The 72089-nt window shown below is 37.4% G+C and overlaps 1 protein-coding gene and 1 long non-coding RNA gene across 3 annotated transcripts; one reads left to right on the top strand and one right to left on the bottom strand.

Annotated features, from left to right (window-relative positions):
- Positions 1-19288: 19288 nt before the first annotated feature.
- ZBTB10 (zinc finger and BTB domain containing 10) lies at positions 19289-53653 on the bottom strand. 2 transcript variants are annotated; one of them, XM_004479101.3, is made up of 6 exons: positions 52622-53653; positions 41323-42211; positions 27550-27648; positions 24694-24858; positions 24305-24477; positions 19289-24062 (listed from the first exon to the last, which is right to left on the bottom strand). In XM_004479101.3, the coding sequence occupies exons 1-6, from the start codon at positions 53591-53593 to the stop codon at positions 23757-23759; spliced, it is 2604 nt and encodes an 867-aa protein (XP_004479158.2). In that variant the 5' UTR covers positions 53594-53653; the 3' UTR covers positions 19289-23756. The 2 variants fall into 2 exon arrangements, with proteins under 2 accessions (XP_004479158.2, XP_058131656.1); XM_058275673.2 differs by having other exon boundaries at positions 19289-21077.
- Positions 53654-53681: 28 nt separating this feature from the next.
- On the top strand, positions 53682-60858 carry LOC139436405 (uncharacterized). Its single transcript, XR_011645643.1, has 3 exons — positions 53682-55972; positions 57225-57341; positions 59979-60858. It is a non-coding gene; the product is annotated as an uncharacterized lncRNA (long non-coding RNA).
- Positions 60859-72089: the final 11231 nt, after the last annotated feature.

Raw genomic sequence — 72089 nt, 5'->3', positions numbered from 1 at the left:
ATACTTGCCACTGATATATGTTTGTAAATTTAATATTCAAAAGGACTTTGTATTTCTCTGGAATATTTGTTGTGCAAATAGTAGCATCAGGTGTATGTTTACTTTTTAAAAAGACAAAAATTTGACTTTTAATGTTTAGGGTTAAATGCTTTGATAAATAATGACTTAGAAGTACCAAAGATAAATTTAAAAAGTTTTTAAAGAAACAGACATAACTGAATTTTGCTCATTAAACCTTAGCTGTTATCAATCATGATTTACTATAACCTCGGTATCATCTCAAGTCTTAATTATAGTGTTACTTTCTACATTTCTTGAAATCTTATCTTAGATCTTATCTTAGGTTTTATCTTAGAAAAGACCTTGGTTGGTCTTTTTAGCTCTCCTTCATGTGGGCTACCGGTCCTAATTAAGACTCATGTAATTGAAGCAATGACTTTGTCTTTTTCAGCAAACCCTGATCAGCTACGAAAAGGACAACTTATAGTTGGCTGTTTCCTCACATTTAACACAAGCAAAAACCAGGAGAAGAGAGGCATGTAGAACGAACCTTTACATCGGAACCACAGAACTTTCCAATACCTCAACAGCAGGAGCTGGCTCTTTAAACTCTCTTCAAAGAATTTCCTAGTGTTATTGGATAATCATTATGATTAATTACTAATCACTCTAATTACATACCCCTCAGCACTGCCCAACAATTTCTAACTTTACAAATAATTTGAAAGAGAATACATCAGAAATAGCTTTCAGGAAGGGTCTTTTTATTCATAGAGAACACTTTAAGACATAGTCAAACATTTTTATTAACAAGGATTTAATGGGTTCCACAATAACTGTCATATAAATATAATTCCAATACAGTAATGTGTATGCTGAATGAATGTTAAATCATTTCACAGAAGAAAGGATGTCTAGACTTTCAATACCAGTTTATGACAACAAAATTACTTGATTTTTTCATGTATTTAAATTTTTAAAAAATTACTTGCTACTAAGTCTCCATGTATTGGAACAAATGTTTGGAACTGACATAATTTCATAGCAAGTTCCTAAATATAGCCTTGGGCCTCTTTGATGTGTCTTGAGCAGAAACTATTGTGAGTCATTTAAAAAGTCTTCTACCTAACAGGAAAAACTTTAATTGCACCCAGCTTTCCCTGGTGAGAATGGGCCCAGCACAGGAACTACTGGTTATGTCCTGGCAAGCCAGAGCAATTGAAAAATCAGCTGGGGGTTGGGTGCATGTGTTTCTTTTTTAAATGTTTTGGCATTCACCCAGCCCTGTGGCTATGACATTCCTGGGCTGGGCAGGCTGGTAGTGGAAATAGTGAAGGTTATTCAAGCCACTAAATTCAGAAACTGGCTGACTTATCCCAAGCCTAAGTTCTCCACTCTCTCCCTCACTACCTCCACTCCATCTCTAAAATATCAAGTCTCATATTATAAATTACCTTAGGTCTTTATTCCATTAGGTATCCCCCCCAAAAAGCTTAAAAATCCTAACTATCCTGACTGTGAGGATTGTATAGAGCTTATGGTAATCAATTTATACACGTTACAATCGTATAAATACAGAAAAAACCTCTCCTATTAGAGGTTGGTGGGAATAAGTTTTACACCAGTAGTGATCCAAAATTATTTACAGGAGCAAAGATAATTTGGTGTTTTCTATTACCAATATCAAAAAGCAACACTTTTAGAGTTGGGGATGGTTTCCTAATCAGAGTGCAGTCACAAATATCTTACCTTACAGTAGAGGAAGTTAAATAGGTTTCATCTTGAATGTCAACACCAGTAGAAGTGACTGCCCATAGCATCTTCTAAAGGATTCTAAGGCTGTGTCAGTAATTGGTGAGAAATACTGTTGTCATCAACTAGCTCTATCTGCCTCAGGTATGGAGCACAGGGCAGTGGCACATGTACCTTATATTTGCCATTCCTGGCCTGAACTAGGACCTTAATTGGCAATCAGATTTGAGTACAAAGTCTGTCAGTAGCTGTGACTTCTTGGGCAAATGAATCTCCTTAAGCCTTAGTTACCTTGTAAAATAATGATAAAAAATACCTTACAGGGTTGTATTTAAAAAAAAATTTTTTTATGGATTCATGGATTAATGTGAAAATATTTAAAGCAGGGTCTGGCATATAAGCACTAAATAAAGCTACCATCATTATTATTATCATCTGTGAATGTTTTCTAATAAAGTCAGTGGTTAATTTCTTAAACTTCTTAAAGCACTGGAATCTGGAAGGATAGCAAATAAAAGTGAAGTTGTTGTAATGGGTTTGGGCTGAAGGTCCAGGGACCCAGCTCCTCTGCTCTAGCTCACCCCACTCCCAGATAGCCCAGGAAAGCATCTTCAAAGAACCCCTAGGAGTTCATGTAGCAGTTTGAAAATCCCTGAAGAAGTGAAAACAAAGCTCCTCTTTTGAGGTTTGCTCTGCATTTGTTAGCTAGTTACGCTTTAAATAAGAAAGGTCATAGTCAGGGCAAAATGGCCAAATTTGAGTCGGAGAAAATTATACTATTGAAGAAACTGGTCCTGAAAGGAAGGTATCCAAAACCAGGTGGTACATTTACATGGTTATCATTAGAATAAAAATTTTAAAACCAAAATTACTTCTTAGCAAATGAAATAAGAACTCTCCTTGAGTTAGCCTGAGGATAAACTGGGCCCTTAGATTTGTCTTTATATCTAAAACATGGCTAGATTTAGTTGAAAGAACTTAGCCAAAGAAATTAACTCCCAAGCATTAGCCAATGATTAGAGAAGGGGGAACAAGGGGCTAATGTAGCAATTCCATTAGGTGGTTTTCAGACAGATGAAAATGAAAAATGTGTGGAATACGCCTAAAACACAAATGCAGAAAATGAGAATTAAAATGCCCGAACAGTGCATTTACTCACAATATAAATAATATATTAAAAAAAGGAATATTGTTACTAGTAATTAGCCTCTAAAGTATATTCTTTTTAAGGATGGATTTAAAATAAATATGATAATGAGTAGAATACAAATGCATATACATCAATTTAAGTCACTATTTACTAAAGAAAAAAAAAAGAGCTTCTAACAAAGCCAATACAATATTCATGATCTGAGTGACAGCAACAGTGTCCTAATAAACAAATGGACTGGACACATTTGATGGAAAAAGCTGTCCAAATTTACCTGCTTAAACAAGTAAATCCAGTTCACATGAAACTCTGCAATTTATACTGAAACCTTTCTAAATTACATTTACAAACATGGAAACTTTTGCTTGATGAATCCTCTTTGCAATATATTGTGCCTCATGAGACTTTCAAACTTAACCCTCTGCAATGCTCATGAATGAGAGAGCTACATTATATCAAGCTATAACTGTTAGTTTTCAGACGATTTGGAAAACTTTCAATCCTGAAACTGAAATACAAATGTCTTAAATATATACCATATTCTAACTACTAACCCCACAATGAAAATAATGTAGACATACTTAAATTATGGTGGGGATCAATTAAAGGTGGGGATATAAGAAAAAAACACTGTAAAAAATCAGGACATTAATGACAGTATGAAACAGAATTTGAAAAATTCTCGTTTGATTTTTCAAGTCATTTCTTTCATATATGCAGAAAATGAACTTTTTAGCTGACACACCAGCTAATATATATTTGTTCACTTTCTGCTTGCAAAAAATGTTATTTACATCTTTCGCACCATTTCCAAAATATGACTATTTTGAAGTTTTGATTAGTCATAAAAATAAGAAGCTGCTGGTATTAAACATAAACATTTTAATAAATTGGCATGATGATGGTGAGTGGCAATACTTAGTGCAAAAGACTTTCTTTTCCCTCATATCCATAAATTGCTGAAAATGGCAATGAAATCCATCATCTACAGAGGCAAAATGTCCTAGGACCTGTTTTCTCATATTCTTGGATTTTGTTCTGAGAAAGAGGAAAGTTATGGCAGTAACTTTCAAGCAGCAGCAAAGAATCTTACATAATGTATGTTTGGTGATTAAATTTCCTGATTCATAGTGTTTAACTTCAAACTTAAATTATTGTGGTAACTTTAAAGTTACCACAATAAAAAATTTTTTAAATGGTTAAAATGGGAAATTGTGTTTGTTAACACAATAACATTTTTTAAAAGAAAATTGTTTCTCCAAGATAAGTACTACATAGTGCTAACAAGCTAATATTCTAACTTACAAGAAATGTCTACATACTTTTCTTTAAAAATCTTTTGGGCATCAGTTTTTCATATTAAATATACAATTCTTAGCCTTGAAATGAAGAGTGAAACAAAGTAGAAAAGGATGAATAGCATGAGTTCCTGAAATACTTGGAAGAAGGAAATCCTAGAGTTCTGTTATAATTTGTCGAAAGGTAACTTTGCCATGCATTATCAGCCCATGTGAAACTCCACACAGAGTGCAAATCTAAAGACCCCGGGGGGCTAAAAGAAACTGAAGAATTGTGATCCAAATTAGAATTGTGATCAAAAAGCCTTTTTGCATTAAATTACAAGCATGGTGTCATCCAAACAAATACTTTTAAGCTCTGAAGAAAGACCAGGGCTGAAAGTCACCAGGGTTTAAGCAATTGTGATCATTGGTAATGAATAAGAACACCTAGGGAAAGAACACTAGGAAAGAAGAGTACCCAGCAAAGAACTAAGAGACTATCAATGCTTATGAGGTCAATGAGGAGTTACACAAGAAGCAAATCAGTCATTGACCAAATGCGGCAAAGGGGTGAGGCCCTGGCAGTTGCATTCACTAGTGGCCTTTATGAGGGTGGTTTCATTCAAATATTGGAGTTGGAACCTACATTGCAGTGGGTAGGGCAGTAAATGAAATGTCCACATAGTAACCCTGCTGTATTCTTAAATGACTATACTTTACTCACAGTTCTACCATATGTCCTTTCTGATTATATTTGATCCTTCTGCTGGAACAATATATTTTTTAATGTATTAAGCAGTTTTATTGAGATATATTCACATACCACCAGTCTATCCAAAGTGTATAATCAGTGGCTTTTAGTATAATCACAATGTTGTGCATTCACCACCACAAAAAATGGAACAGTATCTCTTTAGACAGGAAGAGCAACATTTTTTTTAATCCTTTAGTGAAACCACCTGTTCTAATTTTAACCTTGATATTAAGAAAAAGCCTCTTCAAACTATTTTAGATCACAATTGTTTACAAGAATTTTCCTGACTAGACAGAATTGTGTTTAGCATTTGGTTCATTTGATATGTACTTATTGAAAAGCTATTGCAAATGCCAGGACAACACAAAGACCACATGATAGTTTTCAGTGGGGCTTACAATCAGTAAGGGGTTGAAAGCACTGATATCCCAGGTTCAATCCCCAGTACCTCCCAAAGAGAAAAAATGAGAAAGAGCAATAGGGAGAAACCATAGAGCAGAGGCCAGCAAACTGCAGTTCATTACTTTCTGTAAATCATTTTTTATTGGAGCACAATCTTACTCATTCGTTTACATATTGTCTATGGCTTCTTTTGTACCACAATGGCAGAGTTCAGTAGTGTTTTCCGTTTTTGAATTTTTTTTTTATTTAAAAATTTTTTTTAGAGTTGATTAGGTTTTGAGCCAGAAATATTTACTATATGGCCCTTTATAGAAAATGTTTGCTGACCCCTTCAACGGATTATTAGAATCCTGACTAAAAAAGCAAAATGTAAAATACATACATACACACTACATGAATGAGACAATTGGAAACTAGGACACTGACTGGATATTTGATATTAAGAGATTTAAGTTTGCAGGATATAATTATGCTATGTTTTTTGTTTTTTAAAAGAGGCACATTAAAAGTAAGTAAAAATACTTAGGCTATCATTTTCCTTGAGAATAACTTGGGGGGGGGGGACTACAGAAGCTTGATTTCATTCTTTGAGAAAAGATGTTCCTTTCACTACAAAAGAAACACATTGAAAGAACATTAACTCTCAGTACCCGCAATTTTACTGAAGTGCTTTATTGGATACAGAAACTCCTCTAGATCAAAGCCTCTTCATCATCTAGGGCTCCAAAATAGTAGATAGATTCTATTAAAGTGTCAGTTTCCCTGATGCATACTTAAGTCTTCTGAGAAAAGAGTTTTTCTAATAATACATAGTTGTCCAATATAGGTCACAGAGAAATAGAGATACCTAGAAAATAAGTTTCCTATTCCAGAAAAAGATGAAAATGATAAAATCTTTTTTATTAAACAAAAATATTAAGCCCATGCAAAAATTAAGGGACAACACATCTTTTCTCCCAAATTTAAAACTTAATCTGTATTACTTTATAGTTGCAGTTATCCTACTTGACTTCCTTTTTTAAAACAACTGAATGAAAGGACCTTTTTGATACATTCCCTGCTTGCCTAATTTTGCATCTTTCTCCATCTCATTCATCATCCATCATAAGGTTTATCTATTTTTTCACAAATGGACATTCAATGTATAGCTGATGAATGTATGATCGTAGACTGTCCATAGACTGAAATAAGAGCTCACAGTTTGAATGTGGTATGTTACCAGTAATACCAAAGAAAGGCTGGAAAATACAGACTAGGGTACCAAAGAACCAGAGTTACCTTCAGAAGGCAGCAATAGGGCAAAAGTTTAGAATGATTACTGGCTATAGAAAACTGTAGGAATATTAAAATATTAAAATCTAAAAAGGAGGGAAATTTAAGGGTATCAATGAAAGAAAAATCATGGCTACATATTAAACTCTAGTTGTTTACTTAATGTCTTAGAGAAATTTTTTCAAATTTCCTTTGCTATAAATTAGGGTTATGGCTGTAAACCAGTACTACTGGAGGCTGATCGAATCCCTACGACTGCCATTCTTTGGAGTAAGCTAAAAGAATAGTTTTATGTATTTAAGTGGCAACTACTTGGAAAATTAATGTCAAAAACCTGCTTTAGAGAATTACCCACATCTCTATATAAATGCCACCATCCCATTTGAGGTATCAAGCCGCTACCAAAACTCAAGAATAGGGGACAGGAGTGATGTCCTCAGCATGGCAACATAAGACATCCCCTGCAAAAAGTCTCCCCTCAGAAATGACTAATAAAAAGACATATTCTACTTGCTTGGAACTCTGGAGAATGATGAGATAGGAGGACTCTACAAAGGCCGAATCAAAGAAAAAGAAAAATGGTCTGGAAAATCAGGTGGGGGCTTTTCTGCCAGCCAGTCCAGTCCTCTCCCCCTCATTTGGTCCTGCGTAGTGTGGGAGTTACACAGAGGCAGCATAGCCCTTGTCCCTCCTGCTGCGGATGCAGACTATAGAGCCACTCACAGCAGTGAGTTAGAACCCCAGAAACATTCATGCACAGGTACCCAAGTCCCTGGGAGTGCCGCATACAAACGGGCTGCTGGGGGAAAAACAGGCAGACATGTTGGCAAGAGGTGCACACATTCAACCCAGCCTCCATTGGCTGGACCACCTAAACGCAAAATGCACTTTTCTGGATTGACCCATCTTTCTGGTTTGACCTCATCTGGGTCTCTAGTGTGGGATACCATAATGGGAAGAAACTGGAAGTAGAAAAGCCTCATAGGAAAAATAAAAAAGGTGTGTGTGTGGCAGGGGAGGCTGGACTGCTCGAAGACAGAACAGGTCCCAGAACTGAAAGGTGTATAGTAAAGGGGGCATTGAGTGAGCCAGAGAATTTAAACAAATTATAGGAATTGGGGAGAAAATTCTGCACAAAAATAGAACAGATCGTGATTCCCAGAGAAGGAACAGAGGAAAGGAAGCGTTCTCATGGAGGTGAAACAATTGCACAAAAAGCGCACTATTAAAAAGTGTGCTGCATATCTCGGACAAGAATCATATGAAGAGCTGAGAAAATCTGAAGATAAACATGGGCTATTCTAAAGGTCCAGAATAAGTTGGACCAAATGTCAAAAAGACCTAAACACAAAGCCAATCACAATGAAACCCTAGAAAGAGGAAGAAACTGACTTTCAGAGTTTACTCATCAAAATAATCAAGGATTGTGGGAAGATGGCAACAGACTAACAGGCAGATTTGAACACTCTCACAATGGAGAAAGAGCCAAAAGCTGTCTGAGGTATCTGCTTTGGGGGTCAGCAGACCAGGAGAGTGCTACACAACTCCCAGGAGGGTGAAGGACAGAGAAACAAAGAAGCAGAAATGACAAACCTGAGTTACCATGTTCCTGAGGTGCTAGGAAGGGCTCCCTTCCCCTACCCACACCCAAGATATTAAGCTGGGGTAAAACACCTGACTCACTTCAGTCAACTGAGAGAGGAACATTTTCCTCCCTGTCAGCTGTTTCAAGGGAAGAGGGGAGGTTGTGGTGCTTGTCTTCAGCGAATTTTTGGCCAGCATAGATCTCTGTTGATCTTTGATCTAAAGATTCAACAACGGAACACAGGAAAGTCATGACTGCAACATCTCTGTGGAAAGGTGTGCTGGCTAGCACTATCTCCTGGCCAAAAATCTGCACCCCGCTAGTGATTCCCTGGCTCAATTGTGAAAACTTAAGCTGGGCAATTTTAAAGGCTGAGAATAAGTTGAACCAAATATCAAAGAGCTGTGGAAAAAAAATAGGCAAGAGAGAAATTAGCCAGCAAAACAAATTCACCAACATATTCACATGCGTAGACATTGGCGAAAAATTACAAGCCATACTAGGAAACAGGAAGAGATGGCCCAGACAGAACAAACCAAATATCCAGAAGAGATACAGGATTTAAGACAATCAGTGACAGTCACACAACTTTCCTAAATCACTTCAAAGAATTTAAAGAAAATATGACTAAAGAAATAAAGGATATTAAGATGACACTGGGAGAACATAAAGAACAATTTGAAAGACTGCAAAGATAAGTAAGACCTTATGGGAATGAAAGACTCGATGGATGAGACAAAAATGCATTAGAGGCAAGTAAGAGCATATTTGAATTGCTTGAAGACAGAATTAGTGATTTCAAAGACAGAACACCTGAAATGGAAATGACAGTAGAATGGAAGAAATGGAACAAGAGTCTCAGAATTGAATGACAATGTGAAATGTACCAACATTCACATTATTGGTGTCTCAGAAGAAGAGAATGGAAAAGGGGCAGAAAGAATATTTGAGGAATTAATGATCCAAAACTTCCCAACCTGTATGAAGGCCATAAATATCAATATCCAAGGACAATGCACCCCAGAGAGAGTAAATCCAAATAGACCCACCCCTGAGATACCTACTATTCAGAATGACAAAGATCAGAGATAAAGAGAGTATACTGACAGCAGCAAGAGAAAAGCAAAGCATCACATACAAGGGAAACCTGATAAGATTAAGTACTGATCTCTCATCAGATACCATGGAAAACAGAAGAAAATGGTAGGATGTATTTAAGGTACTGAAAGAGAAAAACTACCAAACAAGAATTCTGTATCCAGCAAAGCTGTCCTTCAAAAATGAGGGCAATTTCAAAGTCTTCACAGAGAAACAAAAACTGATAGAATATGTAACTAAGAGACTAGCTTTGCAAGAGATATTAAAGAGGGTGCTGCAGCTTGAAAGAAAAAACAAAGGCAAGAGATTTGGAGAAGAGATTAGAAATAAATTTTACTAGGAATGTAAACTAAAGGATAGGAAGACAGACAATAGAAGGCTATGACAACAGCGGGCTGAAGAACAAAATGGATGAAGTAATGCCTTTACGGTAGTTAACAGTGAATGGTATGAACTCCCCAGTCAAAAGACATACACTGACAGACTGGATAAAAAAATAAATGAGCCATCTATATGTTGCCCACAAAAGACTCACCTCAGACATAAGGACACAACCAGGTTAAAAGTAAAGGTTGAAAAAAAAGTATTCCATACAAATAATGATCAGAGAAAGAGCTGGAGTAGACCAGACAAATTTAAAATAACACTGTAGTATATCAATAATAATTACTCAATGCAACTGGCAAATTGTCCCTGTGATCAGTATTCTGTGACTTTTTTCATACAAAATAAATACTTGCTTTTAGTTGAAGAGGGCTGGAGAAGAGATATTTTTGGATATTTCATTTTTCTTTAACCTTTTCTTAATCATACTCTTTAATTAAAAACAATCTATCGGATCAATAATTTACCAAGACAACAGTTGAACAAGATTTTGAGTTTTCCTGCCTTATAAAATTACGAGTTGACAAATTATCTGCTGTTCTTCATTCCAGTAAGAATGTGAAGAATTCCCAAATAGGAATTTGATTATCTAGAAAGAATTACGACCTAAATGGAAATTAAATAACTAAACCAATAATTTCATTCTTAGAGACTATTATGTCCAATAGAGTTGTAATATAACATTATAATTGTTATAATTTCTATTATATTTGAATTCATTACTTACATTTATAAATGTTTGTTGCTATGCTGGCTTTTATAAATTGATTACATGAAATCTAATCTGGCCTTGTACTCTCTTTTAAAACTTGTAATTTCTTTCAATCTATTTTTCTTTTTTACAATTTTACAATAAAGGACTTTTTAACAGCTAAAAAAAAAGCCATTGATTATACACTGTGGGTAGATCATATGGTATGTGAATCTATCAATAAAACTGCTTAATAAACAAATTGTGCAAGAATAGCCAGTAATAGTAGCTATGTACAGCAGGGGAAATAGAGAGATTGAGATGTGAGGAATTTTCTTGTTTGTCTGTGTTTTGTTTATTATTATTGAAGTAATGAAAATGCCTTACTAATGAAGTGATAAAAGCACCTCTATGTGTTTATATCAAATACCATTGATTGTACACTTTGGATAAATTGTATGCTTTATTAATATGCATCAATAAAATTTATTTGTTAAAAAAAAATTAAAGGCCCAGTCATTAGCAATTACAATTCATACTAAGAATAGGAAGATATGGGTCAGTCAAGGGAACAAATTAAAACTTCAGAGGAATCACAGAATTTGTAGCAACTAATTAAAGTTCAAACAAATCTCCTAAATCAATTCAAGGAGATGAAGAAAAATATGGATATAAAACTAAAGGATACAATGTGTGAGTATAAAGAAAAAACTGAAAATATAAAAAGAAATGAGAAATTATGGGGACCAAAGGCACAATAATCAAGATTAAAAATATATTAGAGCAGGTATTCGTAACTTCTTTTGTTCCACGGACCCTTTTGCCAGTCAGGTGAAAAACCACAGATCCCTTACCAAGTCCACACTATACTGTGTACTATTTAAGAAATATATCACACACGCACCAACACGTCCCCACAAGAATGTTTTTTTTTTAAATTTCAATTCAAGCTCACAGATCCCTTGTTAAGAACCCCTGCATTAGAGGCATACAATAGCAGATTTGAACATGCAGAAGATAGGGAAATTGAAACCATACAGTCAGAAAGCAAGATAAAGAATGAAGTTGAGCAATGTTTCAGTGATCTGAGTGACAGTATGAAGTACGCAAATATACACATCATGGGTAACCCAGAAGGAGAAGAACTGGGAAAAGGGGCAGAAAAAATATTTGAGGAAATAATGGCTGAATATTTCCCAACTCTTATGAAAAAAATGACCAGCCCCAAATTCTCTGTGGCATAACTATCCTTCAAAAAGGAGAATTTAAAATATTCAGATAAACAGAACTGAGTTCATCAACAAAAGACCTGCCCTACAAGAATTACTAACTAAAGGGAGTTTTGAAGGTTGAAAGAAGTAGTGTGAAGAACTGAAGTTAACTAAAAGGGTAAATGCAAAACCCAATAGTACTATACCCTCAATATACAACTCAACTCTTTAATTTCTGAGTCAGAATACAACTGAACAAGAAAAAGTCATTTCCTGATAAGGGACACACAAAATAGGAGGTAAGGTGGGACAAAAACATCATAAAAGAGAGTAAACAGAGGGATATGGGAGCAGAGAATGTCTGTACTATTGAAACTAAATTGGTATCTTTTCAAATTAGGTTATAGATGCAATTTGTTTCATACAAACTGCAGGGTAACCATAAAGAAAGTATTTTAAAAATATACAGAAACAAAAATGAGAAAGGAATCCATCAGATATATCACAAAGATCACATAAAAAGGTTGCAATAAATGAAAAAAGAAAAAAAAAAAAAAAGGATACAGCATGTAAAAACCAAAGGACAAAGTTGCTGAAGTACTGCCTTTAGAGTAAAATATTGAGTGTTAATGAATTAAACTCCCTAATCAAAAGACACAGATTGGCAGAAAGGCTGGAAAAAGATATTCCATGCAAATAGTAACCAAAAAAAGAACTGGGGTTGCTCTACAATATCAAACAAAATTGACTTTAAGTCAAAAGCTGTTCTAAGCTACAAAGACACTATATATTAATAAAAGGGACAATTCACCAAGAAGAAATATTTATGCACCAAACAACAGTGCCCCAAAATATATAAGGCAAACACTGGCACAGCCGAAGGGAGAAATAAAACACCTTACAATAACAGTTGGAGTCTTCAAAAGACCACTCTCATCAATAGATAGAACATCTAGATAGATAAATAAGAAATCAGAGAACTTAAATGTGATAAATGAACTAGACCTAAAACAGACATATAAAAAACATTGCACCCCAAAACAGCAGGCTGTACATTCTTCTCAAGTGCACATGGATCATTCTCCAGGACAGACCACATGATGGGTCACAAAACAAGAAGCTGGAAATCAATAACAGATAACTGGAAAATCCAAATATATGGACGTTAAATAACACATTCTTAAACAATCAGTGGGTCAAAAAAGAAATTACAAGAGAATTCAGTAAATATTTGGAGATAAATGAAAATGAAAACTTAACATATCACAATTTATGGGATGCAGCAAAGGCAGTGCTGAGAGGGAAATTTATAGCCCTAAATGCTTACATTAAAAAGGAAAGAGCTACTGGCCTAACTAAAGCAACAGCAACAAAACTAAGGTCAAAGACCTAAATGCACATCTCAAGGAATTAGAAAAGAACAGCAAACTAAACCTAAAGGAACCAGAAGGAAAGAAATAAGATTAGAGTAGAAATAAGTGAAATAGAGAATTTTTAAACACTGGGGGAAAAAAACAATAGAGAGCATTACCAAAATCAAAATTATTTGAATAGATCAATAAAATGGCCAAACTCTCACCTAGACTAGCAAAGAAAAAAAGAGAGAATATGCAAATACTCAGAAATGTGACAGGGTGCGTTACTACTGACCTCATAGAAATGAAAGGATTATAAGAGAATTTTACTATGAACTGCATGCCAACAAATTAAACAACCTAGATATAAGGGACAAATTCCTAAAAACACACAACATACACTGACTAGAAAAAATAGACCTCGAGACCAATTACAAGTAAAGAGATTGAGTCAGTCATCAAAATCCTCCTAACAAAGAAAAGCCCAGGACCAGGTGACTTCACAGGTGAATTCTACCAAGCATTCCAAGAATACCAATCCTGTTCAAACTCTTCCCCCAAAAACTGAACAGGAGGGAACAATACCTAAATACATTCTATGAGACCAACATCACCATAATACTAAGACCAGATACAGTTACTCCAAGAAAAGAAAGTTACAGACCAATTTCTCCTATGAATATAGATGCAAAAATCCTCAAAATGATACTGGCAAATAGAACCCAAGAGCACATCAAAAGAATTATATGGAGTATTACTCAGCCATAAAAAGGAATGAAGTTATGATACACAGTACAAGTTGGATGAATCTTGAAGACAACATGTTAAGTGAAAAAAGCCAGACACAAAAGGATATTATTGTATGATTCCACTTACATGAAATAACCAGAATATGCAAATTCATAGAGACAGAAAGTGGAGTATAGGTTACCAGGAGTGGTAAGGAGGGGAAATGGATACTTATGCAGAATGGCTGCACAGTCAGTTTGGGGTAAAAGAAAAGTTTCAGTAATGGATGGTGGTGAGGGTAGTACTACATGTAAATGTGATTAATGCCTCTCAACTGTATGCTTGGGAAGTGATTGAGATGGATATTTTATGCTGTAAATATGTAAAGGACCACATATTATATGATTCCATTTATATGAAATGTCCAGAGTAGGCAAAACTATAGAGACAAAAGTAGATGAGTGATTTCCTAGGGCTGAGAGGGATGAAAATTGTGTTTGCCAGGACTGCCAGAACATATACCACAGAAAAAATTGGCTTAAACAACAGGAATTTATTGTTACATGGTTTGGGAGACTAAAAGTCCAAGATCAAAGTGCTGGTAGGAGCGTGCTTTCTCCAAAGTCTGTAGCATTCTAGTGAGGGTTTGCCAGCAACCCATAACTCAATCTCTACCTCCATCACATGGCCATATGTCTCCTGTCTCATACCGTGCCTAAATTTCCTCTGCTTATAAGACTCCAGTTATATCAGATTGCCCACCCTGATTCAGTTTTGCCTCACTGTAACTAATAATATCTTCAAAATTCCTAATTCAGGGTTTACATCTACAAGATGGGGATTAGGACTTGAAATGTCTTTGGAGGGACATGACTCCATTCCTAACATGAGCACTGGGAAGTGATAGCAGTGGAATGCAGGGTTTACTTGGCGAGTAATGGAACTGTAAAATTCATTATGGTGATGGTTGCACATATCTGTAAAAATACAAAAAGTCATTGAGGTATTTTAAATGAGTGAATTGTATGGTTTGTGAATTATCTCAATAAAGCTATTTTAAAATGTAAATTAAAAAATTACACACCATGATCAAATGGGTTTTATCCCAGGTATGCAAGGGTGGTTCAACGTAAGAAAATCAATTAATGTAATACACATTAACAAAACAAAGGGGGGAAACATCACCTCCATTGACACAGAAAGGATATTTGACAAAATCCAGGACACTTTCTTGATAAAAACACTTAGAAAACTAGAAATAGAAGGAAATTTCCACAACATGATAAAGGACATATATATATATATAAAGCCCATGGCTACCATCAGAATCAGTGGTGAATGACTGAAAGCTTTTCCTCAATGATATGGAACAAGACAAGGATGCCCACTGTCAGTTATTCAACTTTGTGCTACAAATTCTAGCTAGAGCAGGTAGGCAAGAAAAAGAATTAAAAGGCAACTAAATTGGAAAAGAAGGAAAACTTTTCACTATTTGCATATGACATAACCCTATATATAGAAAGTCTCACAACATTTACAGCAAAGCTACAGAGATAAATGAGTTCAGCAAAGTGGCAGTATACAAGATCAGCATGCAAATACTGGCAGTGTTTCTAAACACTAGTAATGAGCAATCTGAGGATATCAAGAAACAAATTCAGGTGGCGGACTTGGCCCAGTGGTTAGGGCATCCGTCTACCACATGGGAGGTCCACGGTTCAAACCCCGGGCCTCCTTGACCCGTGTGGAGCTGGCCCATGCACAGTGCTGATGCGTGCAAGGGGTGCCCTGCCATGCAGGGGTGTCCCCCGTGTAGGGGAGCCCCACGCGCAAGGAGTATGCCCCGTAAGGAGAGCTGCCCAGCACGAAAGAAAGTGCAGCCTGCCCAGGAATGGTGCCGCACACATGGAGAGCTGACACAACAAGATGACGCAACAAAAAGAAACACAGATTCCCATGCCGCTGACAACAAACAGAAGCAAACAAAGAAGACCACGCAGCAAATAGACACAGAGAACAGACAACCCGGGGGGGGGGGGGGGGGATAAATAAATAAATCTTAAAAAAAAAAAAAAGGAAACAAATTCCATTTACAACAGCAATTAAAAACAATCAAATATTGAAGAAGAAATTTAACCAAGGATGTAAAGGACTTATATACAGAAAACTACAAAACGTTGCTAAAAGAAATCAAAGACCCAAATAAATGGAAGGGCATTCCAAGCTCAATGATTGGAAGACTAAATATTGTTGTCAATTCTACCCAAAAGGATTTACAGATCCAAAGAAATCCCAATCAAAATTTTGCAGAAGTGGAAAAGCCAATTATTAAATTTATTTGAAAGGGTAAGGGGCCCCAAGGAGCCAAAATCATCTTGAAACAGAAGAATAAAACTAAAGTCAAACTTCTTGACTTTAAAGTTTATTACAAAGCTACAGTGGTCAAAACAGCATGATATTGGCACAAGGACAGACATATAGACCAACAGACTCAAGTTGAGAGTTCAGAAATAGACCCAGAAAACATACGAATTGATGCTAAACATCATTAGTCATCAGTGAAATGCAAATCTACAATGAGATACCATTTCACAGCCATTAGAATGGCTACTATTAAAAATGAAAATAACTAGTGCTAGAGAGAATACAGAGAAACAGGAACACTCATTCATTGTTGGTAGAAAGCAAAATGGTGCAGCCTCTGTTGAAAACAGATGGTTCCTCAAAAAGCTAAGTATAGAACTACCATATGACCTGGCAAGCCTACTACTAGGTATAGACCCGAAATAATTTAAAAGTAGGGACTCAAACAGATATTTGCATACTGAAGTTCAATGTGGCATTAGTCACAATTGCCAAAAGATGGAACCAATGAATGGTAACAAAATGTGGTATACCCAGACAATGGCATATTGTTTAGCATTAAAAGGGAAGGTTCTGGTTCACAAAACAACATGGATGAACCTTGGAGACATTATGTTGAATGAAATAAACCAGTCACAAGGGGGCAGATATTGTATGATGACTGAAATAACTAGAATAAGCAAACTGATAGTTAGAATCTAGAATCTAGACCATAGGTTGGGTTGGTAATAGGGAATGGGTAGTTAATGCTTAATTTCTTTTGAGGTTGACTAAAAAGTTTTGGAAATGGAAAGTGGTGATAACACAACATTGTGAGTGTAATTAACAGCACTGAATTATACATGTGCATGTAGTTAAAACAGGAAATTTTAGGTTGTATGTTACTAGAAAATTGAAAGATAGAACAGAACTGTACAACGGGGTGAACTCTACCGTAAATGATGGACTATAGCTAACAGTACAATTATTAAAATGTTCTTTCATGCATTGTAACAAATGTACTGCATTAATGGAAGGTGTTAATAATAGGGTGGTATATGAGGAAAAAACAAACAAACACACTAATGTAAACTATGGAGTTATAGTTAATAGTACAAATAATATTCTTTCATCATTTCTAACAAAGGTACCACACTAGAGCAAAGTGTTAATAGGGGTTTAAATGTTAGTGGTGGCTACAGCAGCCCATCATTTGTAAACAAATATTTTGCAGCAAATGGCTAACACTAACAATTTGGGGTCATGGAAATTGGTCATTACACCTTAAAATATGGTCACCTAAGAGTGTGTGTCCTGGGGCAAAGAAAGCCAATGGCTCAGTGTGCTTATGCTTGGCAACATAAAACTACTCTCTCAACAAAATTAGCTTGATACATGCTTGAGATCCTAGAACACAAAATCCTTTCAAGAGAAATGCTAACGTCTTTAGTTACTCATTAAGTAGTTTTTGAACATTGACTTTGTATAGCTAGGCACTGTCTGCATATACTACAGAGTCTCTAATTTCAAAGTTTTCCCACAGCTTAAGCAATTTAAGAGTCTGCTAGAAAAAAATAACGAATGACAGTTTGATACAGGGAAAATAATAATGAAGTAGAAGGAACCCTGGTCCTAAAATTCACTGCCAAAGTTACTGGCGTTAACTTCTCTGGGTCTCACTCCTCATTCAGATAACACTCTACCAACCTAAAAATTTGATTATGTTGAAATCGTTTTATGTATCCTTTTCTGACCAACTGTTGGAACATGTGCCAAGAAGCTAGAACATCTTATGAGTATCTTTCACTAAGAGTCTAAAACATACCTTTCCAATTATGCTTGGAAGATAATCATTATCTTATTGCCTAACGTAGATTGGATGTCTTGGAAAAACGATAAATAAATCTGCCTGACACTGAGGTAGTAATAAAAGCAGTTAAGGCACAGTGCAGCTATGGAACTTATTTTTCCTTCACATTAATTAACTGCATAGATTTCCTGTAGTTCATTTTTTCTTCATTTCTTTAGTTGAAACTTCAGAAAGATAGCCTGTAAACCAAGATCTGAAAGACCTTTAATTTTCTTAGTTTAATCAAAGAACCAATAATTCTATTTCCTATGCCAGATCCCAAATGCTGGTCTGTGGTAACGATTTGCAGTGAAAAAGAAGCAAGTTCTAAGTTTTCCCTTAAAACTAAACCCGACTTGTAGCTTTCAATTATGTCCTTTTTGGTGTTAAAATATCTTTCATGAACTATGACTACATACAACATTTTATTAAAATACTTAGTAAGCAAAATACAAAGTTTGTAATGATGATAGTCTTAAAATATTTTTTAAACAAACAACACTATGAAATAGAAGTTTGGTCAGTACTCTCTTAGCCAAAATTGTTGTAAGGTAATCTTTCACTTTATGTTGAACTTCTCCAGTGGTAAGATATTCCAGTCTTTTCTGAAGGAACTCCAATTAATCTTTGGATAGTCATTAAAAACTGCTTTTTAATCTTGAGCAAACTGGTCCTAATTCTATCGTCTTGGACCTATATGAGATATAAAAATCTTCTGCCATGACAGTATTTTTTACCTATTTAAAGATACTAGGCATTATATCCTATGCAGGCCCTATCTCCTACCTTTGCCCTTCTCCATACTAATTCAAACCTCTTCTATAGTCAAGCCTGAATCTTCATTTTCTGATTTCCTGTGTTCATTACTATTACTAATTTAAAACAACAAAAACCCTAAAAACCATCTAGATATGTTCTTTCTTTATTGTTAAATATAAAGTTCAAAGACTAGAAATTGACAATACTAAATATTTACTTAAAATCCATCAATTCACTAATATACAGAAATTCCAGGAGAAAACATCTTACCTTTACTTTTGACCCATTTCCCCAAGGTTATGCACAAGTATAAATTATGGGGGAATTACTTAATGTTTTCCAAAGCCTGTAAAAATCTTAAAATTAAAGATGCAAGATAAAGGATGTACTGATTACAAATCATTACTATTAATTAAAGCAGCTCGAAGGATTACTAGGAGGTAGTCACTTATGCACTTTCATATACAAATACATAAACAAATTAAAAAACCCTTATAATACTGTATACTTCAAACTTGTAAATCTTATATACAAAGATATATGAATTACACATAAGTCAAAATTTACAAAAGTATTCCCCCTACCCAAATAGTATAAATTAGTACACTTACTTGAAATGCAAAGAATTTGAATTAAATGTCAAGAGTCAATAAAATTCACAAAGCCAGAAACAGTTTAGTGCTCACAAGTTTATATTTTTAGGTTTGATAAAGATACTTGTGTATTTTCTAAATACACAGACAAAACAGTTTTGGAAGTTTACATACATGTCTTAGGACACTTACACTAGGTAGGTAAAGTACATTTTTAAAAAATTGGTCTTTGTAAAAGATCTTCCCCAAAGAGCTTTTACAAACAGCAGGCAGAAGAAAGTGTTCGTTTATGTTTACAGTGTTTAAAAATGCTGATTCTCCCATTTCATAATGGCCTCAACCATCCCTCTCCTCAACCCAAAATTTTGTTCCTCAACAGCCAGTGTACTCCAAATTTAAGTACCCAATATCATAAAATTCAGGGCTAGAAACCATCCTTTAAAGTGTGCTTGTCCCTAACACATTTCAAATTACCTAGAATTGTTCAACTTCACTTAAAGTCAGGATGCAGCAGGAAAAAAACTTTCCATTTTAAATCCTAAAAATGACTAATAAAAACACCTGCTAGTTCTAAGCACATATATTTATGTACCATAGTTAAGTTTAAGGATCTGGGTGACTGAACGGCACAGACAAAAATTGGGGTCCATATCTTGTTCTTCAGTTAAGTCATCCTTTAAGCAAAGAAAATGCCACAGCTGATTAATAGTGTGTGCTACACTGAGTCTGGGTACCTTGTTATAGTCAAGTGACAAAACAACTGCTTTACTAGGAGGAAAGACTAGTAAGGATACTTATTTGGAGGTGGATTAAGCACCGAAATTCCTAACATAGTTTCATAGGGAAAACATGTTTCTGTAGATGCCTTTAAAGAGCTGAAATTCTACGAAAGAGTAAAATGAGGCAGCAATAGACCCCCATGGAAAGAGCACAGGCTTCAGAAGACCTAAAAAATCCCAGCTCTACCACTTAGTGGCTTAAATCAGTCAAGTTTCTGAATTTCTCTGAGTCTTTCCTCATCTATAAAATGAGACAATAGCACCTACAAAATAGGGGATAACATAACATCACATAAAGCGCAATGGTGTGTGTAGGCACTCAAAAACACAGTATCGTTTAGAATCATTATTTTAAAATTTAAGATTTTTAAAAAGTTCATTTTCCATCACACTTTACCCCATACTCCAGTCATCTTTACCTTTTAAACAGTATCAATTAATTCTAAGTTTCCAAGGTCTAATTCTTTTTTATCCTGTTTTCTCCCTCCTTTTACCTTTTATCATCTTTTTTCCCCCTCTTGGTTCATATCACCTTATTTAGCATCTAAGAAGTATTGTGCACTCACTTGTACCAGACAGTGTTCTAAGCACTTTGTGTTAAACTTCATCAGGATGGTTCCACCTAATCAGCTAGTGCTTTTCCCCAAAGTTTCAAAGCTACTAATTACTGTTCAGTTTCCCCTTTCTACAATGTTTTTTGTTTTTTTTACTTTTTAGCTTTAAATTGCTATGGTGCTAAAAATTTAGCAAAACACCTAGTGAATACGAAAATGAGGGCCAATAACTGTGACAAAGAGCGGACCATAAGGAAGTAACTCTCTCTGAGAATCTTAATACATGATCTTGATTTATATGAGAGGGTCTGTTACTGCAGTGTGAATATGAAAAACAGTTTACACTCTTTTTTAAAATTAAAAGCTCTAAAATATTTTTCACTTAACAAAACATGTAAGTTAAAGGAGGAAAATCCAGCACATGTGTAGCACATAATTCTTCCAGGACTCCACGGACAAAATTATGAGTATTCCATTGGTACCTCTCTGAGGCCAATCAAAAGTTCTCAGTTTATTTGTCAACTTCCTGAAATTGTACTGTAAGTCAGAAAAAGAATATACTTAAAAATTAGAAATGTCCAGTAGTATACCTTTATGCTAAAACTATTTTTTAAAAAAGATCCAAAAGGGAAAAGGTAGTCCCCTCAAGATCATGCAACAAAATAAGTTAGACAGTCAAGTAGAAAAATCTGTCAATTCTGTTTCTGGTAAAATGTTTACTTTAAAGAAGAAATTTTTATATAGGCTGAGGCTAATATATTTAAGAGTATAAACATTTTTCCTTTGGATTACCTTCTAAAAACAAACTTTTAAAGTATATTTCAGTTGACTAAAAATATAGCCAAATCTGTCACAACACAACATAAAAGGTAAAAGACAATTATAGAATATTTTAAATTAACAGTAACAAGCCATCTATATCAAACCTTATTTCCAACTAAAACCAAAACAAAAGCACAACAATCCTGTAGTGTACCAAGTGTATATTTCAATTTACTGTATGCAACCTAACAAAAATTTGGTCATAATTTACCAGATATACATAAATGATTTAAGTAGTAAAAGAAAAATCAGTTCTTATCTTGATGGAAAGTAACATTAAGAATGTAAAGCCAAGTCCAGTTTCTATGCAGTAAGTGAACTGTAGTCTAATAAAGCAGATTTAAGTGATTTTTCAGATATATATCTTTCTCTTTAATATATATTTATATATAGACAGATCTACCAATTGTAAACTATGGTTTATTTTAAAGGAGGGGGATAAATGGGATGAAAGAAATCTTTTTACTATACTTACATATTCACATAGCAGAACAATTTACGTTTAAAATACTTTTTCATAGCATCTCTGCCCAACTAATTTCTACCTTGGACCCCACCAGAATTACATTTTATTCATTTCTCTAGAACACTGAAAATAAGATGTGTTCTTCAGTTTTAAACAGAAATCAAACCAAAACTGTCATCTGTCAGGTTTATAGTTATGTAGAAACTACAATAAAGTTTAGAAGACAAAAGATGGATCTATTAACCATATAACTGTAATTTATCTTTGATTTATCCAAGCAGAAAATCAATGTTTAACATCAAACATTTATTCTATTAAAATAAGAGACAATGATAAAGGTTGTCAACTTCGATCAGGTAAGCACCAAAAGGATGTCTGTCAAAGCATATTTTGCAATTTTTCCACACTACTAGTATAATTTAGCTACCTGATATAAAATAGGAAAATATACTCAATTCTTATTTAAAAGAAAATTGAAAATGTGACATCCTTCAGTCTTATATAATATACAATATGCTCCTGATAAATGCTGTGCACGTTAATATTACGTGAAATGTTGCTGTGAGTTCAATGATCACCAGCAGCTAATTCATTTGCCACCGGGCTGGATAAATCTGACAATTTCATTCTTTGTTCCCTGAAGAAATTAGTTAACAGAACAATAAGTTATAAAGCCTCTCAATATTTTATTTGTAAGATTTTTGCAGACTGTTGAATCCTAGTTACTACTAGATAGACTGTATATCAAAGTGTGGTAACTTAAAGAAATTTAAAATTAAATTATCATAATTTCAAAACACTCAATATCCCGGTAAGTATGAAACAAAAGAGAATGCAATTTTTGTGTTAATTTTAATGATAATAAGGGCACAGGAGTAAAAACCTGATATTTCACTTATATTGCATAACAAGCTAACCAAACTGGACATGGAGGATAAATTATAAAACAAATCATTTTACTTATTGTTTCTGTATTTTTTCTTTCAATTAGATTCCTGTCTTTCAAATAGGACCGAGGTATAGTACACTGGCAAAATTAAGAAGAGGCTAACAAGAATAGTGCCAAAGTAACAGATACCCAAACCCAAATGCCATGTCAGAAAACGTCATATAGTAACCATTTATCAGATTAAAGCAGCAGGAAAAAGTTACGTCTAAATCATAATCATTTTAGTGGTATTTGTCAACTTCACCACGGTAACTTTGCAACATCATTCTACAATTGTGAAGTAGTAAAATTCATGTCAAAAAGGAAAGGGGAATGGAGGAAGTCAGTTAGTTCATTCCAATAAATTACCTCTCCAGTTCTTATAAACATGCCCATTAGCACAAAATTGAGAAATAATACCTAAGACTAGAAAAGAGACTTGGTTTAAGTTATGGAGCAAATTAAAATGGAAATACAAGAAAGTAGAACCAATGGGGTTGAAAAAGCCCCTCACTGAAAATCTGTATTAAAAAATAATAATAATAAAAATAAAAATAGAAACAAAACTCTACTAGTACAAACTAGCCTGAGTGGTTTGATGGACAGAGTGACTGGGTCAGCTGTCACTGTATTCCCATAAATGGATTTTCTTCATTCATGTTTAAGTGACACATGAAGATAAGTTCTACAAGGATAAGTTCTATATTTTCATAAGACCCAAATAGTTACTGTATATCCTATAAATAAAAAATATTTTTACTTTGATAACTGACTGAAGGTGTGGGGACTTCATGTAATCCAACCACAAGGTTGTTTGCTGTACAGTCCTGTGCAAATATAAAAAAATTTTTTTTTGCTATAAGGCTTTGACCCTACAGTTTTCACAGCAACATAACTACCATCCAGCATGTACCATATTTTGCAAGCCTTCAAGTTCAACAATTCAAATTGTCCATTCATATGTCCAAATGCAGCATCCTTGAGGAGTAGAGTAGGTCAGTTAATCATCTACAGACATACAAACTTCTCCTGATTCATCCCATCGAGATGGATCATTCTGATCTTCTCCATCATCACCCAGCTCTTCATCAGCTTCACCCACTTCATTCTCCTCATATTCTTCTTCCCGAGGGAAATCTGTATCCTGTCCCTGATCTACACCTTCTTTCCCTCCTGGCTGTGATTTATCTGCACATTCTACACAAACACCATAGCGCCGAGATCCATGTCTTATTCCAACACTGGCTGCTAACATGAAGATCTTCTTACACACCATACATTTGTATTTTTTATCCTTTTTATGCACCTAATTGAAGGAGGGAAAAATCCAATGTAAGGAGAGTATAGACATATAATGCATGTGAACCACCCATTTAACAATGAATGAATATACCATTATTTTCTTCATAAGTCACATTCTTTGTTTCAAGCAATTTCTTTAATAGTCAACCTTTAAATTGGCAAGAAACAGAGTTTGCCTTAAACTTTTTGAACTTATAAACTTCATGGACTTTATATATGGAATCAGTTATATTTAAAGTTACTTACCAGGGAATGTCTCTTAACATGTTCTCTTCGAGTAAACAGCTTTCCACAAATATCACAGCTAAATGATCTCACTCCCGAATGAATGAGCATATGCCTTTTTAGTGTTCGTCTGTATTTGGCTACATAGCTACAGTGAGGACATTTTAACTTGTTCATGATTAGTGATGATTCCCCTTTGAGAATTAAAAAAACAAAAACAAAACCCTTATTACTTACTATATTAAACACAAAACCTATCAAACTTATCTTTAGCTTCTATTTCTAACCCTGTGAACAACAATTGATATAGGGCTATTACTATCTGATTATTTTAAGCCAAAATAGGAAAGCTTTTTCATCTTCAAAAATAATTTAAGAATTCTATAAATGATTAGTTGATTAATACTTACCATTTTCCCAAGTTTCTTGTTTTGGCAATATTCCATATTTGAAATCATTTGAAGCACCTGGTATCAATCCATACTTGAAATCATTTGAAGTACCTGGTATTAATCCATACTTGAAATCACTTGAAGGGCCAGGCATCAAACCATACCTGAAATCATGTGAAGTACCTAAGAAAATTGAAAAGTCATTTTGAAAAAGTGATGGTAATAAAGACCTGTCTCTTAGTACCAATAAACAAAAGTTTAAATATTTATATCCTGTGAGCATTATGATAGAACAGCTTAATATAAAAATATATATACACATATTTTTCAGGAGGTACTGGGAATTGAACCCAAGACCTCACACATGGGAAGCAGGCACTCAACCAATGAGCTACATCTGCTCCCCAACAGAGCTGTTTTTGTTTTTAGGAGGTACCAGAGATTGAACCTAGGACCTCATATATAGGAAGTGGGTACTTAACCACTTGCGCTACATCTGTTCCCTTTAATATGAGATAGTTAAATAAAAAATCTACAGTTTTAGTCAAACTGAGGCATCTCCATACTTTATCACGATAATATTCTGATTAGCAAGCATCTTAAATAGAAAACGACTATTTAAAGTTTCAAATATTCAGCAATAGGAAAAATTTCAGTAAAAAAACCCAAAGTAATGCTACTTAGTTGTGGGTAGAGGCCATATAAAACTTCCTACCCCTCTTAAATACTGGGTTTCAAACATATTAAAAACTGACCTCTTCCCAAATTGCTGCTATTCAACTACTGTTACACTTGAGGTTTTTATCACCACGAAGCCCAGCTGTAGAATGAGATAGTCTTCTTGTACCCAAGACAATCATGTAAACTTAAAACTTATTTGTTTATGAAAACAGATTAAGGAAAAAGAATAGAAATGCAGAGAAATCATTAATGTAAAGTTCTTTTATTTATTTGTTGTTGCAGACACACTGGGGCAAGGTAACTGAATCCCCTTTTGGGTTTCATCAAAACTTCTTTCTTGTTTCTAACTTCATCCTTAAATAAAACGCCACAAATCAAAATAGAATAGTGGATGTCCCTTAGGGAATTTGTACCTGAGGGTCTTCAGCCTAGCTAGGTTAGGCATTACCATCTCTGGATTTAATTCCATCTTGAATTTGTATGTAATTCCTTGGATCCAGAAATCCTTTGGCAATACAAATTAAACCAGAATACTCCAGTTATTACCACCCAATGGACCATCAACTTTTGCCTCTGGATTATTTTCAATAGCAACTTTTTCCCTTGCTACCATTATTGCCTTCTTAAAGACTATTCTCAATATAGACAGACAGTGTCTGTCATTCACTACTTTGAATGAAATGCAGAGTTTCTGCAGGTTGTGGAACAGAATAAATTTATGAACTGATGATCCAAATTTAGAATTAAGAGATTTTATTTCCACGAGAATTCCACATTTCTCTAGATAAACTATAGTAAAGGTGTGTGTGTATAAAATCATCCTTGAGAACAGCCAACAACAGACATTTACTAAAATATATTAATGAAAATTCAAATTAAGAAAGTCTGGCCCCAAATTTCTTTCATGTCTCCAATTCTTAAAACTAGTACAGATTACTTACAGGAATTATAAAAATAGCTAGAATGCAGATTATTTATTGCCTTGGTAATTTAATAAACTTTGGGTTATTGATCTACTTCAAAATTTGTGCTTTATCATCCAACCCTTTTGGGAACATTACTCTATAACGGCAAACTAAGGAAGAATGCAATGATTTTCTAGTCAAAGTAATAATAAAAGACTGATCTCAGTTGCAAAGGTTCATAGTGGAGGGAAGCGGATGTGGCTCAAGCAGTTGGGCGCCCAACTACCACCACATGGGAGGTCCCAGGTTCGATTCCCAGCGCCTCCTAAAGAAGATGAGCAAGACAGTGAGCTGACATGACAGGCTGGTGCAGCAAGCTCATTCAACAAGATGGCACAACGAAATGATGTAACGAAGAGACACAAAGAGGAAACACAATGAGAGAGATAACAAGTGGGAAGAGAGGTGACTCAAGCCACTGGGTGCCTCCCTCCCACATGGGAGGTCCTGGGTTTGGTTCCCAGCACCTCCTAAAAAGGGGATGAACACATGACAGACAGACACAGAGAGCACACAGTGAGTGCTAACAATGACGGCGGAAGGGAGAAATAAAAAATAAGTCTTTAAAAAATATTCCATAAGGTCATGAATTCTTTGTCTTTATGCACAGCAAGCTTCTTCCAAAGTACAGCTGATATAAATATTTAGAACAAATTAATATTTTCTAATATTGCCGTAAACGGTATGTTTTCAGAAATAGGGTTTTGAAAATGTTATGTACATAAATTCCTTTTTCTACGCAGATTCTTAATAGGGTATTGAGGGATTCTGTCCCTCAAGTGATTGTCTGCATGCTTCACATGTATAATGAAGTCCTGGGTTCAATCCTCAGTACCTCCGTTAAAAAACAACAACAACAACAACAAAGAAACCCACAATCATACAGTTCTTTTCTATCAAGCTAATTAAATACATTAACCAACCAATTCCCATTCCATCAATATACTGGCAGAAATCCATGTTCTAGTTACTTAATTTGATAATTAAAGAGATTTTTAAAAATCTAAATAAATGACCCGACCAAACAAACAAAACCAGAAAACCAGAAAAATCTATCCATTTGTATTTACCAAGCTTCAAAGTCTCTCATAAACACAGCTACCATAGTCTGAAAGTACTTACATATAATACTTTCTCTAGGGCCAAGAAACTGAAGCTTGTACACATAAATTTTCCAATCTTCAAATTCTCTTAAATATACTCTTGCTAAAAATCCTACTATACATACCAGCGTCACCTCCATCTTGACCGGAGCCAGCTTCAGCCAATAAATTTGCATTCACATTCCTATCACAATCTGGCCCTGAGAGTAGAGCGCCATCCAAATCTGAAAAGGAAATATACAATAATCTATTATTTACAAACCATCATCCCAAACACCTCTTCCTTCTTGGAATTAACTAACTAGAAAGGTTATCTTTAAGTATTGGATATCTACTGTGTGCTCAACATCACAAGGCCCAGAAGCCTAAGATCTGGTTCTCAACCACCAGAACAATACACAAAACAGTATCAGTATTAGTGGGGTTAGGGTCACCTGTATTAGGATCTGATATAGGCATTTAATTAGATAATATAAGCCAAGTGCTACAGTATGCTGTCTAGCACCTGTACTACTTGCTACTGCTAGCACTAACTGTTAAGTGCTAGCGGTGTAAAACAGATTACCATTTCTGTATTGGTTCAGAAGTGGAAAAGATCAATTAAAACTAGAACAGTACTTCAGAAGTAGTTCCTGAGAGCAGATCTTGATATGGAAATGATGTGGACAGGCAGCATAAAAGAGGCATACTAATAAGATAAATACTTTTGGTTCCAATACGTAAATTTCCTTTGAAATTGTTCCACTCTTTCCATTTCACCACTGCCTTAATTCGGGCATTAGTCCAAATTAGTTGGACATTAATTCATTAGTCTCCCCCGATTAGTGGATTGCTTAAACAGCTTCCTTGTTCTCCCTGTCTCCAAAATACAATGCTCCCACCTCTTCATTTTCTACAATTTTGCTAGAAAGATATTTCTAAAGCATAATCTTATGTATAATCTCCCACTCAATAAAAGCATCAACTTGTATTTCTGCTTGAATATTCTGCCCCTTTGCAATCTGCATTACTGAGCAAAGTGTAGTTTTTAATAAACTGTATCTGAAGAATAATTTCTTAATTTGTTGGTCTAAAGCCTGTCCATAAATTAACTGAAATTTACTTGCTTGTTTTCCCAGCAAGTAAACAGTTAAATAAATTAAAAGTTAAATGTGTCTCAATAATCAAAAAATAAAATTTAAAGCAGTATCCAGACAACTTTACTGGGCTTCCAATCTTTTTCTTTTAAAAAATCATTATTCTAAAGTATAAGGTTCATACATTAACATCCATAAACAAACAAAACAAAACAAAGTATACAGGATGTTCAGAGGGTACATCTTTCAATAATTTCTTCCAGCTGACTTTGAAAATAAAGGGTATTTCTATTTACGTAACAATCTATAGTGATTTGAATGCCTTCTCAGCTAGTCATTTCCTGTCTCCTACGACACCCATAAAGTATTAGAATTTATGATTTTGTGATCTTTAGTCCTATGTGGACACTAAGTACGGAAAACCACAGCTAAAAACATAGATGGTAAACATTTTCTTCCTGTCTACAATAGTTCCTCACAGAAACAAAATCATACCCATGCTGCAGATTTTAAATTATTTCTCTTTTGAAAGGGATTACTTGGTTTTTGATAGTAAAACAAATCTCAAAAAGGACAGTTATTCCAGGTTGACAATAAACTTACATGAGTATGCTCACCATATGAATCCATATTATATCACTGCTGTACATTATTAGAAACCAGCCACAACACTTAATTCATTTTTTATCAATTACATTGGTGTGAATGGGATAGAAATCAACCAACCAACCAACCAACCAACCATTCATCTGACACAAAAATGTTTCTTTAGGAAACATGACCAGTAACACTTGGTCATCATTTTTTTCTCTAAAATTACAGGATTAAAAAATAAACTCTATTATATTTCTCTGTGGCATTCATGACCTTTCTATGAAAATCTTCCATTTCACTTAAATTTAGCAAAAAGGACTAGCATCTCTTTGCAAACACAGGATCTTTTTGAAGAGCTATTAAAGTGTTAGTTTCACAAAACAGCTGTTTTTCTGAATGACAATAAGTATATGTATATGTAATATCATTCAACTGATCAAAGTTTAAAGTACAATTTCTATTTTTATGAATATATTTCTCCAGTAGACAGTCAAAAAGATTTTATAATTTCAGCATTAAGTAAAATTCTTTAGTACATAGTATCTTAATTTTTGCAACATATTTATTAATAAACCTTAACTATATTCTGTGCTAAACCAGTCTTCACTTTATCACCCTTTTATTTATTAATAAAACCATCTCTAAACTCTAAGGGTACACCAAGGCATCAGCTATCATTGTTCTCCACAGTAATACATTTTTTCTATGTTTAAAGCAACCTCTTCCTTAGAAGTCATTTTTTCTATTTGTGAGTAACCACACAAAGCATTTTTAAAAAAAGAATTATTCATCATGGGTTAAGAAAAATGTGATTTAACAAGCAATGGAAAGAAAATGAAATGGTTTTAAAAAGACTGATAAACACCTCACTCTCTACCAAAAATCATCTATAAAAATTGTAACTTTATTGTCTTCACATGGAAGATAGTAACATTATTTACCTACTTCAAAGTTACTATGAGAAATAGTAATGTTAGTAAATAAACACTATGTTATCAAATATGACATAAAAACAAGGTAGTACATTAGGTGGGGTTTTATCTTGGTGCTTGCGGTCATAACATGCTTACCTTTGGGCCATAGTAGGCTAGCAAACCTTTCTGGGAAGTGAGTAGTATAGAACCTGCCAATGGGTGCTAAATGAAGACCAGGTTGGGAAGAAGGTCTCTTAGACTATTTGCTTCTGGTTCTCAAAATTCCAACCATGAAGCAGAGACTAATTCAGATTTCATTAAAACACAAATATCCTTGAAAAGATATGAGATATTATTTTATTTATTCTCATCTTCTCTTTTTTTCCCTTCAGTCTAACAAAGGCTTTGTTGATTTTGTTGATCTTCTCAAAGAAAAACCTACAGCCAACACATACTCAATGGTGAAAGGTTGAAAGCATTCCAAGTTCAGGAAGAAGACAAGGATGCCCACTGTCACCACTATTATTCAACATTGTGCCTAGAAGTTCTAGCTAGAGCAATTAGGCAAGAAAAAGAAATAAAAGGCATCCAAATTAGAAAAGAAGAAAACTTTCACTATTTGAAGATGACATGATCCTATATTTATAACACACAAAAATCAGTAGTGGGGAAAAAAAATCAGTAGTGTTTTACACAAGAGTAATAGGCAATTTGAGGAAGAAATAAAAAAATTCCATTTACAATAGCAACTAAAAAAATCTAATGTCTAGAAATAGACTAACCAAGGAAGTAAAAGATCTGTACTCATGAAATTACAAAGCATTGCTAAAAGAAATCAAAGATGACCTAAACAAATGGAAGGACATTCTGCATTCATGGATTGGACGACTAAATATTAAGATGTCAACTCTACCCAAATTAATGAACATTTCAACACAATCCCAATCAAAATTCCAACAGCCTACTTTGCAGAAAAGGAAAAGCCAATTATCAAACTTATTTGGAAGGAAAAGAGTCCCTGAATAGCCAAAAACATCTTCAAGAAGAAGAATGAAGTTGGAGGACTCACACTTCCAACTTTAAAGCATAATAAAAAGCTACAGTGGTCAAAACAGCACAGTACTGGTGAAGACATATTCAACAATGTAATCAAATTTAGAGTTCAGAAATAGGCCTGCATGTTTATGGGCAACAGATTTTTTTTTTTTTTTTTTTTTTAAGTATTAGGGCCGGGAATTGAACCTGGGGCCTCATATGTGGGAAAGACAGTGCTCAACCACTGAGCCACGCTGGCTCTTGAGTTGTTTTTTTCCTGTTTGCTTGTTGTTTTTTGTTTTCAGGAGGTACCAAGGACCAAACTGGGGACCTCCCATGTGGGAAGCAGGCGCTCAACTGCTTGAGCCACATCCAATTCCTCAATTGGTTTTTGACAAGGCCGCCAAGTCCACTCAATTGGGACAGAACAGTCTCTTTAACAAATGGTGCTGGGAGAAATGAACTTCCAAAGAAAGAAAAACCTTATCTCATACCTTATATAAAAACTAACTCAAAATGGACCAGAGACCTAAATGTATGCACTAGGGACTATAAAACTCTTAGAAGAAAATGTAGGGAAGTACTTTCAAAGACCTTGTGGTAGGCTAAGGATTCTCAGGCCTTAGACCCAAAGCACAAGCAATAGAAAGAAAAAAAAAAAAAGGTAATAAGAGCTCCTTAAAAATAAATACTTTGGGGCTCCAAAAGACTTTGTCAAGAAGGTGAAAAGACAGTCTACTCAATGGGAGAAGATTTGAAAACCACATATCTGATAAGAAACAATAAAACAATAAAAGACAAGCACACAAGCAAACCAATTTAAAAATAGGCAAAAGACATGAAGATTTTTCCAAAGAAGATAAATAGTTAAAAAGCACATGAAAAGATGCTCAACGTCACTAGCTATTAGAGAAATGCAAATAAAACCACAATGAGATATCCTTTATAATACCTACTATACTGGCCACTATTTAAAAAAAAGAAAAAAAAAAACTCACAAAACTACAGGTGCTGGAAAGGTTGTAGAGAAAGAAGAACACTTGTTCACTGCTAGCGGGAATATAAAATGGTCCAACCATTGTGGAAGGAAGTTTGGCAGTTCCTCAGGAAACTAAGTATAGATTTCCTCTATAATCCAGCAATTCCACTTTTAGTTATATACTTCAAAGAAACGAAAGCAGGGATGCAAACAGACATATGCATACCAATGTTCTTAAAAGCAATATTCACAATTGCCAACAGACGGAAAAAAAAACATGTGTCCATCAAGTGATAAACGGATAAACAAAATGTGGTATATACATACAAGAGAGTATTATTCAGCTGTAAGAAAACTCAAGTCCTGAATACATGTTACAACATGGATGAACCTGGAAGACATTATATTCAGTGAAATAAGCCAAGCACAAAAGGACAAGTATTGTATGATCTCACTATTGTGAACTAATTATATGAGCAAACATATGGACTTAATATCTAGAATTCAGGTTAGTAGGAAATAGAACAAAAGTAGAGAATGCGAAGCTGATGCTTAATTTGTGTAGGTTAATAGTGAATGAAAATGGATAGAGGTGACTGGAACACATTACTGTGAATGTAATTAACAGCACTGAATTGTGTGTGTGGTTGTATAGTTGAAAAGGCAAGTTTAAGGTCGTGTATATCACTAGAAGGAAAGCTAAAGGATGAAACACTACTGCATAACAATGAACCCTGTTGTGGATAATGACTGTGATTGATACTACAAATGTAAGAATGTTCTTTTAAGAACTGTAACAGGGAAGCGGACTTGGCCCAGCCTACTACATGGGAGGTCCGTGGTTCAAACCCCGGGCCTCCTTGACCCGTGTGGAGCTGGCCCATGTGCAGTGCTGATGCGCGCAAGGAGTGCCCTGCCATGCAGGGGTGTCCCCATGTAGGGGAACCCCACGCGCAAGGACCGTGCCCTGTAAGGAGAGCCGCCCAGCATGAAAGAAAGTGCAGCCTGCCTAGGAATGGCACAGCCCACACGGAGAGCTGACACAGCAAGATGATGCAACAAAAAGAAACACAGATTCCCATGCCGCTGACAATAGAAGCGGACGAATAAGTTGCAGCAAATAGACACAGAGAACAGACAACCGGGGTGGGTGGGGGGAAGGGGAGAGAAAATAAATAAGTAAAATAAATCTTTAAAAAAAAAAAAAGAACTATAACAAATATTGTCCTATTACAAGATGTTAATAGGGTGGACTATTGAAAAAAATATATAACTAATGCAAAACTGACTATAGTTAACAGTAATACTGTAATTTTTTTTCATCAATTTTAACAATTTTTTGTTTTTTGTTTGGAGCAATGAAAATATTCTAAAATTGACTGTGGTGTTGAATATACAACTCTGATTATACCAAGAGCCACTGACCATACACTTTGGAAGAACTGTACGCTATGTAAAAAAAACTACTTTCATAAATGAAATAAAGTAAAATAAAAATAAGATGAGACTAACAGTTTGAGAACATCAAGTCTTACTTTTCCCAAAAAAGGCAGATTTCTCTTCCTTCACTGTAATGGATTTTTCTCCTCTCAATCAAGAGTAAATTCAGCAGCAAATGTATTAAAGCACTTGGACAATTCCCGTAGCAGACTAGAGACTCCACAAATAGTGGTTGTCCCTGCAACCCCAAACTCAGTGTTCTAAGTAACTGCTCTGTCTTAGGCTCCACCCTTAGACTAGGTTTCTTTCTTCTTTGCACTATTCCAGCTGGACTGTTATCTCTGTCATGAATAGTCAAGCCCATAACAGAATGAATGTCCCAGAGCATCCTCTCACTCCAATGCATGAACAATGCCTCCAATTTTTTTGCTTACACGCAAATATAAAGAGATCAAATCTCCACTTTAAAACCTCTCGCTGCCTCAGTCTGTAAAATAAAATTCACAATTTATCACCATGGTAAACAAAACTATTCACAATCTGACCCTAACCTCTAACCTATCATCCCAATCTCACCCTCAACTCTGCATACACTCCTATTTCTGTTCTTTCACCTCCTTATCCCAATTTCTTGCCACCGTGCAGAAAGTGCCCTTCTTTCTCTTGGCAAACTCAATACAAAATCCAGCTGATATTACCTTCTCTATGAAGCTTTCATCAACTCTTCTGAGCATTTAGGAACCTCCCACTCCACCTTCTGACAGACTAATAATTCTATTTTTAAAATTTCTTATATTATACTACATAAGTTTATACCCCACTGCTGCCGTATTAAGAACAAGGTCTAGGTAAGGGACTAAAAAAATTCTGATACCAACACTATCTGGCTTGTTGCTTAGTTTCTTGGAGATTTAAATAATTTCATTACCAAATTACCTCGTATATTATAATGTAGAAAGCGATCTTGAAGTCCCCAAAAAAGTAATCTCTGGTTATAACACAACTCTATGAAATAAAGCATTGTTTATTGTTGTAGTGATTTTCTTATGTTAACTGAGTAACCTGTTAACATTGATATATAATTTTTTTAAAATAAAAGGGAATATTAAATAAGTTTTTATAGCTAAGAGATTTCAGAGAGTCTCAAAGTCATACTTGAGGTTATACTTATGCAGTTCTCAGCCATATTTCACGAACTACCATAGTAAACAAAGCCTCAAACAAAAGTGTTCCCCAAAGCTGTAGGATGTCCAGACACCAATGACAAGCCACAAGGCCACATAAACTCAAGATCCTCATCAGCAGGCTTTATCTGGGAATATAGGAAAAAAGTGGATTTCTTCTTATTGTAGCGTCTTGTAACACTGATATTAAAAATAATTAAAAGCGTCAATACTGGTTCATCAACTGTAAAATATATACTACAGTAATTCAAGATGTTAATAAAAAGAGAAGTGCGTGCAGAGGTTGTGAGTGGGAATACTGGAACTAACTATACATTCTAACAACTTTTCTGTAACCAAAAGGTCTCTGTAAAATAAAAGTCTATTGTAAGCAACCAGAGTATGAATTACCAGGAGTTAGGGTAGGTGTAGGGAATGGGGAGTTAATGGTTAATTGGTACAGAGTTTCTGTTGGGGTGATGGAAAAATTTTTAGTGGATGGTAGTAACAACATTGCGAATATAATTAAGACCACTGAATGGTATTTTGAAAGTAGTTAGAAAGGAAAATTTTAGGTTGTACATTTTCTTAGAATAAAAATTTAAAAAATCATAGAATTGTACAAAAGAGTGAACCCTAATGTATACTATGGAATACAGTTAATAATATAGGAGGTGGCTCAAAAATTAGGTGCCACCTCCTCACGAGAGGTCCCAGGTTCAGTTCCCCGTGCTTCCTAAAAAGACCAGCACACAACAAACAGATGCAGCAAATGCAATCAAGGAAGCAGTGCAGAGAAATATATAAACAAAATAAATCTTTAAAAAAGGGGGGAGGGGAGGAAGCAGATGTGGCTCAGGCTGTTTAGCATTTGCCCCCCATGTGGGAGGTCCCAGGTTTGGTTTCTGGTGCCTCCTGGAGAAAGGCAAGCAAACAATGAGCAGATAGACAAGAGAACCATCTGGGGGAGGGGTAGGAGATTAATTAAAATAAATAATTAAAATAAAGTAAAAACAAATCTTTAAAAAAAGAATCCTCAGGGATTGACACTTTAGGGCTTGGACAACTTAATATACTAAGGAGGCAAAATTCACAAAAAATGCTCTTATAAATGACCCACATATCGCTTCACTTCCTCAGTTCCTAACTTTAGTCTGGCCACAGAGCTTCTAATTCTAACCCCTTAGGGTTCTAATTTGTAAGCAATAATCACCACTACAGCCATCTCTTGGATCAAATATGGCAGACAGGAAAACTAAGCAGAGTTTTATCTATAAATATACTTTATAGACTATTATCTATTAGTGAACACTTCTTTTAAAAAAAAATGAGTATCAGGTCTTCGAACTACCACTTATTACCTAATTACAATAGTTTCTAACAAAAAATGATTTCACATTTTCACTTGTACCGTCTTTCATCACATACTCACTAAGAGGATGCCTCAAAGGTATAGAACATGTGGAATCTTCTAGGGGGAAGGGAGAATTAATCCAGGTCTATAAATCTGTTGCCTGCTATCTGACACCCTCGGAGTTAAATGTTGTAGAATGCAAACTTTTTCACTTTTTAGAAAAATGAAACTATATATTGCAACAATCCCAAACCCTGGTTAGCACAATGTAACCAAAACAATATTTTTGCAGCAAAATATATGACTATTCACCCTTTTATTTGAGGTACCAGGGGCTGGGTACTGAACCTGGGACTTTGTATGTGGGAAGCCAGTGTTCAACCACTGAGCCACATCGGCTTCCCTGTGTTGGTTTTTCGTTTGTTTTGCTTGTTTTTTCTTTCAGGAGGTGCCAGGAACCAAACCCAGGACATTCCATGTCAGAAGTGTTGCGGCAAGCGTCTGCTTGAGCCACATCCACTCCCCTGAATATTCACATTTAAGGAAATTATAAAAAATATAAATATATAGCTGGTTTTGTTGCCAAATAAGTTCAGGTCAGTTTATCAGGTTTTGTTGCTAAAATGAAGAAAAAGCTTCTGGTTTTTAGAACTTTTTGGATTTCAGAGTTATGAGGTAGAAGTTTTACTTCCTTCCTGTGAGAAATGTTATTTAGGATGGACTCAAAACTAAGTTAAGGTATAGAACTGAGTCCAAAGCCCAAGTTCCATGGTTTTTGTTTGTTTGATTTTTTAAACTTATCTTAAAGTTTCTAAAGTAAAATTTTTGGCATGATGAAAATAGTAGGAGGTCTCAAGTCAGACGGCCAATTTTCAAAACTGTAGAAGTGTATAATAATTTTAAAAATTTGAACATTTAGAACACACTTCTAAAACCAAATATTAATTATCACCCAAAACAGAGAAGGGCCAAGTACTGGTTCATAGCCAACTCTGTAAGAGTTTACTTTAATAATAGTGATTCATTTAAGAAAAAAAAAAAAATATATATATATATATATATATAAAATACACATTGAGTGGGTGTAGCTAAGTGGTTGAGTACCTGCTTCCCATGTACAAGGATTCAATCCTCAGTACCTCCTAAATAAATATGCATATGCCTAATTAGGATATACCTGATTGAACTGTCTTCTCAAAATTGTTTCCTAAATCCCCAAAGGCAACATAGGATAATTGAAAATGTAAAGATTAAACCTGATGTGAACTCTATTTGTAAGGATTTTTAAAAATTTACGAATGCTATAAAGATTAAAATTATGACCTTCGGTAAGTAAAAACCACTTTAGGTCTGAATACTTTTATGGCCTTAAGTATAGTCCCTCAAAGAAACATAATCATCTACAATGAGTTACATTATCTTTTATCAAAGATAAAGATAAAAAAATAATTTACTGCTGCATTTACTAGAAAATGGTTTTGAGGAAAAACCCCTCTGGATTCCTTTCATAAATCAGTACCAGGAAAAGTTTTATCAATCTGCAGAATTGGTATGTTTCTTTTCCTTTTGAGAAAGGCTGCTTAGTAGTTCAGAGCCATCTAGGAGCTTAATGAGAGCAACCGTATTATTCATGGCCGGCACACTTACTTGCTAATTTCTTTGCATTTTGCTAATTTATTTTCTTAACAGTCATTTCAAATTCTTTGTTCAAGAAGAGATACGTATGCATGAATAAAATGTACACATACATACAGAGCATGGCTATTTACAATGGAGGTGGGGGGGAACTTGATAGAAAAACTGGTATAAATAATATAAAAATCTAGACCTGAAAGATTTATTTCCATCTCAACCCTGCTCATCAAGAAAACAAAAATGGGATTAACTCAATTGTTCTGATTAAATGAGACAACATATGTGAATATGCTTTGTAGAAGAATTAGGCTTTAGTTATTTGTCTCCTATAATTTAATTTTTATCTACCCAATGACGTGGGGTTCCTAAAAATGTTTTGAAGAGGGACTCATTTTTTAAAATGTTGGGAACTACTAGTTAAGTCATTATTTTTAAGGCTTTCATTTGAGACAATCCTCTCTTTACTAGATGAATGAACTAGTACAAGACCTTAAAGACCTTATTCCTTAGTAAATGCAGGTCCAGTATGTTCTATATTGGTCAGAACTTGCCTGGAGAGTTGTTCTCTGTACCAAAATTTCAGGGTGAAACAACTACACTATGTCTATGACTGTGGGGGAAAAAAAGGTGGTAAAAGGGTTTGGAATTCACAAGGTTGAAGAAATGGTACTTGGGAAGCAGACTTGGCCCAGTGGTTAGTGGAGCTGATCATGCCCAGTGCTGATGCGCGCAAGGAGTGCCCTGCCACGCAGGGGTGTCCCTGTGTAAGGGAGTCCCACGCGCAAAGAGTGCGCCCCGTAAGGAGAGGTGCCCAGCGTGAAAGAAAGTGCAGCCTGCCCAGGAATGGAGCCGCACACAAGGAGAGCTGACACAAGATGATGCAACAAGAAAGAAACACAGATTCCCGTGCTGCTGACAACAACAGAAGCAGACAAAGAAAAACACACAGCAAATAGATGGCAGAGAACAGATAATTGGGGCAGGGTGTGGGAAGGGGAAATAAATATAATAAATAAATCTTAAAAAAAAAGAGAAACAGTACTTGGACTAGAAGAAGGGATTTTTAAGTGTCTAATATTTGAAGAATACTGGGTAAATTAGGAATTAGAGGTTAGGCTCATATTGTACAACTCAAGACAGAATTAGTTAGTTACAGAGAAGCAAATTCTGGATCAATGTAAACTGACTTCTTAGTTATCATAATCATCCTACACTGGAATATGCTACTTTAGAAAATAGTCTCCACAAGTATTCAAACAAAAAGTCAAGGTGAGATTAAGACACAATACAATTTGGTAGAAAGTACACTGCTTTGGAAAACTGACTTAAATAGACTCAATAGTCTTTAAGGGGTAGTGAGACAATCATGATAGTTCTTGTGTTTATATATCATTTGATTCAAAATAACCCTATAAAACAAGCACCATATTTTAAAGATGAGGAAACTAAGAGCAAGAGTTTAGCTTAAACTGATCACGGTTGGATTATAAATGGCAGAACTGGTTTTCAAATTCATATGTGATTCAATTTGGGTTCTTTCCTCTCTATCAGTGGATCTCAACCTTAGCTCACAGTAGAATCACCTGTGGAGTGATTTTTTTTATTTTTTTAAATATCCAGGCCACACCTCAGATCAATTAAATCTAAATCCTTGGTGGAGAGGCCAAACCACCATATTTTTTTAAAGTTTCCAAGTGATTCTAATGTGCAGCCATGGTAAGACCCATTGCTCTATACCAAGTATTGGCACTAAAGGTTTACTGGAACACACCCATGTTCCTCTGTTTACATATTGTCGATGGCTGTTTTTACACAATGATGGCAGAGTTGAGTAGGTGAACTTATGGTTTTACTATTTGGCCCATTACGGTAAACATTTGCCACCCCTTATTCTGTATCAATCTACAAATCATAACGCTTTCCCCTAAGATCATTTTCTGCCACAGAATGAAGCTGGTTTTAGAGGTAATGAAAAGTTGCCAAAATTAACAGTGGGAATATTGCACATCACTGGTACATTCGATCTTGTGGTTTAAGCAAAGATTATCAGATACCAAGACAATACCACACCCTTATAAAAGGGAATTCTATTCTTATAAGATGTAAAAGAAAAACTGAAATTATACTGGACAACCACACAACAGACTTATTTCATTGATACACCAAAGACAGGTGCGCTAAGATAATCACTAGAAATGTTATTTTTGAAAGTATGCACTGCAGTACAATGTTAAGTATTTTTCTTTGAATCACTCAAATTACCTGTGGCATAGATTTTAAGAACGGGGTTGCCCTTGATTAGTTTTGCCATAAATCAAGTACTACCTAAGAGATCTGCTTATTCTTTAAAGGAAAACTGCGTATTTAAAAAAAAACAAAAACAAGACACTATGATTCCCATGACACCACTAAGCAGGACTGATTCAAACAGCAGAAAGTCAATGTAGCTATTTTTCAAAACTCCTTCAAGATCCTCAATACATATTAATAATAATTAAGCCAAAATAAAGCACTAGCATTTTAATACTTAAAAAAAAAAAACTACTCAAGAGTATTATTACTAAAAACTTGGTAAGAAAGAAGGAATGGAAAAGATTAGCAACTAGTTTTTATTATACATACATGTTGATTTCTACCAATGAAAACTAAACTCAAACCTAAAAAGTCAGTGAAACCATTTCACAGGATGACTATGATGGCACTCTACCCTCAGGGAACTAAAAACAATGTTATAATAGAAAGTACTCTATCAGAGATCATCACCATCATGTAAATCAGATACTGAATTAGTTACAGTCCTCTGAAGCAAAATCAAGCAATAGATATTACAGGATAGCGGTGAAGGGCAACTCTGGGGCATGCATAGGAAACTTTAATCCCACTAGGCTGATTAAACTAAGGTAAACCAAACACAAAACTCAAATATAGTTACACTCAATGGTCCTCCCCACAACTAAAAAAAAAAAAAATCCACACACCACAAATGTATATGCTAATATTCTTGTATATATTCCTTTGGCTATACATTGAAGTTCTCAGAGGCCCCTCTCTTAGCTAATGCAAACAAGAATGAAAATGAGGGTGACAGTGAGTCAGACTTAAAATACTCCGGCTTTTGCAAGATTTGTGGTGCGAACAAAACAGGAGCTGTACATCAATTAGAATAATCCCATTGTAATTTGTAAAATCCTGTAACACTTGAAAATATTCAAATACAAAAAAATTGAGAAGAACGTCAGCTAGGGGTCAAAAATGTTCCAAAATGACATGAACTGATTATGTAATATATTACAACTAAAGACTTCATATTTTCCTGCACTGTGTGTAAAATAAGTGAGTACAGAGCTAAAGGTCAGAAAAGTCAAAGACTTATACATGCAGTATAGTCCACTTTCTACACAGCAAAATATGGTAGGCATTATATAAACACAACATTTAGAAACTCACTTACACAGGCCAAGAAAAAAGACAAAGAAATACCAAAAACAGTGTGTGCCTGTTTGAGTGATTTTCCCCCCTTTCTTCTAAATATCCAAACTTAGTACTACTTGTGTATTACTTTCATAATTATGTACTTTATAATTAAAATTTCAATTAAAAATATACTTAAAATATACGAAGGTATATAAGATAGATAAGCTCATATCTAACTGGAATTAGAATGAAGTAGCTTCAAAAGTGAGATACCCTTTGTAAATGTAATATTACCTGGTTCTTCCTTAATAAATGGCAAATCTTCTTCTGGATAGGCAACAGATGGCTGCATCATTGAGCAATCTTCTAAATTTGGTTCATTATTAGGTGGTATATTATATATAAATCTCTTTGTAGTTTGGTTTTTCCTTCTTGTTTTGCCAGTCTCTTGAATTCCCTGGGAGCCTATATCATTCCAAATAAACACCTTTGTTTGACCTTGAGATTCATTTTCATTTGGTTCAGGAGAACCATCCTGGACCCAACTACTATCATTCATTTGGCAGTTTTCTTCTATTTGGCCCTCGTCGACACTGCAACCATCATTATCAATTCTGACGTTACTTGCCAAATTAGTAAGATTCCGTGTTGCCCAAAAACTGGCAATTTTTTGATCCCGTGATGAAGACAGACCATCTCTATTAACTGGTTTTCTATTATTATAGTCCACGACTACAGACTCTGGAGCTTCTGATTTAATGCTTATATTTAAGGCATCTTTAATGAAATGTCGGCAAGTTTGAACAACTTCACTCATTTGAAGGTAGCTGGCCACTGACATCACTTCAATGGCATTTTGGCTTGTGAGCACCAGGTTACCAGAATACAAGAAGTCCAAGATGACTGAAAAACCTTGAACTGCAGCAATATCTAAATGTGTAGTATTTTGGTTAGGGCTTTCTTTGTTTGAAAAGCAATATAAAGTCTTAAAGAAACGGCTGCCTGCAACCAGGATGTTCTTATGAGCTTTAAATGTTTTTCCGCTTACCACGAGGCTGACATCACAAAGAATGCCTTTCTTTCTCTGTTCATTAAGTTGTCGAAGAAGTTGATAGCAATAAGAGTTCTCATTTGGCCTACTATTAAAGTCACAGTATTCCTCCTCTGACGGTATTTCTGACTCCTGTAATTGGATGGAAAACAATATTAAACTTTATTTACTTTTTAAAGCCCCCAAACCAAGGAAAACAAATATCGTAACTTTTGAAAAGACCTAATCAATATATACTAATTTGTTGTAAACATTACATATTTTGAGACTGAGAGGAAAGGTGTGAACAGCTCAGTGCAATACAATGCTATTTTAAGAATAATCAAACAGATCTGATTAAAGATCAGCAGGACGTCATTTAAAGATCAGTATCATGTTATTCTTTTCAAATATAAGTACAAGGATTAAGAATTACTTAAAATTAAAAAGAGCAATTATATTAAGAAAAGAAACTTATCTGTAGGAATCAAATTAGTTTGCCTTATCTCCTTAACTGATAGGAATACAGCAGTTCTCTAATTCAGGGGTTCTTAATCAGGGGTCCATGGATCCCCAAGGGTCCGTGGAAAGATTTTAGAGGGTCTGTCAGCTTGAATTGAAAAAAAAAAGAAATCAACTTATTATCTTTATTTTCTCTAACCTCTAACTGAAATCAAGCATTTCCTTTGCTTATGAATGTATGCCATAAATAAATTTCAGTGGTATTCCTTTCACCTGACTGGCAAAGGGGTCTGTGAACAAAAAAGGTTAAGAGCCCCTGTTCCAACTGACTTATGACATTCAATTTACAATATACTGGGTACATATCAGCCAATCTAACAGTACTATGAAAGTAATTTTAATGTCTTGGTAAACATTCACAGTTTAATTCAATGGAGTTATTTAAATCTATCTAGAACTTAAATCCAACACCCTAGGTCATAAATATCATGTACTGTAAATTAAAATTCCCGAGTTAAAAATTCTTATTGTTTACAAACGTTTCCTATTATCAACCTTAGAAGCATTCATTACAGTTCTGTTTAGTATCACTGAGGTTAAGGAACTTTCCTATAAAACAATTACGGTTGTATGGTATAACACAAGAATTAAGTATGATCTAGATTTCAGAATGCTTCTGGTACCAGTTATTAACTGTGTGTCCTTGAAAAGTAACCATCTCTGAGCTTTTTCCTTAAACTATAAAGCAGTATTACAAGTATTATAATTAAGATTATGACTTTCCACAAGTAGTGACTAGGTGGGTAAGTACCCTAAACACAGACAGATAGATAAATGATCAATTGATTGACTGATATCCCCAAGCACTTTGAAGTACCCGGCAAAGTGTTGACTAGCTCTGTTAAATAACTAAAGAAATCCTTTTTTTCCCAAGAAAAAAAAAACTGCTTGAATATTTCCAGTAGAAAAGATGACTGAAAATGCTGACCTTATCTAAGTATTAATTGAAATGGTTGGTTTTACAGACCATTTCTGTAAAATAATGGAATACATACCCACAAATTCTATGGATCTATAAGCATGGAGAAAAACCTGGAAAGATACATATGATTTTAACACGCTAGAAGGACTAATGCACTTGGAGAGAAAGAAGTTGAGGAAAAACAAAAAACAGTAGATGGGAGAAGACACTACTGTAAAAGAATTATCACAGAAACAATATTCTAAACAGTGAAATTTTTTAAAAACCTCAAAACAATTTACTCCAATCATGACTAAACTATAAAAATGAGATATAGTTCTGAGTCCCGTCCATACACACAATATCTTGCCTCCAAATAAGAGAAGTCAATTGAAAGAATCAAAATTTTGCAATTCGTGGACCCTTCCATGTTTTACATGGATAAATGGAACAGTACCCCAAAACAGGATAACCCTGAAAATCTGGTATATATGATCACTATAGAATGAAGCAGAGGAAGTAGAAAATTTTCTTTTCATTTCCAAAGACCCTGGGCACACTCCCCATTACCTACTACCTCAAACACATTAAGCCACCATAGCACTCCCCACTCCACCAGATCTTATCAAAATGTTCCTTGCTCTAATTTAGCTACTTTGTCTTCCTACCAACAAACCCAGTCCTCAGTGAAAACTGATCATGATCAAAATTGGAGTACGGAAATAAAAACATATCCATTCGTGAATAACTTCTAAATTCTTGCTTTTTTTGAGCAAAACAATGTGAGGGAGGGAAAAAAAGGTAGTTTTACTTAACCTAAGACCTTGAATATATACCAGTATATCATGAAATTTCAAACCACTTCGCGGAAATGGAAACATTTAGGACCTGTGTGAATACATAAAGAACTAAATCAATACTAACTAAGCCTATAATAATACTGCTACAGTTTTAACTTTCCATGAAAGCATCATACTATACTGCATTCCTGATTATCTCCTTCTCCCAAGACTATCTGAATACAACTTTTTACTAATTTACCTACGCTTTCTATGTACTCACTATAGAAATGTTCAACATGAACAAGAAATCTTTCTTTGGTACAGGCCTGACTAAATTTTGCTATGCATGCTGTACCTGCACAGCAAGTTCATTTAGTTCGAAGTTCTAGCTAATCGTTATTTTAGTAACAGTGTTAATACTCAGATGAAGCAAAAATTTTAAGAACTGATAAAAATTTGGCAGCACATACATGAAAGTGTTTGTGGAACCACTGGATTAGCTAATTACAAAATCAAGAAATGCCTAAAGCTTATATAACAAGAAGTTGAAAACATTTCAAGGGGAAGATGGCTATAATTTTACCAATCATTCTAGGCTATATGGCAGTGACCTGCAGTTTTTGGACCAGTCTCAATATCCAAAATTCTCTGCCATTATCAGACCAAATGTCCTAATTTTTGATTGCTTGAAAGAGAAGTCTAGCCACCAAAATATTTGCCTATTCTTATTTTGATACAAGCTTGACTACTCAACCACTATTTTTCTCATCACGACTATACTAGAAGAGCAATGTCCCCTTGCTTTTGCAAGGGAAATGAAAAATTTATTTTTCACAGCTACTTAAAGAGCACTATGCAGTATTTGTAGCAGTTATTAAATATGTCCTTCAAAATAAAGCATTTCCAAGTCAAGTATGTTTGTACTCTCCAAGAAGAGTAGTATTTGAGGATATGGGTAAGAAAAAGCTAAGTAAGCACATAGGCCTAAAATAAATTGCCAATGTTATTTGCTCAACCAATAAAATCCTTATATAAAGATTCAAGTGATCTTGTCTCTGGTTCCTTCTCTATATGTCTACTCTTAGTTTATGGATAACACAGATAGATAAAAATATACTGGCGAAGGCACTTAATTTCCACAATGATCCTTTCAGATGTAGGGAAAGTTTTTTAACTCCCTTCCCAAAAAGGAAGTCGAAAGTGGCTAAACAAGGAGATTTTTATGGAAATGGACATTCAGACTTGAAAATTAGACAATTTGAGAGTCTATAAATATGAAATCTTAAATTTTTTATTTGTGAAGATGCCCATAAGGAAAACTAGAATTTTAGATCTGAAAGGAACCTGAGAATCGAGTTCAATTTTTAAGAGAAAATTTAAGTATCCATTTAGTTAAAATTCTCATAACCTATTACCTTCATATTTATTTCCAGACATAGACTAGGCAACAGTAAATATTTTACTCAAAGAGGAAAAGGATCCTAAAAAGCTTGAAAAACCCAGACTTCACTCACTAGTATGCATTCAATGAATGCCTACTTTGGCCAGGGTCTGTGCTGGGAACCAAAATTAATTAAGTATAATCCCAAACTCAAAGTTACGACTATAGGGGAAGACTCTTAAGGTATACTTAAGAGCATAAGCAAGGTTGTTAGATTGTTTTGAAAGCAAAAAGGAGGTGTATATAATCCAGTTTTTCTGGAGGTGGGATGGTTTTTGAAAGAAAGTCTGAGCAGAGCCTTAATGGATACAAGATTGAGATGGAAGGATAAGCACTTTATGCAAATGAGCCATCATAAGAAAAAGAACCAAGATGGTCTACAGCATCTCCAGAGTTCCAGATTTAGGAATGAGCATTAAGGTGACTGAAAAAACCAATGATAGGAAGCAGATCTGGCTAAATGGACAGAGCATCCACCTACCACATGGGAGGTCCAAGGTTCAAACCCAGGGCCTCCTTGACCCCTGTGGTGAAGCTGGCCCATGCACAGTGCTGATGAGCGCAAGGAGTGCCCTGCCACACAGGGGTGTTCCCCCCACAGGGGAGCCCCAAACGCAAGGAGTGCGCCCTGTAAGGAGAGCTGCCCCGCGCAAAAAAAGTGCTGCCTGCCCAGGAGTGGCACAGCACACACAGAGAGCTGACGCGGCAAGATGATGTAACAAAAAGAGACACAGATTCCCGGTGCCGCTGACAAGAATACAAGTGTACACAGAACACACAGTGAATGGACACAGAAAGCAGACAACTGGGGGGGGGGGAGGGGAGAGGAGAGAAATAAACAAAAAATAAATCTTAAAAAAAACAAAACAACAAACCAATGACATGTAAAAAGGCACTTAATACACATTTTTCTGCAGTATACATCCAATACTTTCCAATTATCGAGATGTGAATAAATCCTTCAAAAGACTAAGAACCACAGTTACAGGTGCCTTATACCTTTCAGAAGCAAAGGGTTATCTGACTGGATTAGTAGACAAAGGAGATGACTGTGGAATCTAAGACTGAAGGGACTGCAACCATCCGGGACACTACTGTAATAGTGCAACATACTTGCTAGGCACAAGGGCCTTAACTAGGAAGAGATAACGGTGGAATGGCAGGGGAAGAGACAGAATCTAGAAAAATATTTGGAAGGTAAAATCAGCAGAACTTGGGTGATTAACTAGATGGGGGTGGGGGGAGGTATTGAATTATGGAAGTTTTCAACAGTCTAACTTGGGAAACTAGGTAATGCCACCATCTTGTAGAGAATACAAGACCACCTAGTCTCCCCAACCTTCTGAAGCCGAAACAGTGGGAGCAAGGATAACTTCAGTTGCAAAGTGACATAAACCTCAAACAGATCACCTGTTGGCAATCCATAAATGATAGGAAAATGCAATATAGCTAAAGTCAACAAGTACTTAATATTTATTTTCCTACTCAGAAATGGTTTAGCAGAAAGACATTTCCAACACAAACATCAAAGGGTAAACTTCTAAGAAAGCACTAAAAACATCAAAATCTTTACTACTTTCGCAGCTGCAACCCACTGTAACTGTATACTGAAATAAAAATTCATTTTCACTTACAAATTCAAAATTGTCAATTTGAAAAAATCAAATTTGCTATAACAAATGATGCCAAATATACCTGCTAGTGTTTCTGAAGAATTATCCAAACAGTAGAGAAAGCCAGAACGTTCTTCTTTGCTGTCTTTTCTTCTCTATGATCCCTGAGACGGCATCCTCTCTTGTGGCTTAACCACTATCCCCAGAAATTCTAATTCTATAGGTCTGGGTTAGAAGCGTTTGATTATAAACATGTAGTCAACTTTGGATATCAAAGATAAATTGCCAGCTCTGTCCTCAAATTCTAAACCCACATACACACTACACAGGTGTCTCTTTAAAGCAATACATCTTACATCTTATCATGATTCTCTGCTGCTTTTAAAACTACCAAAGAGTTACCCAACTGTTAACAGAATAAAATATAATCTGTTTAGCATAACCCAAGGTCCTCCATAACCTGGAGTCTATCTATTCAGACTTTATCCTCCTCAGCAACCAAATTATCCATTTTTCTTAGACACATTGACACCATTTTTCATTTTGCTCATGAGATTCCAACTCAATTGCCTGGAATGCTCTCCCTTCCATATAAGCTGCTCCCAACTTCTCAGGTAGAATTGATTATTCTTCTAGTTTCTTTGCTGTACCCTCAACACACTTCTAACATGAGTAATTCCTGCATCATTTTATTGTCATGTTTGTCTTTCCCTGCTAGCCTACAAGTGCTCTGACGACAGAGAAAATGTCATATAGGTCTTTATCTCCAGTGCCCACACATCAATCTAATATAGGTAAATTTAAGAAATTGAAAGAGGGAAGCGGATTAGGCTCAACGGATAGAGCGTCTGCCTACCACATGGGAGGTCCAGGGTTCAAACCCAGGGCCTCCTGACCCATGTGGTAAGCTGGCCCACGGACAGTGCTGATGTAAGCAAGGAGTGCCGTGCCATGCAGGGGTGTCCCCCATGTAGGAGAGCCCCATGTGCAAGGAAGTGCGCCCCGTTAAGGAGAGCCGCCCAGCGTGAAAAAAGTGCAGCCTGCCCAGGAATGTCGCCGCACACACGGAGAGCTGATGCAGCAAGATGATGCAACAAAAATGAGACACAGATTCCCGGTGCCGTTGGCAAGAATACAAGCAGACACAGAAGAACACACAGCGAATGGGCACAGAAAGCAGACAACCGGGGGTGGGGGGGGAGAAGGTGGGGAAGGAGAGAAAAATTAAAAATAAATAAATCTTAAAAAAAAAAAAGAAAATGAAAGAAGCCAATCATATATACACTATAAGGTCTAGTCAAACATATTTTTCTACAATTTGAAAAATGCAAGGGAAATGAACTAGCTCTTACTGAATCAAATATAATGAATGACTGTTACCGCCTATCTAAACAATAATAATTATTACACAACGTTAACTTAATGGGCCATTGACTCCTCTTTGCTTAATATTAACTTCTGCTTCTTGGTAAAAGGTCTTTACGAATTTCCTCCTAAACTGTTAAAAACAAACAAATTTGTTGGGCCTTATTTTTGCAAAATGCAAAGAAGGCTGGTATCTCTACCTCACATTCTTTGCTCCGACATCAATATGTATTTCAACCAGCTCACCAGTCTGAATTCTGTACTTTCTGGAAATGTTAACTAAATTTACATAATAAGACAGCTGAGTGTGTGTTTTAAGCTTAGAAAACTGGAATTGATACAATTGGGTAGAAGGTGGCATGAAAGAGATATAGTGATAATCACTATTCCTAAAAGCAATTTTAAACTACTAAGCCAAATGGTTAAACCCTGCATTGAACTTGACTTTAAGATATAGTCGATTATGACACAAAATAAAAACAATAAATTGTTACTCCCATCCTTATTAAAAAAATATAAGGATATCTAGGAAGTAGAAAGCTCAGGATGCAAATTCAGATAGCATATTTTAAAAGACTTTTCCCATGAGTGAAGTCCTTAGCATCCGATATCCAATTGCCATAATAAGCAAATTTTTTAAGAGCACGCTACTTTTTTTTTAGTCATCACCTCGAAAATAATGAAAATGGATTTTTTTTTCTTACAGAAAGTATAAGGGAAAGCAACTTTTAACAACACACTAAGATCTGACCTAATGCTTCTCAGGAACACATCTCTTTTGCATTAAAGGGAAAAAAAATAAAGGGAGTGAATCCCTACCTAACCTCAAACTAAATGTTTGAGAATTCTAGAACTCTCATTTCAATATTAAAGACAGAAGAAAATCTAATGCAAGATATATTCTTTATGAAACTGATAAACACTGCATGAGAAAGACTCGATGTTCAAAGAATCTGATGGTAAAAGTTTCTGAAGGTATAGAAAGAATAAGGGAAACGGACTTTGGCCCAGTGGTTAGGGCGTCCGTCTACCATATGGGAGGTCCGCGGTTCAAACCCCGGGCCTCCTTGACCCGTGTGGAGCTGGCCCATGCGCAGTGCTGATGCGCGCAAGGAGTGCCGTGCCGTGCCACGCAAGGGTGTCCCCCGCGTGGGGGAGCCCCACGCGCAAGGAGTGTGCCCGTGAGGAAAGCCGCCCAGCGTGAAAAGAAAGAGCAGCCTGCCCAGGAATGGCGCCGCTGACGACAACAGAAGCGGACAAAGAAACAAGACGCAGCGAATAGACACCAAGAACAGACAACCAGGGGAGGGGGGGAAATTAAATAAATAAATAAATCTTTAAAAAAAAAAAAAAAAAGAATAAGTGTGCTCTCTAGAATCAAGAATGATTCCATGAGAGAAAGTGACTTCCAAATTGACAAAATTGGTGACATCGAGCCATGAAGTAACAGGCCACAAAAACACCTGCCAAAAAAAATAGGTAATGTTAATTTAAAATAGCTATCATTTACTAAGGGATTATGTGCGGGCATATATACTTAGCTTACGAAAATCCTTACAGAAATCCTAGGCCTACGGAAAGCAGAGGATTAGGACCCAGATCCACCAGATCTTAAACCCAAGAATGCACTTACAGACTGTGTTATACTGCCTCCTACAGGTTATCAAAGTCAGCTGGGCAACAACACCTGACCATAGGAAGAAATGAGCAACATTTCATCCTTCAATCTATCAATGATATTAAAACAAAAAGATATGTAGGTTGTACCTGGGGTCAATGGCAAGATATTCCTCAAACCAAGTTTTGTTAAGACTGAAATCAGAAAGACGATTATATAAATGAATAAGATAAATTCAGAGTTCAAACACCCAAAATCTCATCAGGGAACCAACACACAGCCTTAGACAAACACGAGGAAATTGTATTGTCCCCAATCTAATGCAAGAATGCCTTAAGAGAAAGGAGATGGACTACCTATTTATCTATAAAAGGGGAGTTCAAAGGATAAAGGGGTAAGGGAGGGACAGTTCAGAGCTTTTACCTAGGAATGAATGCCCTGACCACAGTAAATGCCAGAATGTTACACCACGGCAAGTTTACCTATAATAAGGTTATCCAACTAATCCCCCTTTCCTTTGATTTCAGGTCTCTAAACAGCTATCTAATTATAATTTGCATTCCCCTTCAGATTTACCTACAGGGAGACACTATGCTAATAAGGAGTAATTGGGTCCACTATAGATTAAGAAAACTCATTCTAATTACCTTTTTAAATTTGCAAATAAATAATCTACCATTATTGGCAAAGTAAACTTTCATTTCACAATTCACCATCTTACTAAATAACTTCAGGAATAAGTTAAACTTTTAGTAACTCAGATTCCACTTCTGTAAAATGGGAACAAAAATACTTTGCAAAGTAAGATAAAGGCATATCTGGCACACGGAAGACAAGGAAATACTAGGTCTATTTCACTCCACTGCCCAAGTTTACAAAGCTGGTAATTGCAGAAAGCTAAGGTTGAACCCAGATTTACTCTACAACTCATTTTTCCCCCCATTACAGCACTCCTTGTAGGCTCTGGTCTCAGTTGTCCTCAAGAATAAGACTTAGGACAATTTACTTAACCTTTCTGGGCACTGCATCTTTAGGTGACCTTCCTTCTCGGGCTTATGTAACTAAAATTTGTGCAAAAACGACTGAAATGTCCTCTGGGAAAAGCATAACTCTATGCTTTAAAGTTCAAGCCTTCACTTTTGAAAAACTGTGCTATGGGACTACTGGGTGGTGCCTAATTAACTCCAGTATAACTGTGCTGAATGGCCAGATCACTCCAATAAACAGAACTCACAGGAGAACTAATCCTTTTAGAAGGAATTTTCTAAAACCAATGACTAACTACCAATACATTTAAAAGAATGAATTCCACTCACCACTACTGGTTGTCTAAAAACTGAGGACTGGTCAAGAACTGGCTTGCTTGAAAGGGAATATCAAAATAGTAAGGTTACTATCTTTAGACTGGAAATGTTAAAACACTGACTAAGAACTAAAGCACAGTGTATACTTCACTCTTATTACTAAGGATTTATGATTTCAAGCAGTTTGGGTAAATTCTTTATCACTCCAAAGCAAATACGTGATAAATTATCTTCACATTAAACCTTCCTAATGTTATGTTTAAAGTACTCAATATAAAGTGCATTAATAAGTAACTTTTTGGAAAAGGGAGACAGAAAACCTCACAGCACAAAAATCGAGGTGGATGCAGACAAGTAAGTAAACAAACTGTGTTTACGAAAAGCAAGGCTTTTTCCCTCAGAAGTTCAAAAGAGACGAATTTAATAAAACTATTCAAGAGAAAGGAGTGTTTTCCAAAATAGCTTCCTCTACACCTAAATACTGCTCTCACCTATCACGTTTTCCTGACCTGATATAATTTTTTCGGGTGGATGTTTTCCTGAGAGGGTTAAAGTCAAAGGTTCAGGAGAGTGTTTAATTCATTCTTCAAAGAGTTGCCAGATTTTACTTGCACCAACACACAATCTTAAGACTGTGAACATAAGGCAGCTTCTTTTAAATCACAGCTAATACATTTTTGACCACAAAGACAATCGTTTAGGTAAAACACTTCAACCTCACTTTCTTAAACTTTCTTTCCATTCAATCTGAACAGACGGCAAAGAAATCGAAGTTAACAAAAAATAACACAGGCGAAACAAACCGTGCGTTACGACTAGAAAATTGTCAGCCACCACCCGCCGGCTTCCCCTCCACATATAACTTTTGAAAACTTGTTCCCAGGCTTCCAACCCCCATGCCTAGGCTCCCTGCGCCTCTCTCAACTGGAACGATGCCTTCAACCAGAATAATGGGGTTTTTAGTTGATGAGCCCATCCCTAAAAGATCTGAAAAAGCAGGAGGAGGATATACTGTACCTGGGCGTTGGCTTCGTTGAATTTGTGCTCGATAGAAACGTGGTGCCTCAGAAGAAGGGTTTTCTTGTAGTTACGGGTTCCTCGGGAAAGCTCATCATGCCCCACTTGGGGAAGGTCCCCGCTTCCCCCGTCCTCAGGGGTCTTTTGGCACAAGCCGCAAGACATAAGGCCAGTATCCTTGGAATACCGCAGCCAAGGAAAGTCTTTGAGCCAGGAGTTCTGGAAGGAGCAATGCAGCTTCTGCATTAGGGACTTGGGCCGCGCGAGCGGTAAGTGCTGGACAGTCTCCCCTTCGCCAGCTCCCACACCGCTGCCCTCCGCTTCGTCCCCGCCATCGCCGCCCGACCGCCTGCTGCTGCTGCAGCTGCCGCCTTCCGCCCCGCTGCCGTCGCCCAGGCTCGCCCCCTCCTCCTCGTCCTCGGTGCTGTCGCTCAGGGACGCGCCGTCCTGCATCAACTCCTTCCCCTCGGGCGCGTCCAGCTCCGTATCCACAACCGCCGGCCCTCGCCCATTGAAATGCCTCAGGGGCCAAGCCGAGGTCTCGGGGCGGCCGCGGCTGCTGCCATTGTTGCCGAGACCCCCGCCGCCGCCGCCTCCTCGGAAGGCCAGAGTCCGACGGTTCCTTTCCGCTAGCAGGGGGCCCCCCACGCCACCGCCGCCCAGCGTGGTGGGGCCGCCCGCGTCTTGGGGAAGCAGCAACTCCTTGGTTTCCTCGGTGGCGGCAGCCGCCCCAGCGGAGGCCTCCAGGTCTTGGGGCTCCAGGCCCTCCAATTCCACTTCCTCGTCGGCCCCCCGCCCATTGAACTGGGGAGGCGCTGGTGGCTGCGGCTGTCGCGGCTGGGGCTGGGGAGGCCAAGCCGAGGCCTCCCCGCCAGCGTTATTGTTCGTGGAGCCGCCGCTGCCGCCGCTGGCGGTGACCAACCCGCCTCCTCGGAACGCCAGCGTCCTGCGGTTCATTTCACTGAACGACATGGCGCGCGCCGCCGCCGCCGCCGCCCGGTGTCCCGGCTCGCGCCCGGCCTCGGGCCGCGTCCCGCGCGCTCCCCGCCGCTCCCCCTCCGCTTCGCCCCCGCCCCGCCCCCGGCGTTCCGGTCTCGCGGGGCTGGGGCTCGGCCTCGCCCTCCCGCCCGGCTGGCTCGCGCTCGCTCCCGGGGTTGCCTCACGCGTCCGCCGCCGCCGCCGCCCGCCGGGCCGCTGCCTCCGGCCGCGCTCCTTGTCCTCCACCTTCGCCTTGCTGCGCTCGGGGCAGCGTCCCGCGCGGAGAAGGGGGCGGGCGGCAGAAAGGTGAGGAGCTAGCCCGAGGCGCGTGGGCCCTTCGAAGTTGAGAAGCAGAGTGAGGGGGGGTCCCTCCGCTGTCCCCGCTTTAAAGCGCACGTACACACAGCCCCTCCGAAAGATATCCTTCCTCCCGCGCGCCGAGGGGTCCCAGCGCCGCCGCAGGCTTCCGAGGCGCTGAGGCCGAGAGGCGCGTTAAACTGCTGGGCTCCGCCACATAACGAACCGACAATAAAGCCGGCGGAGCGTTTCCGTCCGACCAGGCCCCAGCGGAGGTCGAATGGCAAATGAACAACGGACCGTGAGCCCACAATGCACCGGGGTAGCAGTAACCGCTGGAGGGGGAAAGGGTGGGGGCCGGGCTGGGGGAGGGGGCTGGGCTTGGGGCTGGGCCGGGGTGGGGTGGGGGCGCCAGGGGACCGGGAAAGGGGCTGGGCCGCGCCTCCGGCCTAGGGGCGGGGGTGCGGCCGCAGGGAAGGAAGTCGACGGACGAGCGGGGGACAAAAGGCCGGGTGGCACGCTGGGGGTCTCGGGGAGGGGGCGGGCAGTGCGGCCGGGGCCGGGCTACGCGGAGGACAAACAGCTGGCGGGTGTCAGGGTCTGGCCGCCTCCCCGCTGCCCACACGCACCTACCCGCGCCCGGGACGCACATTTTCCTTCTCTCGCCACGAGTTCACCTGGGACTTTGGAAATTATTATGCCGTGGGAGCTGCGATCCAGCCTTGTCATTTGCTCGGGGGTGGGTGGCGGTGCCCAAGCAAGTGAACTTATTTTGTTCCTTCACAAAGACTGGACCAGGCAGTGCCTTTCACGCGAGGAGGCTGCAACCATGGACACCTCCTCCTCTGATGCCTTGTGTGTGTCAGGCGGCACCCCGGGCCCAAGGCAGTAATCATTTCACAGAAAATGCACCGCCCCGAGTGTCTTATTGCTGTGATGAAATGGAAATTTAAATACAAGGTCGAACACGTGCGTTCACTGGGAAGTATTGACATGGGTGTTACATCACCAGCAGCCAATCAGATAACTCCAGTCGTGTTTATACTTCTACAACCACCTTGTGAGTATTACAGTATGTCATAACGTTATAAATATTAGGCAGGGTTTTCCCCAGGAGCGGGGAGGAGTCTGCTTATACGGACGTTGTGTGCGGCTCTGAAGATTGTGTTTCAAGACAAGAATGAACTTTTAAGATTTTCTTTTTTAACTATTTATATTGCATGTGGAATTTAAATAACTTAGAAAAACCGATTGAACTGGAAAATTTAAAATTCCTTAATATGCTAAATTTAGTAAATGCCCACGTATTTCGAACGAATAGGCTTTTTACTCTTTTAAGAAAGGTATTTCTTAGAAGTTGAGTAAAATAATATAAAATAAAACCAAGATACACTAAGTGCGGGGAAAAAAGCATATTTACCTGGTAGGGTACATTTTAAAAATTAATGATAGTTATATATTTGGGAGTGCATATAAAAACTGAGGAATATATATGAACTCTACAATTATATCTAGTTGTATGTTATGTATTCATTAAAGTTATGTATTTTATAAAGAGTATATGTTAGTGTTTCTAGGGCTTCTAGTTTTATGTTTCTTGTTCTTTTAAGAACAAAAGCATATATTTATAATTGCTTTCTATTTTAAAAATACAAACTATTGTATATTATCATTTAAAGGCTTTGACCATGTACTGTGGAATATGTTTTTTCAAGATTAATTTTTAAAAATATGAAATACCATTTGTTTTAAAATGAACCAAATGCCAAAATAAATACATAAATAAATAAAAGAATTGGACCAAACACCTACTTTTACATTCTAACTCATATATGCTAGCAAGCGTATAGATTTATTCAAAGCAATTCTCACCTAATTCACTGTAATTTTAGCATCTGTATAAATGAGCAGCGTTGTACATCAAACCCAAAACATTTGTTCTATCTTAGAGGTTAAATGTAAAGACTGACACTACTAACAGTTTTTCCAGAATAATCATGTAGCACTCAACCTGAGCCATCCATACTGTCATGTGGCCACCAGTAATCAAGAGCTTGAAATTCTAACAGCTCTCAGGTTGGTACATTTTGTGGTTGGTTGTTTTGTCTTGCTTTGTTTCATATGTATAAAAGTTTAGGGCAGTATAGTCTGTGACCTTAAACCAGTTTGTAACTTATAGAAATGAGAGGGTTGCGTCTGCTTGACTATATAAATGTACTTCCATGGAATATATGGAATAATATCATGCTTTGTTTTCAGCTGTTGTTTTTTGTTTTTTTTTAATCTAGGCAGTTTCTAAGGAAATGCATTATCATATTTTAACCATCAGGACCCTCTCCCCTGTTTAAAAAAATGGGGGAGGGGGGAGTTACTGAAGTTAATTACATATATAGGATTAAGGAGGTGTTAGGAAGTGAGAGTGGATTTAAGAATTTTTATTTCAACATTAAAGTTTATATTCTCTCTAAAACTGTTAAGTTTAAATCTTCTATTCATCTTTTATATCTAATACATAATAAGCATTTCGTAAATTTATGCTAGTATTAGTAGTAGTTTTGCTTTCTGTTAGTGCCAGAATCACCAAAAAATGTTTGAATCCATAATGATAATTATATCAGGAGTGAATTAATTTTTCTCAGACATTTATCTTGCCTTCTATTTTATAAGATCCCCATTGTCTTCCATCTGGAATTCTGTTAAAACTCGAATTAGGAAAGAGTAACACTAGATTTAACAAATGGCCTAACATGGTAGAATTCTGGGACCACTGAACTTTTAATGGCTAAACAGTGTTGTGTGTGTATGTATATATATCTGTGTGTATTTATAAATGTTTGTATGTGTATAGGAATATCAGTTGTCTTCTCTAAACCTTGAAGGAAGATCGAATCAGAAACAGAAGATCACAGGGATAGTAATCATAGGCTCACAGAATACCCTGTATCAAGGGAACTTTGAGTAGCAGAAGGGGATCTCCTACTCTGTAAATGGAGTTTTACAAAATTCCCCCACCCCTTCTACTCTCCTGCTAGCAAGCAGGAATGTGTTCTGTCCTCTGGCCTCTATATTTACTGTTGGGGTTCTACCATATTTAAGGGAATTCCCCCTTATTCTTACCAGGGGAACCCCTCAAGATTGGGGCATCCCCAACCAGTTTGCCCCCTAATTTCACTGTATGATATGTAAAACTGCTGTCACCTTGATACTGTCCACCTTAACTGTGTGCTGGGACCAAACTCCTATATCTGAATCATCTTTGACAGTTGAACTTGATTGTCCTTAACTGCTCCAGGAGAGAAAGCCTGCTGTAAACACTTGGTTTCTTTAGGTGTCTGTGGGATTAACATGGGTCATCCACCAAAATGAAGTACCTTGAGGATTGGAACCATGTATTATTCACTCTTATACTTGCCCTACCTACCTCCACCCCTTGCAATTTATTTTGGTAAGCAACATTTTCTTCTGTTAATTTTTTTCTTAGGTAAAAAAAATTATCTCGGGTGTCTAACGTTTCCATTACATTTACATAAAAAGCAATGGTTATCATCTAGTTGAATATAAATAGTATCTTACTGTATTATTAGTGCTGTTTTCTATGTAGCTTACAGTGAATTACATTTAGTTTACACAACCTTGTTTTTTTTTTTTTAAGATTTTTATTTTTATTTATTTCTCTCCCCTTTCCCCCCTCCACCCCCAGTTGTCTGCTCTCTGTGTCCATTTGCTGTGTGTTCTGTGTCTGCTTGTATTTTTGTCAGTGGCACTGGGAATCTGTGTCTCTTTCTTTTTGTTGCGTCATCTTGCTGTGTCAGCTCTCCGTGTGTGTGGCACCTGGACAGGCTGCACTTTTTTTTTTTTCATGCTGAGCGGCTCTCCTTGAGGGGCACATGCCTTGCGTGTGGGGCTCCCCTACTCAGGGGACACCCCTGTGTGGCATGGCACTCCTTGCGTGCATCAGCACTATGCGTGAGCCAGCTCATTACATGGGTCAGGAGGCCCTGGGTTTGAACCCTGGACCTCCCATGTGGAAGGCAGATGCTCTATCTCTATCCATTGAGCCAAATCCTCTTCCCAACACAGCCTCCTTGTGATTTAAATCAGGGTAGTTTTTAAAAATTTTTAATAGATTTTCATTTTTAAAGCAGAAAAGTTACACAAAGTACAGAGTTTCCATTTACGCTCCCCCCAGTTTTCCCTATTATTAACCTTTCATATTAGTGTAGTCCATTTGTTATAAATGGTGAAACAATATTATTATATTATTAACTAAAGGCTATAGTTTACATTAGAGTTCATTCTTTGTGTTGTACAGTTCTGTGTTGTTTATTTACATTTTAAGTTTACATGGGTATTTTCAGAGAAACATCTATCACAATAAGCCAAACATTCTGGCCCTATCCTCCAATCAATTTTTACAGGACAGCCCATAATCTTTTCAAAATGCAAATGATCCTGTCACCCCACTCATGAATCCTGATCCCCTCTCTCATGCTTAAAACCCTATCAAGGTTTGAGTTGTTTTTGGTAGGTCTACCTATTTAAACAAAACAAACAAAACAACACTTAAAACCCTATAGAGCCCAGCAAAGTCTGGCTTCCACCTATGCCTCCAACCTCACCTCCTTTCCAGTCCCTCCCCTCCCCCAAAACCCTGCCCTCCAGCCAGTGGCATCCTTCTCTCCTTCACTTTTGCTTTCATTTCTTTCTGGCCCCTGCATAAGCAGCATCTCCATCTCTACCTCACCCATCCCACCCCAGTCCATAATGCTCTTCCCTCCTAATAAACCTACATACCTCCTTAAATCACTTCCTTAGGGAAGCTTTCCCTTACCACCCACCATTCACATACCATATAGATTCTTAGAGCATTAACTCTCCTTCACAGCACTTGTCACAAATGCAGTTGTGGAAATTTGTGTCGTTATTTTATTATTGCATACTCCCTCATTAAACCAAAAATTCCATGAGAGCACAGACCATTTCTGGTTTTGCTAAATATTTTATTTCTAGCATCTAGAAACAGTGACTGAGACATGGTCAACCATCAATCAGTAAGGTTTCATGGTTGAATGAATGGAAGAATATATGAATACACAAACATGTTATAGCTAGGTACACAGAATCTTGAACTTTCTGTAAAACTAATACATCAGAATTTTATCAGATAAGCTGGTATAAAAGAAATATGCTTTGGTAGATTTTAAATGTTAATAATATTTGCTTGTTTTTTATGTGAAGCGTTTCCATAAATATACAGTACTAAAGAGGTTGTTTTGAAAAACTTTAAGTTACTGAATAATACAAGTTACAATTTACTAGATCATTAAAAATATACATAAAACATTTATCTTTTAACTCATGTTTTTAATTTTAAAAATTAAAAAATCAAAATTTAATATTAGTCAACCATTTTGTGATTTGTTTCTTTGTATTCTAAATATTCACAAATAAGAGTTGACTCATTCTCATGAAGTAGAAGGTAAAATGCCTTCTTTGTATATATGAGTTGTTAAAAAATCATTTCTTTCTGCAATATCAATTTTGAAATAGTCTACAGAGAATGAGAACAATGGAGTAAGAGTTTGATATTTATTTCCATTGAAAACTGAATTGTTATTACAGTTGCATATATATTACTGATTTCTGTTGATTAGGAGATCCACCCCCAATACTTAATTTACAGATATTGTTTAGTTCACAGATTCATACCCCAGGTAGGTCTATTTATTTATCACTGATTTCACACTAATCCACTTCTGATGAATTCATAAATGCAACCCAATTACTACCTTCATAAGGTGCAGGTAAAAAAAAATGTGGAAATGAGAGAAATACCGAGATTATAAAGATACAATGCAATGAAAAAATACCATAAACCAAGGCTTTCTGTTTTTTTGTGTGATTTTTTTTTTTTTTGGTTTTGTTTTGTTTTTTATGTTACTGGGGCCAGGTATTGAACCTGGGGCCTTGTATGTGAGAAACAGTGCTCAACTGCTAAATTGCTAAACCACATTGGCTCCATCGGGGCTCTCCTGAGTTGGTTTTTGTGTTTGTTGTTTGTTTGTTTTTGTTTTCCTTTTAGAAGGCATCAGGGACCGAACCCAGGACCTCCCATGTGGGAAGCTGGCACTCAACCACTGAGCCACATTGACTTCCCAAACCAAGGCTTTTTGTACTGCTTATACAATAACTTCACAGGGGGTTTTAGGTTCAAAATTGGGCCACTCTCTTCCCCCAGAATTTAGAGAAACTGTCAAGGTCAGAAAATACCATACTTTGAAGCTAAGGCTGATAGAATTAGCATAAATCATGAGATCAGTCTTTACAAAAGAAACCCACCCATCCCAAAGATGCCATTAGGACACCTCTTCCATTACAAGATTGAGGATGTATGTGGGAATTGGAATGCAACAGCTTTAAAGAAAAGTCTAATACTTTCAGGTCTAGTTCAGTGTTCTCCAAAACTGGGGTATGCTTAGTACTAGGGTTATACAGAGAATTTCCAAAAGTATGTGAGCACATGGATTGCTGTTAAGAAAATAGTTTCTGGGAAGTGGACTTGGCCCAGCAGTTAGGGCGTCCGTCTACCACATGGGAGGTCTGCAGTTCAAACCCTGGGCCTCCTTCACCCATGTGGAGCTGGCCCATGTGCAGTGCTGATGCGCACAAGGAGTGCCATGCCACGCAGGGGTATCCCCGTGTAGAAGAGCCCCACGCACAAAGAGTGTGCCCCGTAAGGAGAGCCGCCCAGCGCCAAAGAAAGTGCAGCCTGCCTAAGAATGGCGCCACCCACACGGAGAGATGACACAACAAGATGACACAGCAAAAAGAAACACAGATTCCTGTGCCGCTGACAACAACAGAAGCGGACAAAGAAGACACAGCAAATAGACACAGAGAACAGACAACCGGGGTGGGAGCGAAAGGGGAGAGAAATAAATAAATCTTTAAAAAAAAAAGAAGTGAGATATACCATTGTGAATGCTTACCAGAGTTCAGTAGGTAGTAAAATTCATTAAGCCTTTAAAAAAAAAAAGTTTCTCAGGCTTTAAACTTCCTGCTATACCCTCCTAAAAATGAACTGCTGAAGAATGCTCTTCCTAAGCTAGTTTTCCTTTCCCACCTCTCCCTTTTCGCAATCACCCTTCTCCCACTTCACCAAAAAAATGGCCTGTCCTTCACCTACCCTAATCTTATTGTGGTACAGTGCCCCAAGATGAAAAAACCTGAGGGGCAGTAGAGACAAATATAGAAAGTAAAATGCTCCTAGTAGTCACTTAGTAGCAAACACTGTTGCAACTCTGATGGTTTCCAGCTTTTGATTTTAAACTAAAAGCAAAATTAAAAAGGACCTAATTGAGGTGTCAGTTGAAAATAATTTTTGATGATCTTTAAAAATAATTTTTACACATAACTTAGGAGTTTAAAGAATTTTGTGATATAGCTGAAACAAAACTTCTATTCCCATCATCTATTATTTTTTGTGAAGAAATGCCCTCAATATGCAAAGGAAAGAAAAAAAATGGGAATAAAATTTATGACAAGCCCTATCTCTACCAACTCAGCTTTGGCACAATTAGTTGAAAAAAGTCATCTCATTAAGGAATGCATTTCCAATAAATGTTTACATCTTATGGTTGTTTTTTGTTATTGTTGTTTGTTTTTTTAAAGAAAGTACCAGAGATTGAACCTGGGAGCTTGTACATGGTAAGCAGGAGCAAAACCACTGAGCCATACCTGCTCCCTTATTTTTTAACAACGGTATTTATAATATGCTTAAGTTGTTTTGATTAAGTGTGCACTAATAATGTTTTTTCAGGATTTTTTTTAACTCATGGTCACAGGAAATTTTTAAAATTAAAATTGATAATAGATTTCTGAGTATAAATGTCACATTATTAAATTCTATGAGGAAATAGGTAATGAAAATTAAGGAATCATAAATTTTACAACTGTTCATATATTTTTGAATAGATGATGGTGAGTATTAATTATGGTATTTAGATTCCGTTTAATGGGTCTTCTAAGATGATGTAGTTTTATTTTGTAATGTTTATATTCACAATATGACATATTCATTGTAATAATTTGAACTTTCAAGAAAATATCCCAGATGCTAATTTAAAAACGTATAATAAGGTATGTAGTTTTTAAAATTATTGTAGTGAAGACTCTGGTCTAGCACAGTGTTTCCTAAATGTTATTTTTTAATCAGACCATGGGAAAGTGAAAATGAAGATAATCTATAGACTTTCTCGTAAGTTAAATTTTGTTCAATTTAAAGGACTGCCCATTCTGAAATTATGTCCTTTCTAATGCTTTTAGACCTAAAATATATTTTTTAAATTATATTAATTAATGGTAACTTTTTATTCACCTTTTAAAAAATACTTTATTTCAAATTGAAAAAATAAAATAACAGACAGAAATCAGCTTAACAATTTATGGAAGCAGTACTTTAAAACGCCTGTCCTGGCACTTTTATTTAATAAATTTTAAAGCATACAATTCAGTCATTTTTCATATATTCAAAGTGCATGCATCACCACTATCTAATTTGGTAACTTTTAAAAAATTTTATTTGTGGCATTCCAAAATGTTAAAAAAAATTTTTTTTACAAACCCACAAAATTTAAAACCCTGAGAGAACTACTCGTGTAGTGTAAAAGGATGTAAATGGGAATATTTTATAATGAATATTCTGGAGTTACTGAGGAATGAAAATAGTCAATTTACTGTTTAGTTAATGAATATAGTCAACAAGCAGTTGAAAGGCATTTTTTGAGCTTCTACTGAGTACCAAACACTAGGGTTTAATAGATACATAAAATTTATCTCCAACTCTCAAGAAACACATTTCAGTTAGGGATGTGAATAGGTAAATTAAGAATTATAATTGTTAAGTGTGAATATGTACAAATTGCTGTGGAAACTAAGAAGACAGGATGACAGTTGCTAGTTTGAAAATTTGAATTGCTAGGGAGGATAGATGTTTGAGCTGAGTTTTAGGATACAAATATGCCAAAATAAAATCATTCCAAGAGTAAGGAAAATTTAAGTAGTTCAATGTTTCTTGACTATAGGAAAAATGCTATAAAGTTTGAAAAGGAAAGAAAGGGGAGGAACCAATAAGAAGCTTGGATTTTACCCAAAACTGAAAGATTTTAAGCAGGGAAATGATTAAATCTGATACTTCTTACTAGTGCCTAATTTCCCACATTCTAATCATATGCTCATCAAACAACATGATCTTTAATTTGAACTCCTATGTAGATTCACCCACTGGAAGAAATTCCCTGAGTGCACTGGGTAGGTTATCTTGACAGATAAATGTTCTATTGAAAAATAATGAATTGACAGTGTCTTTTAAGTTTGATTGGCTTAAGGCAGTTCCCAATAACTTAATTTTTGCATACAGTGATCAAGCCCAGTTTGGGGATGCCCATACCTGAGTTGCAAGTATGAGAATTAGGGAGGTGCAGCATATTATTTTCACCTCTTGAAGTACTGCCTGAGAAGCCAATAGGACTTCTTATAATGATTCTCTCTATAGTACCCTGAAGACTAAGTATCCATCAACCTCCCAGGAACACTGAGAATTCCATAGTCATGATAGTAATAATCTCATAAAAGATGACGATACTTTGAAAACCTTTAACACAACTTCCAGAAATGAAGGCAAAGCTATTCTAAACCTCCTTCATTGACCCAATGAAATTTGTCTCAAACATTTAAGTATAACTCTTGCAGCAAGAGCCATCAAAAATGACTGTTCAGGGGAAACGGACTTTGGCCCAGTGGTTAGGGCGTCCGTCTACCATATGGGAGGTCCGCGGTTCAAACCCCGGGCCTCCTTGACCCATGTGGAGCTGGCCATGCGCAGTCCTGATGCGCGCAAGGAGTGCCGTGCCACGCAAGGGTGTCCCCCGCGTGGGGGAGCCCCACGCGCAAGGAGTGCGCCCGTGAGGAAAGCCGCCCAGCGTGAAAAGAGGGAGCAGCCTGCCCAGGAATGGCGCCGCCCACACTTCCCGTGCCGCTGACGACAACAGAAGCGGACAAAGAAACAAGACGCAGCAAACTGACACCAAGAACAGACAACCAGGGGAGGGGGGGAAATTAAATAAATAAATCTTTAAAAAAAAAAAAAAAAAAAAAAAAATGACTGTTCAGTTATGCCTCTTTTCACAAAAGTGGCAAGCCAAATGATGTGGGTACTTTTGGATAAACTGTTCAAAGTAATTGCACTACTGAACAGTGGATCAGTAGTATCTGCATGTACAAAGATGGTCAACATAAACGGGGCCAGCAAGTTTTCCTGTTGGTGAAATAAGAATAAGTCATTATTTTGGCTTGGTAAGTTTTCTGACTGCTTTGAGCTGTATTTCCTGCTGGCCAATCATAGTGTTGTACTGTGCAAAGTTATTATGCCTCAGTGGTCAGTGGAACAATTAGGCTCATTGAACAAGTACAATTCAAGTACAGTCTACTTTTTTCCTTTGGTTTAAGTAACCTGACCTACCAACCATGGCATACCGTTGTTGACTTTTAAATATTTCAGGATTTTCAAGTTTTCTCAAAAAGCATAAATGGTGAATTTGTGATTCAGAGATCTCTTCCTTCTCATTTGCTCATTTGGTTAATACGTTTACATCTAACAAAGATACCCACAAATGGACACCAGAAGAACATATAGTTTACTACAAAGGACTTCAGTATTCATATTATGAGACCATGGTTAAATTACTTCATATCTCTAAACTTCGATTGTAAAATGGAGCTAATAATAGGATGGTAGTAACTTCATAGGTTTGTTGTGAAGATTAAATGAGATAAGGGGAAGTAGACATGGCTCAAGCAGCTGGGCGCCCGCCTACCACATAGAAGGCCCAGGTTAGGTTCCTGGTGCCTCCTAAAAAAAAGAGGACAAGCACACAATGCACAGACACAGCGAGCAGACAGCAAGTGCAAACAACAGTGGGGAGAAATTAATGAGATAAACGGATCAGTGCCTTGTAAACATCAACGTACAAATTCATTTATTCAATATATTAAGAACTTAGGAAGCGGACTTGGCCCAGTGGTTAGGGCGTTTGTCTACTACATGGGAAGTCCACAGTTCAAACCCTGGGCCTCCTTGACCCATGTGCAGCTGGCCCATGCACAGTGCTGATGCGCGCAAGGAGTGCCCTGCCATGCAGGGGTGTCCCCCGTGTAGAGGAGCCCCACGTGCAAGGAGTGTGCCCCATGTGGAGAGCCGCCCAGCGCGAAAGTGCAGCCTGCCCTGTGTGGCGTTGCACATACAGAGCTGACACAACAAGATGGTGCAACAAAAAGAAACACAGATGCCCATGCCGCTGATAACAGAAGCGGGCAAAGAAGAACACGCAGCAGATAGACACAGAGAACAGACAACTGGGGTGGGGGGCAGGGGGAGAGAAAGAAATAAATCTTAAAAAAAAAACAAAAAACTTACTATGTGCCAGATGCTTTACTAGGTACTGAAGATAAAATGATGAGCAAGAATAGACATAATCCCTACTCTCATGATGCTTAAAGTCTATTGTGGAAAACTGGCATTAAATAATCATGCACAAAAATATTAAAAAGAAAAGCAGATGAACATGGTACTCTTAGAGCTTATAATAAAAATATTTAGTCTGACTCTTCAGGGTGATCCAGGGGGAAGTGACTTTAGCTAGGTCAATGGGGAAAGAATAATCAACAAATGGCCCTGGGCAAGTTGGATAGCCACATGTGAAAGTGAAATTATTCACTGATACTGTTTTTGTTTGCTAATCTTGACACAGTGCTGTTTTTACAGTCAAAGGGCAAGAAGGGTGTGACTCTGGCCAGGTTCACACATGAGTGGCAACAGCCTCTTGGACTCTTGGCATCTGCCACTGCTTGCCAAGTGCCAGGACCCATTTCCAGAAGGTGCGGGAGCAACATATTGGGCTGAAAACCCAAACAAAGCTAGTGAGACCACCTGCCAGGGAGATTTTCCACAGAGATGTCACTACCGGCTCCATTGGGCTTACTGGACCCTGGGTGTAGAGGGGGTGCTCCTGGGAGCTGCTGGTCCTCTCCTGTGGCATGGCAACTGCAGTGTGGCCTGCCCCTGAGTGGCTGTCTTCATGGACGTGTCTGGTCACTAGTTGTAGACCTACGGCCAGCAGGCTCACCCGATCCAGCAGGCCGAGGCTCTGGGCCTGCAGTTCCACTCCCTCATCCTGGACATCGACAACATCATCCTGACCAAGAGAAAGAGGATGGCGCAGGGACCCTGCTGATCATCACCTTCCAGGCCCAGGTGCTGGTGATGGTCAAGAATTCCAAAGGTGAAGTAGTTGAAGGCGACCCGAACATGGTGCTGTGCACTGTGCCTGTGGGTGCACAACTGAGACCCAGTGAGCAGAACTCCTAGGCAGCCTAGCGGCTCCTGGACATCGCAGCCTCCAGCACAGAAAATCTGAGTGCAGGATCCTCTTCTGGCGGGTAGGGTCACTGTGCAGCTGTAGGCATCTGGGGATGAGAATGTCTGCTCTGATCCCTGCTCTGATCCTATTTCTGCCAGAGTGGTCAGGTGGGGAAGGGACCGGGCTGCTGAGAGGGCTGGTGGCTGGATGCACAGCGCCAGCCCCTGCCCCTACCAGGACGCTCAGATGGCTGGTGGGCAGGCTGGCAGGAGCACACCGGCCCTGCAGTGCCAAGAGGGGTCCACAGGGCAGGGGATGTGGGCCAGGCCTGCTGGCCACATCTGCCTGCCATTTTAGCTGTTACTGCCTTTTTTTTTTTTCTTCCTGATAATTTTAACAGTGCCCTTATTTCTTGTACACAGCCCAAGATTTGGAAATGGTAATAAAACACCCAAGTGCGGAACAGCAAAAGAAACAAACAAACGAATATGAAATTGGACCTCTACCTAACATTACATACAAAAATTAACTCAAAATGGAACAAAGACCTAAATATAAGAGCTTAAACTATAAAAGTCTTAGAAGAAAACATGGGGGATAATTTCAAGATCTTGTATTTGACAGCGGATTATGAGATATGACACCAAAAGCATAAGAAACAAGAAAAATAAATTGGATTTCATAAAAATTAACTTTTGTGCATCAAAGGCATTCTCAAAAAAGCGAAAGATAATCTATGTAATGGGAGAAGATACTTGGAAATCATATATCTGATAAGTATTTATTTTTAAAGATGTATTTCTCCTTTCTCCCTTGTTTTTCACTTGCTGTGTTGGTTAGTCTTCCTTGTTTCTTTAGGAGGCATCGGGAGCTGAACCAGTGACCACCCCCATGTAGCAGGCAGAAGCCCAGTTGCCTGAATCACATCCGCTTCCCTCTGATAAGGGTTTCATATCCAGAATATAGAAAGAACCCCTGGGAAGCGGATGTGACTCTGGCGATTGGGCTCCTGCCTACCACATGGGAGGTCACTGGTTCGGCTCCTGGTACCTCCTAAAGAAGCCAGCAAATTGGCACGACGGGCTGGCATGGCAAGCTGTCGCAACAAGAGACACAAGAAGGAAAAAACATAAGGAGAGACACAAAAAAGCAGGGAGCGGTGGCACCTCCCTCCCACATCAGAGGTCCCTGATTTGGCTCGCAGTGCCTCTTAAAGAAACAAGGAAGATGAACAGACGCAGCAAGTGAAAAACAACAAGGGGGTGGGAAGAAATTAAAAAAAAAAAAAATCTAAAAAAAAAAACCCACCTAAAACTCAACAACAAAAACAATTTAAGTACAATCTAAAATGTAAACCATAGGGAAGTAGATGTGGCTCAGTGGATACAGTGTCCACCTACCACATGGGAGGTCCAGGGTTGAAACCTAGGACCTCCTGACCCATGTGGTGAGCTGGCCCATGTGCAGTACTGATGTGCACAAGGAGTGCCCTGCCACGCAGGGGTGTCCCCGTGTAGGGGAACCCCACACGCAAGGAGTGCGCCCCCTAAGGAGAGCCGCCCAGCATGGAAAAAGTTCAGCCTGCCCAGGTATGGTGTCACACACATGGAGAACTGACGCAGCAAGATGACACAACAAAAAGAGACACAGACTCCCGGTGCTATTAACAAGAATAAAAGTGGACACAGAACACACAGCAAATGGACACAGAGAGCAGACCACTGGGGGGGGGAGGGGCGGGGAATAAAACAAATCTTTATAAATAAATAAATAAAAAAAATATAAACCATAATGTAAGCCATAATGGAACCGTGGTTAGTAGCTATGTTTCATTATCTGTACATCAGCTGTAGAAAATATAACATCCACATGTAAGAAGATAAGTGCTTGTAACGGGAAAAGTGTTTGATGTTGGGGACATGGGAGTATTCTATATTGTATATGTGACTTTACTGTGACCTAAAACTTTTTAGGAGACAAAATTAAAAATTAAAAAAAAAAAGGATTAGACACTGAGGAAGGAATGGAAGAGATTGCCTTGCCACTGTACATGCAGGGCAACACCTATTACTGTGATGAAAGGCAAAATGTCAAAAACAAAGTTTTATGATATTTTTCATTTTTTAATACCCCAATTTATTTTTTACTTTAGTTTTTCTAAATTATTATGTACTCTATTTCTAATCTTTAAACCTATCAATACTATTTCATTTTCCTACTAATTGAATTTGGCAATATATTAGGCTTCATTTTTGAAGTTTTGGATCACAGAGGGGTTCAACTATGGCAGGGGAGGAGCACTGGGGTGGGGTGTCATTGATAGGGGATGCATGGGTGGGAGGAGTTCTCCAGGAAATGTATATAGGGTATATAGATATGTTCGGATGTTCATTGGGTATTGTCATAGTGGATAGAGTTACACATGACAACTGAGGGAGTGCTGAATTGGAGTTCTGTTGCACTCCCCAGTGGAACAGCAACAATCCTCCAAGTGCAAGGACAAAGACCAGTGAAGAAGGGTGGTCCAATGATCAGCCCTTTATACTGATGACTATGCTTATGAGCCTGTGTGCTTGAAATTTCAAGTAGGCCTACAGCTGCAGGGTGCCTAAAAGTTACCTCCTGAGAGCCTCCATATTGCCCAAAATAGCCACTCTCTAAGCCAAACTCAGCATGTAAATGCATTACCCTCCTCCCAGTATGGGACATGACTCCCGGGGTTGAGCCTCCCTGGTGCTGAGGGATTACTACCATCACCAGCTGGTGATGCATCTAGAAAAAGACCTTGAATAAAAGAAGGAAACAATAAAGACAAATGAGTTTATATGGCTAAGAGACTTCAAAATGAGTCAGCTGGTCATCAGTGGGGTTGCACTTATGATGCACATCTCAGCAGGATCCCAGAGACAGCCAAAGTAGATACAACCCCAGGTACTGTTGTACCTGAGGGCTACAGAGATACACAGGCTCTCCAGAGGGCTCTGGAGTTCATTGTCTTGCCAGTGGGCCCTACTTTGAAATTTGTGCTCCTGGTTGTGATGGAGTTGGACTGAGATGTGACCTCTCTACACACGCCTCTTCTGTCATTTTTACTGAACCTGTGATTGGCACTAGGATTTGTGTATGCTCAGGAGACTTGAATCTCTGGACTGTCCATGTGCCAGATGGGCCCTGAGCCTCAGCAGATTTCCAACACCTACTCTCTGGTTCATTGGACTTACCCAGGTAAGCTGATGGGGAGGTGAGAATGGTCAACCACCACACCAGGGAACTGAGAGTATCTACAACTGCAAGCAGGAGAATTGCATCCATCAGCCTTGTGGGATCTAAGCCCCCTCTTGGTTTAGAGGTGGAGTGGACATTGCCATCCCAGGGTCCACAGGATGGGGGAATATAATATGGAATATGGATTGGAGTGGACTTGCTGGTATTCTACTATACAACTGATGTGACTCTAGCAGTGGAAGAAACTGTATCATTGATGTGGAGATGGTGGCCATGGGAGTTGCTGAGGGCAGGGAAAGGGAGGAAGAGATGTGATATGGGGCATTTTTGGGACTTGGAATTGTCCTGAATGACACTGCAGGGACAGATGCATGACATTGTATATTGTGCCATAACCCACTGGATGGACTGGGGGAGAGTGTGAACTACAATGTAAGCTATGGTCCATGCAGTATGACAGTGCTGCAGGGTGTATTCACCAAATGCAATGAATGTGCCTTACTGATGAAAGGGGATGTTGATGTGGGAGGAGCGGGGGGAGAGTGGGGAGTGGGGTATATGGGAACCCTTTATGGTTTTTAACATAATGTTTTGTGTGATCTATTTTTTAAAAAAGACAAAAAATTAAGAAAAATTTAAAACTCAGCAAAAGACTTGAATAGACATTTTTCCAAAGAAGAAATACAAATAGACAATAATTAAAAGATGCTCAACATCATTAGTCATTAGAGAAATATAAATCTAAACCACAATGAGATACCACTTCATATCCACTAGAATGGCTATGATTTGTAAAAAAAAAAAAAAAAAAAAAAACAACAACAAACTGTAGAGGAGGTGTAGCTCTTAGTGTTTGAACACTAGCTTCACATATACAAGGTCCTGGGTCAAATCCCCTATACCTCCTAAAAAAAGAAAATGTGTTGGAGACGATATGGAGAAATAGGAACCCTCATGCATTATTGGTGGGAATGTAAAGTGGTGCAATGACTGTGGAAAGGTTTTGTGGTTCCTTAAAAGGTTAAACAGGGTTGTGGATGTGAATCAAGGGATAAGGCCTCCACCTACCATATGGGAGGACCCAGGTTCAATCCCTGGGACCTCCTGGTGAAAAAGAAGAAAAGAAAGCATACACAGTGAACCAGTGCCCATGTGGTGAGCCAAGTGCCCATGTGAGTGCCCGTACAGTGAGCCAGTGCCCGTGCAAGTGAGTCACACAACAAGATGATGACACAACAAAAAGGCACAGAGACTAGGAACTGGGGTGGCACAATTGACAGGGAACCTCTCTCCACATCAGAGGTACCCAGGATGGAATCCTGGGAAATCCTGGAGGAGAAAGATGAGAAGAGAAGACAAAAAGAAAAAGAAAAATAGGTATAGAAGATCACACAGTGAATGAACACAGATAGCAAAAAAACAGTGGGGCGGGGGGGGGGGGGAATAAATAAATCTTTAAAAAACATAGAACTACCATAAGATCTTGCAATCTCATACTAGGTATATACCCAAAAGAATTGAAGGCAGGGACTTGAACAGATATTTGAATACTGACATTAACAATGGCATTATTCACAATTGCCAAAAGATGGAAGCAATCCTAGTGTCCTTTAAATGGTGAATGGATAAACAAAATATGGTATATACACACAGTGGAATATTATTCAGCATTAAAAAATAATGAAGTTTTGATTCATGTGACAACATGGATGAACCTTGAAGATATCATGTTGACTGAAATAAGTCAGACATAAAAGGACAAATATGATCTCATACGAAATAAATACAATATGCAAAATCATAGAGACAAAAAGTAGATTTCAGGGTACCAGGGGTGGAGGTAGGAGGGGTGGGGAATGGGGAGTTAATCTTTAATGGATACAGACTTTCTGTTTAGGGTGATGAAAACGTTTTCAAATGGCTGGTGGTGATAGTAGCACGATGCCATAAATGTAACTAATGTCACTGAACTATACACTTAAAAATGGTCAAAATGGGACACTACAATTTAAAAGAAAGAAAGAAAAGAGTTAACTTGTTGAATTAGAGATGAAAAATGTCTTTTCAGCGTGTGCAAAGGCCTGAGGAGGCATGGGTCATCACAAGTTTGAGGGATGGAAAGCAAACCTGAGTGCCTTGAGCAGTTCACAGGGAAAAGGAGCAGGGTATCAATTAGGTGGGTGTGAGATGAGGTGTCTCTAGCCTTCATTTCCGTTCTCTGAGTCTTCCCAGCTAAAACCATGTCTAATCATGTCACTTCTTGCTTAAAATCTTTCAGTGGGTCCTCATCAATTATGTGTTTGCCATTATTTGGCCCTTTTCTAGGATCATCTCCCATCATTCCCAAAATCTTTGGTTAATTCCAACATAATTTCACATATTTCATCCTATTGTGCTTTTATATCCCTGTACTCTTTGGATCTGTGCTTTTTTAAAGTTTTCGTAGTCTTCGATCCTCCTAGAACAGTATCTTCCCACTTGTCTCTCTGGTCTGTTTCTCTTCAGTTCAGGAAGTCTTCCCTGACTGTACCAAGTCGTGTTAATGAGTCTTG

Source organism: Dasypus novemcinctus, chromosome 14 (assembly GCF_030445035.2).
Source record: "Dasypus novemcinctus isolate mDasNov1 chromosome 14, mDasNov1.1.hap2, whole genome shotgun sequence".
In the NCBI taxonomy this organism is placed as follows: domain Eukaryota; kingdom Metazoa; phylum Chordata; class Mammalia; order Cingulata; family Dasypodidae; genus Dasypus; species Dasypus novemcinctus.
This window is presented reverse-complemented; position numbering and strand designations above follow the sequence as displayed.

What these genes read in the sequence shown, in the direction of transcription:
- ZBTB10 (XM_004479101.3), bottom strand. Translation starts at nt 53,593, where the DNA reads ATGTCGTTCAGTGAAATGAACCGCAGGACGCTGGCGTTCCGAGGAGGC. An exon ending in TCAACGAAGCCAACGCCCAG is followed by an intron (nt 42,212 to 52,621) that starts GTACAGTATATC and finishes ATCCAATTACAG; the next exon opens with GAGTCAGAAATACCGTCAGA. An exon ending in ATTTATTAAGGAAGAACCAG is followed by an intron (nt 27,649 to 41,322) that starts GTAATATTACAT and finishes TTTCCTTTTCAG; the next exon opens with ATTTGGATGGCGCTCTACTC.